This window comes from Mus musculus, chromosome 11 (genome assembly GCF_000001635.26).
Source record: "Mus musculus strain C57BL/6J chromosome 11, GRCm38.p6 C57BL/6J".
NCBI lineage: Eukaryota > Metazoa > Chordata > Mammalia > Rodentia > Muridae > Mus > Mus musculus.
In genome coordinates this window covers 116,644,288-116,712,879 of record NC_000077.6, presented here as the reverse complement: position 1 = coordinate 116,712,879, position 68,592 = coordinate 116,644,288, and the positions used below count along the sequence as shown (strand labels likewise).

General features: G+C 50.8%; 3 protein-coding genes, 1 long non-coding RNA gene and 3 other non-coding genes across 17 annotated transcripts; 2 read left to right on the top strand and 5 right to left on the bottom strand.

Moving 5' to 3' along the window:
* The first annotated feature begins 17,097 nt into the window (after positions 1-17,097).
* Positions 17,098-36,177, top strand: St6galnac2 (ST6 (alpha-N-acetyl-neuraminyl-2,3-beta-galactosyl-1,3)-N-acetylgalactosaminide alpha-2,6-sialyltransferase 2). 2 transcript variants are annotated; one of them, XR_388384.4, is made up of 9 exons: positions 17,098-18,443; positions 22,508-22,568; positions 26,870-27,044; positions 27,615-27,783; positions 28,396-28,534; positions 30,918-31,021; positions 32,791-32,973; positions 34,315-34,414; positions 35,199-36,177. XR_388384.4 is itself a non-coding variant. In NM_009180.3 (9 exons), exons 1-9 carry the CDS (start codon positions 18,322-18,324, stop codon positions 35,364-35,366), a joined length of 1,122 nt encoding a protein of 373 aa, NP_033206.2. In that variant the 5' UTR covers positions 18,220-18,321; the 3' UTR covers positions 35,367-36,175. The 2 variants fall into 2 exon arrangements, 1 of the variants encoding a protein (NP_033206.2); NM_009180.3 differs by having other exon boundaries at positions 18,220-18,443; positions 32,890-32,973; positions 35,199-36,175.
* Positions 36,178-37,081: 904 nt separating this feature from the next.
* Positions 37,082-41,220, bottom strand: Snhg16 (small nucleolar RNA host gene 16). Of its 3 annotated transcripts, NR_027819.1 has the most exons (6): positions 41,124-41,220; positions 40,525-40,716; positions 40,142-40,216; positions 38,809-38,942; positions 38,505-38,580; positions 37,082-37,372 (listed from the first exon to the last, which is right to left on the bottom strand). It is a non-coding gene; the product is annotated as a small nucleolar RNA host gene 16 (long non-coding RNA). The 3 variants fall into 3 exon arrangements; NR_027821.1 differs by having other exon boundaries at positions 37,082-38,580; NR_027820.1 differs by lacking the exon at positions 40,525-40,716.
* On the bottom strand, positions 38,208-38,283 carry Snord1a (small nucleolar RNA, C/D box 1A). Its single transcript, NR_028570.1, has one exon. It is a non-coding gene; the product is annotated as a small nucleolar RNA, C/D box 1A (small nucleolar RNA).
* Positions 38,657-38,733, bottom strand: Snord1b (small nucleolar RNA, C/D box 1B). The gene has a single exon (NR_028567.1). It is a non-coding gene; the product is annotated as a small nucleolar RNA, C/D box 1B (small nucleolar RNA).
* Positions 40,298-40,375, bottom strand: Snord1c (small nucleolar RNA, C/D box 1C). Its single transcript, NR_028569.1, has one exon. It is a non-coding gene; the product is annotated as a small nucleolar RNA, C/D box 1C (small nucleolar RNA).
* A 3,270-nt stretch (positions 41,221-44,490) lies between the features above and the next one.
* On the bottom strand, positions 44,491-58,991 carry Prcd (photoreceptor disc component). 7 transcript variants are annotated; one of them, XR_001779849.1, is made up of 6 exons: positions 58,903-58,991; positions 55,573-55,758; positions 55,274-55,342; positions 53,504-53,582; positions 53,053-53,147; positions 44,491-44,848 (listed from the first exon to the last, which is right to left on the bottom strand). XR_001779849.1 is itself a non-coding variant. In XM_017314196.2 (6 exons), exons 1-6 carry the CDS (start codon positions 56,042-56,044, stop codon positions 44,816-44,818), a joined length of 339 nt encoding a protein of 112 aa, XP_017169685.1. In that variant the 5' UTR covers positions 56,045-57,504; the 3' UTR covers positions 44,491-44,815. The 7 variants fall into 7 exon arrangements, 6 of the variants coding, with proteins under 6 accessions (XP_017169685.1, NP_001156790.1, XP_017169681.1 ...); XM_017314196.2 differs by lacking the exon at positions 58,903-58,991 and adding an exon at positions 56,016-57,504 and having other exon boundaries at positions 55,725-55,758; NM_001163318.1 differs by lacking the exon at positions 58,903-58,991 and having other exon boundaries at positions 55,573-55,772.
* On the top strand, positions 58,376-67,285 carry Cygb (cytoglobin). 2 transcript variants are annotated; one of them, XM_011248674.3, is made up of 4 exons: positions 58,376-59,103; positions 62,865-63,096; positions 63,434-63,608; positions 65,888-67,285. In XM_011248674.3, the coding sequence occupies exons 1-3, from the start codon at positions 58,961-58,963 to the stop codon at positions 63,599-63,601; spliced, it is 543 nt and encodes a 180-aa protein (XP_011246976.1). In that variant the 5' UTR covers positions 58,376-58,960; the 3' UTR covers positions 63,602-63,608; positions 65,888-67,285. The 2 variants fall into 2 exon arrangements, with proteins under 2 accessions (XP_011246976.1, NP_084482.1); NM_030206.4 differs by having other exon boundaries at positions 58,567-59,103; positions 63,434-63,597.
* The last annotated feature ends 1,307 nt before the right edge of the window (positions 67,286-68,592 follow it).

Here is a 68,592-nt window from a genome sequence, read left to right as displayed (position 1 = left end):
CCCGAAGGCTTCAGTATTTGAATTACCCACTGTGATGGTTTGTATATTCTTGGGGCCAGGGAGTGGCACCATTTGGAGGTGTGGCCTTGTTGGAATAGGTGTGACCTGCATGGAGTAGGTGTGTCACTGTGGGTGTGGGCTTAAGATCCTCACCCTAGTTGCCTGGAATTCAGTTTTCCACTAGCAGCCTTTGGATGAAGATGTAGAACTCTCAGCTCTGCCTGTGCCATGCCTGCACCATGCTTGCCTGGATGCTGCCATGCTCCCACCTTGATGATAATAGACTGAACCTCTGAACCTGTAAGCCAGCCCCAATTAAATGTTGGTTTTTATAAGACTTGCCTTGGTCATGGTGTCCATTCATAGTAGTAAAACCCTAACTGAGACACCCTCCACCTCCACCTCCACCTCAGTTGCCAGAACTTTTTGGGGAGGTTTAGAAGGTGTCACCTTGCTCAAGGAAGTTTGCCACTATATTGTGGGTGAGCGCTGAGCAACTTTTACTTTTAAATTTTTATTTATTTATTTATTTATTTATTTTATTACACATAGGTACACTGTAGCTGTCTTCAGACATTCCAGAAAAGGGAGTCGGATCTCATTACAGATGATTGTGAGCCACCGTGTGTTTGCGGGGACTTGAACTCAGGACCTTTGGAAGAACAGTCAGTGCTCCTAACCGCTGAGCCATCTCGCCAGCCCAGCCTTGAGTGTTTTAAGGTTTCTTTTATTTCCTTTTCATTCTCTCTTCTTCATGCTTGTGGTCGAGGATGGGAGCTCTCAGCTTCCTGTTCTGATTGGCACGCCTGCCTGCTGCCATGCCTCCCCATCCTGATAGGGATCGTCAGGGCTCTAGAACGTGTGCTAGCTATCCTCCAGAGCATGCCCCTGCAGGCCAAAGGAGGAAACCAGCCCATTCAGTCACTAGGTGTTATGGTTTCCCCAAAGCTTATGTTCTAGAAACTTCATCCCTGGCATAACATTAGGAAAAGCAGAGATTCTGGAGGGGTGGAGCCAAGATGGAGATGGGCAGAGAGCAGGGGAGCCTCCTCCTCAGGGGCTAATTCAGGCCTTGCAGGGCAGACTAGTACACTGGGCAGCGAGTTGCTGTGAAGCAAGGTGCTATCCTCACTTCCGGTTCACCGTGTGATCTCTCCCCTACATCTCACCTCCACTGTGATGTCATCTGCCAGGAGGCCATTACCAGAGCTGAACATGTCATCACCTGCTTCTTAAATCTCCACAGCTGTGAGTTAAACAAGCTATGTGACAAAAGTCAGTGAACCCCGGGAGTGTGTTCGTTGATAGTCTCGTGTAGTTCAAACTGGCCTGCATGTCCCCAACACAACACATGGACTTAACTTGGATCCCAAACTTAACACATGTGCGAGTGCACACACACACAGACAGAGAGGGGGCAACTATAGTTTGAGTCTAGTTTGAGTCTCGAGGCAGGAGGATCAAAAGCTGAAAATCATTCTCAGCTACACAAGAGTTCAAGACCAGCCAGGGAAGCTCAAGACATTGTCTCAAAAAAAAAAAAAAAAAAGAAAGAAAGAAAAGAAAAGAAGCAAAAGAAAGAGAAAAAGGAAATAAAATCGCTGTGAATAATCTATGGATAATTTTCATAGACCTGTGATAATTCATCTCCATTATCAACTTGGTAGAATTTATAATCATCATGAACAAAACTCTGGGTGTGTCTGTGAGGGATCATGTAAGTTAAATTAACTGCATCCCCAAACTGGGCAGCCCCATCCCATGGGCTGGGGCCTCAGACTACACAAGGAGAGAGCGAGCTGATCTGAGAGAGAGCTGAGCTGAGCTGAGAGAGCGAGCTGAGCACCAGCGTTCGTCTCTCTCAGCTTCCTGACTGTGGAGGCCACGTGACCAGCTAGCATGGCTTGCCTGCCATGACGGGCCACACCCTCAATCTGTAGCAAGACAGGCACGGCGGTCTTCATGACCTTATGTGCACATCTCATCCCAGCAAGAAGACTACGCCTGTAAGACTAAGAAACACTCTGCTCTACTCTCCAAACAGTCGAGCTACAACACAAGCAATATTATAGAATTGAGATCAGTGTCGGGAGAGTTTTAAGTCCCAGATTTTTGTTTTCTACTGACCCCAGGCCTGTAGAAACTGCAAAATGTTGTCGATTGCTCTGTGGTACAAGTGGGCCAATTACCGATTGTCAAAATTAGTTTCTCATTTTTTTGACAAAATAGTGTATTTTCAAGAAGTTGAAAGGAAGTCTTCCCATCAATACTTCTATAGAATAAGGACAGAGAAGAGACTTTTCCTGTTCTGAAAGGCATTAGGCTCCAATTGTGTGGGTCACAAGCACTGATCCATTTCTGGGCGGATCAGAACGTCCCGGTTCACATTCAAGGCTCAGCCATCAGCTGTGTTTCTCTTCTGCAAATTCAGTTTCCACTCGGCAGAAATTCCGGGTGTGAATGTACCTTTCGAGACGTTGCTGGCACGCCGCCAGCACCATTATCCTCTTTCATTCTTTCCCATAAAATCATTAATCATCTGAAAGGGACTTTGATGGAAATGACAAAATAAGGCTCTGGTGTGCAGCTAGAAAGTCTAATGCGTTTTGATTGGGAACTTGATTGAGATTCAGCCCCCATTAGACACTGAGAAGAAAAAAATAGACTTTTTTGAAAATGTGGTTCTGGGAGCTGCTTATACAAAGTTGTTCGAGTGAGCGTTTTGAACTCTCTCTCTCTCTCTCTCTCTCTCTCTCCTCTTCTCTTGTTCCTCTCTCCATTTTTATTCATTTATTTTTTTTTAATTTTTACAAACTTTAGTTTTGAAAGATTTGCACATAAAAACATCACACACCAAAATTCAACCAGACCTAAAGTCTTATACCCCTTAATGAACTTATATGCAGTTAGAATTGACAAAATAAAATAAATATTTTATTGAGACAGGGTCTCACTATGCAGCTCTGGCTGTAGACCAGGATGGCTTTGAACTCACAGTAGGTCTTCTGCCCCTGCCTCCCAAATACAGGGGATCTCATGGTTTATAAGAAGTCATGAATCCATAACCCATCTCACCTGAGATATGTGTTTACAAACTCTATTTATTTAACTTTCAATATTCCTGTAAACTTGCCTCAAACTCACTCTGTAGCCAAAGATGATGACAGGGTCAGAACTTTCTATATAGAGCAGCTGGTCTCGAACTCGAGACCTACCTGCCTCTGCCTCCAGAATGCTGGGATTAAAGGCATGCACCACCATGGTCCAGCCATTTTTAAATATTTTATCTCAAGTTAACTATTATATTTTATTGCTAGAATGAGGTTACTTCTTTTCAGTTTGTTTATTAAAAACTTCAAACATAAAAAAAAAAGTAGAGAGAACTTCACAAAGGGTCCTATCAGCCATTGCACAGGTCCAACAATGATCTGATAGTCCATTGTTTCATCTTTATCTACCACTTAGCCATCACTAATACACAAACTCACTCATCAATATTCTATCGGCTATCATACCGTTCCGTCTGCAAACGCTTCAGTGTGTTTTAGTAACACATCTTCTTTAAAATATCCACAGTGCAGCTGGGCATGGCGGCTCACTTCTGTAATCACGGCGTTTGGGAGGCTGAGGCGAGAGGACTGCTAAGAATTGAAGGCTAGCTTGGACTACCCAGTAAGTTCCAGGCTATCCAAGGCTAGACAGTGAAGCTCTTAGTCATAAATGAAAAGATAAAAAGGCTGGGAACATCGCTCAGCACGCAGAGCAGATGTGCTTTCACCAAGCCCGATCAGTCAGTGACCAGGTTCTCCAGCGAAGGAGTGAGGGTTAAAAAGAAAAAAGACAATTAGGCAACATTGTAGCATGACCCCAGCCAGTTCTGAGGCTGAGGCCGGTCTATTTTCTCCCAATCTGCTTTTATACCATTTTAATTACATTGCAAGCAATAAGGGCAAGCAGTACAATAAGGAACAAGCAAGGCAGTAAGCAGAGTCCCATGATCATGCTGTTCCTTTCTTTCTTTCTTTCTTTCTTTCTTTCTTTCTTTCTTTCTTTCTTTCTTTCTTTCTTTCTTTCTTTCTTTCTTTCTTTCTTTCCTTTCTTCCTTCCTTCCTCTCTCTCTCTCTCTCTCTCTCTCTCTCTCTCTCTCTCTTTCTTTCTTTCTTTCTTCTTTTTTCGAGACAGGGTTTCTCTGTATAGCCTTGGCTGTCCTGGAACTCACTTTGTAGACCAGGCTGGCCTCAAACTCAGAGATCTGCCTGCCTCTGCCTCCCGAGTGCTGGGATTAAAGGTGTGCACCACCACGCCCGGCTTGTAATCGCTGTTTCTAAGGGCTTGTCAGAATGACCAAAATATCTGAGCCTACTTCCCTGTCCTAGCCCAAAATCAGTCTCTTGCCTGAAGCCTACTTCTTCATTCTACCCTAAAATTAGATTCTTTCCTATTCAGGCCTAAAATCAGATTCCTGCCTGAAGTCCATTTCCTTGTTCTTGGCCAGTGTCAGATTCCTGCCAAACGGCACCCAAGGCTCTCCACAGTGCTCTTCGGGAACATTGCTCAGCGGGTAGAGCAGAAGTGCTTTGCTAGCGTGTCTGAAGCCTTGGGTTCCATCCACTGTGCCACATCTCCTAGCACTTGAGAAGGCAGGAATATCCACGGTCTGAGAACAGCTTGAACACATGAAATCCCCTCTCGAAACCAACCAACCAAAACAGCCAAAAACAAAAACGGGAGCATGAAGAATCGTATTAAAGGCCCAAAACATGAAGGTGGAGAACTGCTGCCTTAAGAGGTAGAGTCTAGGGGCTGGTGAGATGGCTCAGTGGGTAAGAGCACCCGACTGCTCTTCCGAAGGTCCAGAGTTCAAATCCCAGCAACCACATGGTGGCTCACAACCATCTGTAACAAGATCTGACTCCCTCTTCTGGAGTGTCTGAAGACAGCTACAGTGTACTTACATATAATAAGTAAATAAATCTTTAAAAAAAAAAAAAGAGGTAGAGTCTAATGGAGGTCTTCCAGTCATGGGGGTGCTGGGAGTGCATTTGGTGGGAAGACTGGGACCTCAGGCCTTTAATTTATGTGTATGGATGTTTTGCCTGCACATACATATGTGCCCCACATGTCTGCCTAGAGCCCAGGAAGGCCAGAAGAGGTATCCAACAGAGGACACAGGGTCTCTTGCAACTGGAGTTACAGATGGTTGTGAGCCACCATGTGGATGCTAGGAATCGAACCAGGATCTTCTACAAGAGTAGCCAGTGCTCTTAACCTCTGAGCTATTGCTCCAGCCCCTTATAAATGAGATTTTTTTTTTTAAGAACCACTAGGTGAGTGTTGGTAATCCCAGTAGTCAGGGAGGCTAAGGCAAGCACGTCTCAGAGTTCGAGGCTAGCCTGGTCTACACCCAGAACAGCCAGAGCTACACAGAGAAACCCTCTTTCGAAAACAGAGTCAAGAGTTCAAGTCCAGCCTGTGCTACACAGTGAGTCCAAGGCCAATCTGGGCTACAAGAGACCCTGAAAAACAAAAACAAAAGCATGGAAAGAACTCCACAAACCCAGTCATTAGAGAAACTTACAAAAGAAATCCCTCTGAGGGGAGGGGAGCCAGCAAAGCAACGAGCTCGCTGAGGCCTGCTAACATGTGCTGAGTCTTGTCTTTGAGGCCAGCATCAGGCCTGAACTGCTGCATTCTGCTCCCCACTTCAGTGAGGCAAAAGCCTGCTGCTGAGATTGAGCTAAAGACAAGAGTAACCAACAGCAATGGAGTCCCTTCCACCCTTCCTGGGGTATACGGAGACCTGGAGTTTGTAAGAGGTCTAGCTCAGCAGTGGTGGTGCTCACCTTTAATCCCAGCACTCTGAAGACAGGTGACTTTCTGTTGAGTTTGAGGCCAGCCTGATCTACAGAGCAAGTTCCAGGCCAATGAGAGCCTCAAAAACTGAAAAGAAAGGAAAAGAAAAGAAAAACAAAAGAAACCTGTATTAAGGGTGGGGCTGAGATGATAAACCCCCCTCATTGGCTTGCAGGATAAGTTGTCCACTCCCCCCACCAAAAAAGGCTTTAGAGGGGGATCTTTGTGGTTGTCACACAAAGATGTCCGGGCCCTCTCCTGTGTCCAGCCCCACCTAAGTGCCTCATGCCAGCCCTGTGTTTACCTAAATCTTTCCCTCCTGCTGCTACCGGATAGAGGAGGGGCTCCATGACATTATGGGAACCGGCTCATAAACTCTGGGTGGGCATAAGGCCACTTGTCTGTCACCTCCGCAGCCTTACTAGGTCCTGTGTCAGCCATGACGCTTTGCTTTGCAAACCTGTCAGCCCTACTATTGTTTGGGGTTTAACCCTTCCCACCTACAAGAGCAACACACTTACCAGTAGGAAAAAAAAAAAAAAACGTAAACAAGAGAGAGCTACCCGTGACACCAGACAACCTGTTCATTGCTCTAGTGGAGCAACTGGATGGTAACAGCAAGACGACAGAGCAAAATGGGGCACACATTTAAACCTGAAATACAATCTTGTACCTTCCCACAAAGGGCTGGCAATTTGCCTCAGCAAGTAAAGCCACCAATTCTAGTAGCCTGAGTTCATTGTGGGGGACCCCTGCACGTTGTTCTCTGACACAATGTGGCATGTCCATGCACCTGCATTCACACACAGTAAAATGCAACTAAAAACAAACAAAAATAAACGTTAAGGGGAAAAAATAGAAAATATTTGAGATCCAAAACTAAGCAAAGAGCTTTAGATTTGACACCCCTAAAACAATCTATAACAGAAAGAATTGGCAACTTGGATTTTATTTTATTCTGGAAAGAGTTTACTAGAACAAACAAACAAACAAAAAAGTCAGAATAAAATGGCAATCTCCGTATTTGACAACAGAAGAATGGTATTTATACAAAATACGTAACACAATACAAGCAAACAACTTCAGAACCTTCAAAACTTAAGAAATATGGTTGGAGCCGGGTGTGGTGGCACACGCCTTTAATCCCAGCAGTTGGGAGGCAGAGGCAGGCAGATTTCTGAGTTCGAGGCCAGCCTGGTCTACAAAGTGAGTTCCAGGACAGACAGGGCTATACAGAGAAACCCTGTCTCGAAAAAACAGAGAAACCCTGTCTCGAAAAAAACAATATGTGTGTGTGTGTGTAAATATGGTTAGAAAATGGACAAAATGTCATGAACCAACTGTTCCCCGATCAGGATAAAGAAATAGGAAATAAACACGGGAAAAGGTGTTCGATGTCACTGGCCATTCACAGAGTATCACAGGGATTCAAAAAGCCGCAGCAGGGCTGAGGGCCCGGATGTTGGATATTTGTGCCACTCAAGGCTTTCCCGGCCCTGACTCCCTTCCTGAACTTTGTATTCTTTGTAAACTTCCGAAAGCTTCAGGCAGGAAAGTGGCCGCCCTGGCCTGGGCGCTCCAGCAGCCAAACCCCTCGCCCCAGCCTTTGTAACTGTCACAAAGGTCATCTCCAGCCCCTCAACAGGAACCCCCCCATTATGCTAATTTCAGGTGAAAAGTCTGACTAAAAGTCACCAATCCCTGAGCACAAAACCTCACCAATCACTGAACAAGAAAACTCGCCAATCCCCAAGCTCCTCCAAGCTCAGGACTTGAAATCGCACCAATGGAAATCTCCCTTAGAAAGCTCCGCCTCCCCAAACTTCTATAGAAATGCTGTGCTTAGTCCCGTTCCCTGCTGCTGTCTGTTCCCCACCAGCCACTCCCGGGTTCATTCCTCTACACCCTGAGCCCACTGATAAACCTCTTTTTATGAGATTTGCTTCCTGATGTGATTTTCATCAGAAGAAAAGAGAAGAGGAAAAAAAGGAAGAGAAGGAGCCCAGCTCAGGTTCCTGAGCAGCTCGGCAGGGGGTACCCTTTCCTGGGAGCTGTACCACCTCTGTCAACGATCTCAGCGTTCTGGGGTTCCTGAGCTCCTGTGTCTCAGGATGGCCGCCCCTTGGGACACTGCCCCACCTCAGAGCTGGGTGGCTCCTGGATCCCGAGACACCTTCCAATCCAAGCAGGAAGGGCAGCACAGGAAGTACTTGGCTCAGTCCCCAGCACCACAGAAACCAGGAAGCCAGGTGTGGTAGCTCACACTTGGGAGGAGGAAGCAGGAAGATCAGAAGTTTAAGGTCATCCTTGAATACAAAGCCATGCTGTCCCTTGACCCTACAGCAACAACACTAAAGCCCTCAAATAAAAGTAACAAAGAAAAACAACACTCCCCAATAGTAAATGTAACTTTTAATTGCCTGAGGCAATTGTCATCTCAGAGGCTTACTGCTATTGGGGTCTGGGGATCCGTTGTACAAACCACTCAGCCATCTCTCTCAGCCAGACAGGGGTGGTTCATTGAAAACCACACCCCAAGACTGATCATTCAGGGCCACACACTAGACTTGGGAGTTGGTTAAGGCATTGAATTAAGCTCCTATAGGGTGGGTTGGGGATTTAGCTCAGTGGTAGAGCGCTTGCCTAGCAAGCACAAGGCCCTGGGTTTGGTCCTCAGCTCCGGAAAAAGAAAAAAAAAATCCTATAGGGCTTTTAAACATAATCTATTATTATTATTATTATATGTAAGTACACTGTAGCTGACTTCAAATGCACCAGAAGAGGGTTTCAGATCTTATTATGGGTGGTTGTGAGCCACCATGTGGTTGCTGGGATTTGAACTCAGGACCTTCAGAAGAGCTGTCAGTGCTCTTACCTGCTGAGCCATCTCACCAGCCCCTACCCACCCACACACCCAATAGGGTTTTTAAACCTAAGATCCATAAACATCTGTGCCAAGTTATTCCATCAATCAGGATTTAAGGATAGGGGATTTCCTTAGAAATGTCTTTGCTAACCAGACACTATTTCATATGCCAGAAAGATTTTGCTGAAGGGACCCTGTTATAGCTGTCTCGTATGAGGCTATGCCAGTGCCTGGTAAATACAGAAGTGGATGCTCACAGTCATCTATAAGATGGAACACAGGGCCCCCAATGGAGAAGCTAGAGAAAGCACCCAAGGAGCTGAAGGGGTCTGCAACCCTATAAGTGAAACAACAATATGAACCAACTAGTACCCCAGAGCTCGTATCTCTAGCTGCATATGTAGCAGAAGATGGTCTGGTCGGCCATCACTGGGAAGAGAGGCCCCTTGGTATTGCAAACTCTGTATGCCCCAGTATAGGGGAATGCCAGGGCCAAGAAGCGGGAGTGGGTGGGTAGGGGAGCAGGGCGGAAGGAGGGTATAGGGAACTTTGGGGATAGCATTTGAAATGTATATAAAGAAAATATCTAATAAAAAATAAATTAATTTTTAAAAAATGTCTTTGCAGTGCACTTATCTTGTTCCCATTATCTGGGGTATTCAACTGTAGTGGGGGAATTGCCTTGCCTAACATTCATGTCTTAACTTGCCAACCAGGATGTTAATTACCAGTGCCCACTTCTCTTTCTGCCAAGCAGGACATCAGATCCCAGGGAGGTCTTGGGAACTTAAACTTTACTCAACCCCTAATCAAAATGGAAGTCTTATTTCAAACAACTTCTCATACTGGTACAGATGTCTCTCTTATGTTGGAGTTCATCCCAGGGGCAGCTTATAAAAAGCAGAAGACCATAAAAGCTCATACCCAGGTGCAGGAATTGCTGCCCGGTGGTTGGTTCATGTCCAAGCTTACTGTGGCTCACTATACAATGCAGTTCTAAGTGACTTCTGTTGTGATTGGTTTCCAAGAACACCAAAGCCCAGAACATCCTAGTACAGAGAGTTCAGCAGAAGCAACATGCGAGAAAGTTTCCTTATGACATTAATGACAGTACAAAATGGCAGGCCAGACAGGCAACAACTGCCTCAACAACTGCCTTAACAACTGCCTCTGCCTGCTAACCTAGCCCTAGTCCTGGAAGCATCTACCCTCCAGACAATCTAATCTAGGCCTAGAATATTTTCAGCCTCTAAGATTTATTGCTGAATAAACTCACCCTTTCTAGTTCGTTCTGAGATCTCTGGCTCCCTGGTTTAATTCAGCTCTCCTGGCTCAAACTCCTCTCCAAGCTGACTGATTCAATCTGGTTTCTCTGAGCTTCTCCTGAATTGTTTTGCTTGGCCTAAAATTCTGGCAATCTGTTCTAATCTTCGGGCTCCTTCTCTGGCTCATTCTGTCTTCACCTGTGTCTAACTTCTTTTCTCTCTGCAGCAACAGCCCCAGGAAAACTGCCACTTTTCTCTTCCCCTCAAGTAGCTTCCCTTTCCACTCTCTTCTCCTGAGAGCTGGGCACATCCTAGTCTGTTAAATCTTTCTGTGATTTGCCTTAGTTCTCAGGGTTCACAGTGTGATCAAATATCCCGCAACACCCAATAAAAATGAATGTGCAGTTGATACAGATAACTTAGACGGTCTCCATAGAAGTATACTGAGGGAGCCAGGCAGTGGTGGTGCATGACTTTAGTCCCAGCACTTAGGAGGCAGAGGCAGGAGGATCTCTGTGAGTTCCAGGACAGCCTGCCCTACAGAGAACGTTCCAGGACAGCTAGGGCTAAAGGAAGAAACCCTGTCTTAGAAAAAAAAGAAAAAAACAAAACAAAAAACAATAACAACAACAAAGTAGAATTATACCAGGGGAGGGGTGGTCATAAACATTGAAGGAGAAGAGACAGTGAATGGCATGGCTCGGCCGGGAAAAGCCACCAGGTAGCAAGCCTGACAACATGAGTTCCATCCTTGAGGTTCACATGGTGGAACAAGAGAATGGACTCCTGCAAGTTGTCCTCTGACTACCACAGGCACGCAAGCAAACAAATAAAATAAGTAAATAAATAAACAAATAATGTGATTTTTAAAAGGTTTATTAAAAGCTGGAGAATGGATGCTTTCTTGAAGTGACAGAATTATAGAAGTAAAGACTAGTCAGGGGTGATGGGTGGAGGTAGATGAGGAAAAGGGGAAAGAGGGCCTGGTTGTAAAAGGGCAACCTGAGGGATTCTGGTAGCCATGGAAACTGACTTTATAAATCCTTCATCCTGCTCAGTATCCTGCTTTCGAGTATACTGTGTGGTTTGTGGTTTCTCAAGATGGCATGCAGGGAGGAGGGAGAAACCTGGGTAAAGGCTAGCCACACCTACTCTAGAAAGAACCACTACAGTAAGGGGTGCCACGCTGCACATGACCCTGCAGCCCTCTCAAAGAGGATAAGAGAGTTGATTTTGAAGTCAAGTGTGAGTGGTACTGGCTCAGGAACACAGGCTCATTGCTCTCAACAGTCTGTGTTTCATCATGGAAGCAATCTCATGAAGTTTTTAATAGTAATGGAACAAAGCAAGTTGGTCACAAATGAAGGTGCTTTCAAATGCCTGGGGCAAACAGCAGGAGAGCTGCAGCGGGGAAACGGGCACCTCCTGCTGTGGCATTCCTAGCTGAGTGGGAAGCACACACTTGGTACATTCCAGAAGACTTACTTAATGGTCACTAAGACCTTAGGTCCGGCCTCCAGCAGTTCAAAACCAGTTCCAGGAAGTGGGGGGTGAGGGAGGGGATGGGGGGGGGACTGAAATTAGTCAAAGATAATTTGGCTCTGGACTTGCAAAACTCCAACTATCTGTGATCACAGTGTTCTAGTCAGTCAACTAGACTTGCAGAAGGTTCATTCAAAGCTACAGCTTCCTAAGAACTTTTGTGGACAGAAGTTTCATTTAAATGCTTTAATAGGCCAGGAGATGGCTGAATTAAGAGCATGCGTGGCTCCTGCAGGGGACTGAGTTCAATTCCCAGGACCCACATGGTGGCTCACAACCATCTGTGACTCCAGGCTCATAAGTCTGACCCCTTCTTCAGACCCCAACCAGTACATACATGGTACACAGATGTACATGCAGGCCAATTCTCTTTCTCTCTTTCACACATTGTATTTATTTTTATATTTTGAGGCTTTATTTTTGCTTTATATGTATCAGTGTTTTGTTTGCATATATCTGTGTACCAAATGCATGGAGTGCCCAGGGGGGGCCACAAGAGGGCATTGGATCCCCTGGAACTGGAGTTATAAACAGTTGTTAGCTGCCATGTGGGTGCTGGGAATCGAACTCAGGTCCTCTGCAAGAGCAACAAGTACTCTTGACCCTACACCATCTCTCTAGCTCCATTCGTGCACATTTTAACAAATACACAGAACATAAATCTCAGCCATTTTTAGGGAGCAAGTCAATAATGTTAATATTTTTATTGTAGGGGCTGGAGAGATGGCTCAGCAGGTAAGAGTACTGCCTGTTCTTCCAGAGGTCATGAGTTCAATTTCCAGCACACATGGTGGCTCACAACCATCTGTAATGGAATCCAATGTCCTCTTCTGGTGTGTCTGAAGACAGTAACAGTGTACTCACATACATAAAATAAGTATTTTTAAGAAATATATTAATATTATAGCCTAATACTTGAAATACTTTATTTTGTGAAAATTGAGACTCGGAACCCATTAAACAACTCTACATTTCTCATTCTCCACACCTAGTAACACTAATTCCACACTCTGACTCTCATATAAGTGTATCTTACACATGGTGTTGAGCTCTTTGTGGCTTATTTCATTTAACATAATGTCATTCATATTGGACCCAGTGTCAGGCTTTCCTTTGTGTGTGTGTGTGTGTGTGTGTGTGTGTGTGTGTGTGTTTTATTTATGTGTACGTTGCATGTGTCCATTTGGTTGTGTGGACATTGCTTGCATACAGTGAGTGCCCTCTGTGGCTAAAAGAGGGTGTCTGATCTTTTGGAACTGGAGCTAGGTAGACTATAAGCTTCCTGATACAGGTTCTAGAAACAGAACCCCTATCTTCTGCAAGAGCAGCAAGGGTTGAGCCATTTCTCCAGCACCCATTTTTCTTCTTCTTCTTCTTCTTCTTCTTCTTCTTCTTCTTCTTCTTCTTCTTCTTCCTTCTTCAAGATTTATTTTTAAGCTGGCACACACCTTTAATTCCAGCACTGGGGAGACAGAGGCAGGCAGAGCTGTATTCAAAGCCATCCTGGTCTACAGAGTCAGTTCTAGGACAGCCAGGGATACACAGAGAAACCCTGTCTTGAAAAAAAAAGAAGGGGATGGGGTGGTATTTTTAAGTATGTGCATCTGTGTGTGGGTATGTGCATGCGAGTGTGTCAGATCCAGAGCTGGAGTAACAGGCCCTTTGGAGCCACCCAACATGAGTGCTGGGACTGGGACACGCTCCTAGTCTCGGAGCTGTCTCTCTGGCCCCAGACTTTGCCTTTAAGGCTGGATAATATTCCATTCTATGGTTATGGCACCGTTGGGTTCTCCATTTCTTTTTAACTTTGTAATTAAAATACCTTTAAAAATTAAAAATTATAAACAGGCCAAAGTTTAAAAACAAAAACAAAAACAAAAAAAAACCAAAACAATACTCAGCCAGGCCTAGAGAGACCCTGTGTTGTGAGAAAAAGAAAGACAAAAAGACACACACGGACAGAAAGAGGGGGGTGGGTGGGGGCTGGAGAGATGGCTTAGTAATTAAGAGCACTGACTGTTCTTCCGAAGGTCCTGAGTTCAAATCCCAGCAACCACATGGTGGCTCACAACTACCTGTAATGAGATCTGATGCCCTCTTCTGGTGTGTCTGAAGACAGCTACACTTAATAATAATAATAATAATAATAATAATAATAATAAATCTTTGGGCTGGAGCAAGTGGGGCTGACCGGAGAGAGCAGAAGTCCTGAATTCAATTCCCATCAATCACATGATGGCTCACAACCATCTTCACAGCTACAGTGTACTCCTATACAGAAAATAAATAAAAATCTAAAAAAAAAAAAAAAAAAAGAAAGAGAGAGACAGACAGACAGACAAAGAGAAACACGGAAAACCTAAACCGTAACACCTGCCTGCCTATCATTTCTTTGCTTACAGGGAGATAAATCAGCCTCAACTCTCCACTCCAATGCTTCAACTTTGTTGTGAAGGAAAGAGAAGCTTGCATTATGCCTCGAGGCTAGTGACTGGGGACAGAGTGCCAGCCATTGAGATAAAAGGCAGGCAGAAGGGCTTGTGGGAAAGCCGGGTCAGTCCTAAAGCAGCTCAGGTGGGGCCGGAGAGATGGCTCAGTGGCTAAAAGCACTGGCTGCCTTCCCAGAGGACCAGAGTTTGACTTTCTGAAAGCACACTGCAGCCCACACCAGTCGTAACTCCAGTCTCAGGGGATCCGACACTCTTTTCTGACCTCTGCAGGCTCCAGGCATGCATTTGGTCCACAGATAACATAGAGGCAAGGAAATATCCATACACATAAAATAAAAAGATAATTAAGAGGTGCAGTGGGGCGCACACCTTTAATCCCAGTACCAGGAGGCAAAGGCTGGTAGATCTCTTGAGTTTGAAGCCAGCATGGTCCACAGAGTGAGTTCCAGGACAGCCAGGGCCACACAGAGAGACCTTGTCTCAGAAACCATTGCAGCAGCAGCAGCAGGTCTTCAGAGCGCCCCTTTGAAGCTAAGCAGATGTGCAGCTGATGGGACATAGATAGAGACAGGCAGACTCCATGGCCAACAAAGCGCTGTCTGGCAACATCAAAAGAGGAGAGCATTCCAGGCAGAGATTGTGAGGATCTCAGAGTTGAATTCACGGGCAGGTGTGTCTGGATGACACCCAGAGAACACCGGATCCACTGGTAACAGAGGCTCAGCCACGGTGACACTGCGGCCACGGAAGACAGCTTCAGAGACAAGAGGACAGGGAACAGACTGGGAAGAAACAGGGTCGCTAAGCTAAGAAGAGCCAGCCGAACAGTGTGCTGTCTGCCTTTTAGCTTCTGAGGACGAGACATCGCTTGAGGATGTTGTCGTTATCATCACATTTCGTGTATGTGGACATGTGTGTACATCTATACAATGCCATGACGTAGACTGTGGGGTGGCTGGGAGTTGGTTCTCTCCTTCCACTCTGTGCGTCACAGGATTTGAACTAGGGTCGTGAGACTCGACACCTTTACCCACTGAGCCGGCTCAGTGGCCCTGCACTTTATGAACTGGGGTCAGGACTCCACCGGGGTTGTGTGGAGGGAGTGGCTGCTAAAGCAAAACCTGAGTCTCTGGAGGACACACAGCAGGGGCGGGGTGGGGTTAGGAGGCTGGATTTCAGAGCCTGGAGGATTTCAGAGCTGGATTTCAGGCCACAGGTGTGAGCAGGAACCAGTGGGAAGACAGTTCTTAACCATTAGTCACACCTCTGAGGACAGACACATCCGCCCTTTTGTTCCAAAGTTGCCTAGTCAGTAAACAACCTAGGAGGATGAAGATGGCGCCTTCCTCTGGAGCAGGGGCACATTTTGGCCCGTTGAGGGGAGGGTAATAAGGCTCTCTCTGTCCAGCAAATGCACGTGTGCTCACAGCTGGCAGGTCATTCAGTATCACGCGTCCCTCTGTGCAGAGTTCTTGGTCTGTGCTGCAGGCTCCTTCACCTCTCTGCCTTATCCCGTTGGGCTTGCAGGCTCCTTCGCCTCTCTGCCTTATCCCGTTGGGCTTGCAGGCTCAGAGACCCAGCATGAGGAGGCCAATGCTGCCTATTTTGTAAATGACACTCTCATCCAGGAGTCTTGTCTTCTTGACCTGAGTCTTGAACCTGTGCCTGGCTAACCTGTCACCTGACCAGAGGGAAACATCTCAGTAGTGAGGGGCATGCAAGTTAAAACAGGTTTGCGCTTTCGTTTCTGAGACAGGGTCTCACTATGTAGCCCTGGCTGTCTTGGAACTCACTATGTAGACCAGACTGGCCTCTAGCTCTCAGAGATCTGCAGGTCTCTGCCTTCCAGCACTGAGATTAAAGGTGTGTGCCACTGTACCCGGGCTTTGTGGTCTTTATTTGATTGCTGTTTGACACAGGGTGTCTTAGTGTCATGTCTTTGCTAGGATAAAGTACCCTGAATAAGACCAAGGAAAAAACCTGGCTTCCAATCCAGGTTGCAGTACAGGACTGAAGGGAGCCAAGGAACCCGAAGCAGCTAATCTGAGACATTAACTCATGTGGACCAAGTCAAGGTCAGGCCGGGCTACAGAGCAAGTACCAGGCAAGCCAGGGCTACCTGTGTAGCCCTTGCCTCAAAAAAAGAAAGAAAAGAAAAAGGAAAAAAAAGCCAACCTGGATCTAGGCAAGCTCTGCTCCAGACTGATCCCATTAACAGTTAACAGTAACCACTGGGTGGAGTCTCACGTATCCCAGGCTGGCCTTGAATACTCTTAAGTAGGCAAGGATGTCCTTGAACTTCTAATCCTCTTGCCTTTCCCTGTACAGATGTATGCTACCATAACTGTGGTACTGGGGGTTGACATAGAGCTTTATGAGTTCGAGGGATGCATGCTACCAACTGAGCTAAATCCCCAGCCCGATGCTCACTCCTGTTGAAAGAATGGCAGAGACAAGAGAGAACTTGGCAGGATGTTCCAGAGTCACTAGGAAGCAGAACCGGAGCGGAAGCCAACCAAGACTTGGGCAATGGCTGGCGAGAAGTGAGCGGAGCTGGGTTTCTGGTGGTTCGGTTCTGTTTTGAAATGAGTGGGCACGTGGGGGCAGGGAGTGCTGCAGCGCAGATCCAAGCATGAATCTGTGTAGAACTTTGGTTGGGTGGAAAGCCAAGCCCGCAAGTGGATTTGTGCTGCTGCTGAGACAGCAGCACAAATTATGACCTGGAGAGCATAAGCTCCTGAGAAACCTGAGGTGTCAGGACAGACTGGATGGGAGGAGTGAGGATGCTTTGGTCCAGGAAGTGTTGCTATGGGACACTGTAAAAAAAAAAAAAACATAGACCTACATCATTAACATGGATGGGGGGCAACTCCCACGGAGGAGGAGAGAGCGAGCATCCCCAGGAAGGGAAGAAACTGTACAGGGTTAAGTAACAGCAATTTTGACAAAGGAAGAGCGCAAAGATTGAAAGGAAAAACTGGAAATCAGGGGCCATCAAAATGGCTCAGCAGATAAAGCCCAAGGTCCCGAGTTCAATTCCTGGGACAAACTTGGTAGAAGGAGAGAACGAGATCTTCTACAAATTACGTGTGCCTGCACATCAACAAGTGTATGGACATGGAGAATAAAACAAAACGTGAAAGCACAAATTCTTAGCTGTGGCCATTAGCACCACGACACTTTCAGCTCGGGAACAAAGGGCAGGATTGATTTGATTGGCTACACTCCAGGGACTCCGTCCTGGCCCACACAAGACTGGGTCGCAGACTGAAGAAGCTGCTCTTATCCACAGACCCAGGGTCTGACACTGGGCAGATACCAATTCGTGAACCCCAATTTTCTCAGCTATCAGACCAGATTAAAGCTTGGGGAGCCGAGGTCCACTCTCCCAGACTATACTGAAGAACACACCACCGATGGCTCACAGACAGAAAGGGCTCTGCTTCCAAAGAGCAGGCCAGTTTCCCCAGCCCCGGGCGATGTTGATGCTCCACCTCTCCCAGTCTCTCCGCCTCTCAGGCCAAGTCTGAGCAGCGCATGGAGAGGCCTGGCTTTTCTGCGTGTTGCCAAACAGAGAGGTAACAACCATCACCGCGGGCTCCCTGCGTGACGTCCTCCATCTCAATGGGTAGTCACCAAATAAACAGATGACAACCTAAGCCCCTTAGTGCACCCCACGGCCGGCGGCTCCCTACCTGAACCCTCCACCTTTAACCCCAAATCCAAGCTAAGGGGTTTCCTTCCATTATTTGAATATACTCTTCTGCAAGTACATAAGGTACAAGAGCCTTAACCCATCAAGTCCTCGGTCCTTGTGAGGGAGCCGGCCAGATTGTTTCACAGCTGCCAGCCACCGGCTTCTGGTCCAGAAACCTGGGGTGGACATCCCTAAGCGCACAGTGCTCAATCAGGGCAGCAGACAGCCTTGTCTCCTCGTGCCCTTCCCACCCTTCACTGCACATGCTTGCCCTGGACGGTGAGAACCGTACATCCCTGCCCGACTCTGGAATAGGTACATCCGGGGTGTGGCTCTCGTTGGAGAGCAGCCTCAGGGGTAGCCGCCATCGAAGTCCCCCGGGGACAGCCCTGGAACAGCGCTCGCGGCTCCAGCCATCCGCAGCTGCACGACGGCCTTAGAGACGCTCAGTCTCTGGAGTTGCTGCGACCTAAGGCCTGGCGAGGACACAGGGGGGAGCTGCAGGACCCGGAGGCGCGCGGCAGCCCGCCCTGGGCAGGGCGGGGCAGAGCAGGGCCGCCGCCTCCGCGGGTCCCACTGGGACGGTCCTCTCCGGCCGGGGGCTCGGTGAGCAGGGCGGCAGACGGGGCGCACCCCGGCCAGGCTCACATGGACCTCCCGCGCCGCTGGCTCTTTCGGATGTTGTTGCTCGTTGCCACCAGCTCTGGGATCCTCCTCATGCTGTACTCCTCGGCGGGGCAGCAGTCCCCTGAGACCCAGGTTCCCGCCAGGTAAGCGCTGCGGGGCGCTGCGCCCAGGGCGCGGGGAGGGCGTGCGCTCCCAGCTCTCCGGACGCCCGCGGACACCCTGGAGCGACTCGAAGCGGCGACGCGCCTTTTGCCGCCTTAATCTCAGGCTGCCTCCCGGACCCTGGGGCCTTTGCTCGGTCCGGAGCACGCTGGCGACCCTGGCGTTTTTGGTGAATTCCGTCCAGGCCTAATTGGGAAGCTCCCTGTTGCCACTTTCTTCCTGGATCCACTTTTAGGGTGGGGACTCAAGTCCCCTGTTTTTCAACTTTGTCCTTCTCTTCAGGTGGCCAGTCTCCTACTGCTTGGCTCACTCCTCACTCTGGACTCTGAGCTCAGGCCTACCTGCACCTGGCTCCCTTTTACCTGGATCTATTATTTGTTTGAGTAGTTAGCTTGATAAGCTCCATCTGGGCATGGCCCTGGGGAAATGCAAACTCCGTCTGGAAACACACAGAACTTGTTTTGAGCCTCCACCTGGCTCACTGAAGGAGCCTCGAGAGGGTTTAGCTTTATTTCGGGGAGGTGACCTAAGCCATACCTAGAATCTGGGCTTGGGCGAGGGGGTCCGGAAAAACGCACAGCGCAGCACGCAGCTTCTGCACACTCCTGAGCAAGCCTTGATGGGATGAGAACAAGTGGGTATCTAGTGTCTGGCTGAAGGACACACATCAGTCGCAAAATAACAAACCACTGAGTCTGGTCCCCTTAGCTGGCAGCGCTGAGGCTGGCAACATCCTAGAAAGGGCCTAACATGACTTCACACGGGAGGTCGGTTACAGTTGGATCACACCTCATCAGAGCTTTTCCTTTTTAAACAATATCGCTATTATTTCTTTTATTTTTGAGGTCATAAGTACTTGGTAGCCCCTTTTCTTTTCCTCCCTCTGAAGTCTCCTATATACTCCTCCTTGATGTTTCAAATTGCTGGCCCCCTTTTAAATTTTTAATTGTTGTTACATGCATATGTATATATGTACATATATGTATATACACACATATATAATGCATATATGTATATGTGAATACATAATATATACACATATACATACACACACATATATGTATGTATGTGTGTATATATATGTGTGTGTATATATATATATATATATATATACATATATATTCCTAAATATAGCCTGCTCAGTCTGTATAATGTAGTTTGTACATATGCTTTCAGGGCTGACCACTTGGTATTGGATAGCCAGCTGGCGTGCCCTCTCCTGTGGAAGACTGCCTCTGCCGCTCTCAGTGTTCTGAAGTTGACTGTAGTTCTTTGTGAAAGGGGTAAAAGCCCCAAGGTGTCTCCCTAGTGCATCTGGCAAAACCTTTTTCCTTCTCAGGAGAACTTTCTTCCTTTCAAAATCTGATTTGAGGGCTGGGGATATAGTTCAGTTGGTAGAGTGTTTGCCTTCCATGGATGAAGTCTTGGGGTTTGGTACCCAGTACTAAAACTAAGACAACAACCCCTGACAACATCTGCTAGGAACTGAAAGCCTGTCCTTTTCCTTGTTTTTGCTGGGGTTTGCTACAGTACAGTAAAACCTGGGTGTGAGGGAGGAAGGGGCAGGTTAGGGTTCAACCTGGCTGTAGGAGGAGGGTAGGTAGTCCAGCAAGGTAAGTGGCTTTCTGAGTATGGCCAGAAGATGAGCATCCTTGTGATCAGGGCCAAGTGACAGTCAGGTAGGAGAGAGGCTGGGCCTGCAGTGTCCAAGGGGGCTCTCACTGCATCTTAGGGGGGATCTAGCCATCTATTCACAGAGAATTCTCCGATCTGGGAACTTTTTAAAATTTTTGTAGCCAATGTTTTAAAATTAAATTTGTTCTTTGAAGTTTTCATATGTCACCAGGGCAGTGGTGGCGCACGCCTTTAATCACAGCACCCAGAAGGCAGAGGCAGGTGGATCTCTGAGTTCCAGGCCAATCTGGTGTACAGAGTGAGTTCCAGGACAGCCACCGCTACACAGAGAAACCTAGTCTTGAAAAACCAGGAAATAAAAAAAAAGAAAGACAATTCTATCCTTGAATATAACGTAATCTAATCACTCTTTCCCCTCCTCCTCCCGCTCTTAGGTCCCACTCATCCCCACCACTGTCACGCAGACGAATGAACACATTCACACACAGCGCACATAGACACACACACTCTATGCTTATTTTAAAAATTAAGTTAAATATATGTGGGTTTACTTTGTTTCTTCATTGTGAGACAGTACGTAGCTCATAAAACTCAAACTGGCCTCAGACCTGCTATGTAGCAGAGGGTGGCCTTGAACTCGTGATCCTCCAGCTTCTGCCTCTAGAGTGCTAGAATTACAGCGTGCTGCCATACCTAATGAGCACCCTTAGCTTTATGAAAACATGCGTTTTTTTTTTTTTAACTTTTTTTTTAGAGATGTTCTTTTTTTTTTTTTAAACTCTTTTTTATTTATTTATTTATTATATGTAAGTACACTGTAGCTGTCTTCAGACACTCCAGAAGAGGGCGCCAGATCTCATTATAGATGGTTGTGAGCCACCATGTGGTTGCTGGGATTTGAACTCTGGACCTTCGGAAGAGCAGTCGGGTGCTCTTACCCACTGAGCCATCTCACCAGCCCGAAAACATGAATTTTTGTGCTTATTTCTAAGGCTGCAAAGTCTTCATAGAGGCGTATGGGTGCCGACCTCCCTTTAAGGAGCCCTAGGTAGCAGGAAGAATTTGGATTCCTGAGAGAGGGCCATGAAACCACCAAAGCCAGGGAAGTTGGAAAGTACCGTTAGGCCTTGGGTGAGGGACATCAGGGTTCAGGAGAGTCCCCACTATCAATAGCCCATGGCAGTCACTCTTGTCCTAAGTCTGGCAGTTTCTCTTTGGGGGTCACAGGCCTGTTGCCTGACAGTTACTACAGAGTAGGGATAGGGCAGAGAGGCGAGCTGGGAATCTATCAGACCAGTGTGGATGTTTGTCATGCTCCTTCCAAGTAGCACAGGCTGAACAGGGTCTCAGCTCCTTAGAGGAGGGCGGAGCTATAGGATTATAGGGGTGGACATCTGGCTAGTCGAGGGGGCAGGGAGGAGCAGGGCAGGATCATCCCGTGTCCCTTCAAGATCTTACTAGAGACCTGGGAAACAACGGAAGGGAAGCGCAGGTCACAAGCGCCACACTGGCTCAGCCAGCTCAAGACGCACAGGAGACCTTTGTTTCCCAGGCAAACCTGCAGGTCCAAAGTCCTCCCGTGACCCCTGCCTCCCAGATGCCGCTGGGGTAATAAAGGAGAGGCGCATCTGGCCACCGTCCTCTGAACAGGCTTCCTCCGCTCCCTCCCTCTGCCCTGTGGCATCACAGTGCCTAGGAATTGTGTGATTGTCCCTCTCACATCCCTTTAGAAGAGACTGGTAGAGATAGAAGATCCCTGCCTTTCTCCCTTACTGACAATAGCTGGCATTTAGAAGGCCTTTCCACGTTGGGTAATTTAGCTGTTCTCTTGGGCCCCTCCCCAAAAACCAGGTGATCCAAGTACAGTTGTACAGATGCCAAAACCGAGAGTCACATGCACCAACGGCTGAGCTCTGGACACACGCCACTTGAGGAGCAAGGCACCCCATGACCTCAGTCCTCAGAACTGCCCCCCATTGCTTCAGTGCCACCTGCTCAGCCACAATGCAAACCTAAGTAGCAGAGGGTGGCTTTGAACCCTTAATCCTTTTGCCTCGATTTAAATACTGGGTGTAAGGGCATGTACTCACCCCTTGGGGCTTTCGAAGGAGACCTCTCAGATACAATTTCCTGTTTTACATTTTCATATTTAACCACCCCTATTCCTATAAACCCCACATTTCTGCCCTTGCTGAGAGACTTGTTTCTTGGTTTCTGTAGCTGGCCAGAATATACTTAAGGGATGGTACTTTGTACATCTAAAGAGGAAGTCATGGTCCAGAGAAAAGATCAAAGAAATAAACATCGTGGGGACATTAGCATTATGTCAGCCTCAGAGTTGAAGAAATCAGCCTAGAAGCGTCTAAGCTGCCAGTCGGACCCCCACTTTACCTCTGTCTTTCCCCACCAGGAACATGGCGTACCCACGAGCATTCTTTGACCCCAAACCACCGAATTCGGAAAACAGAAAGGTACAGTGATCTACTCTGGGACGGTCTGAGCATGGTCCCCCACTCTGGGGCGGCTTAAGCATGTTCTAGCTGGGAGGGGAAGAGAAGAGAAGAAACAAGACATTCTTGAGGCTTCTGGGTATAGTCTGTTTGTGTTTCCACCCACTTAGAGGTAAACATTCATCTTCTCGAAGCATCTGTGGGTCCGGCCACTAGTGTTTCCTGTAACTCAGCAGAAAACAGCAGAGAGATTAGTACCCCTGGGCTGTAGCCGACTGGAAAGTTCTTGGGAGTCTTAATTGTGTCCTTATTTTAACTCTGTGTGTGTGTGTGTGTGTGTGCGCGCACATTCACGCACGTGCGAGCACACGTGTGAGTACAGGAGTCACAGGGGATCCAGGCAGCAGAACCCCCCAGAGTTACAGACAGTTATGGGTGGGTGCTGGGAATTGAACTCAGGTCTTCTGCAAGAGCCGTGAGCGCTCTTCATTGCTGAGTCAGCACTCAACTATCTCCCCTTTTAAAAATTAATTTTGTTTCTTGTTAATATTTATCATTAGTAGTATGAATGTGTTTGCTTATGTGTATGTACTGATACCCAAGAAGCACAGGATGCCCTAGAACTGGGATTTCAGGTCCTTGAGTGTCATCCAGAGCCTACGCAGGGAACCGAACCCTGGCCTTCTGCAAAAGCAATTCACTCTCTTAACCACCCAGCCATCATTCCAGCCCCTTAAAATTGTATCTATGTGTTGAATGGATTCTTTACTATTTTTTTAAACTATTTATGATAAGTCAGAGTTATGTTACTCTCTCACTGAAGAGTAGATACCAGTATCTGGGAAATGCCCTGGGTTTGCTTCGAAGGTCTCAGGGACTCCGATCCATAACCCTAAGTAATAGCCAGATACCTGGTGCGCCGCAGACCACTTCTTTCTCAAGGTTCGGGAAAACGGTAAACAGTACTGAGCTGTTCTAGAGGGGCAAACTCAGGCACAGAGCAGTCAGGCGCTTTACCAGGTCCACTCAGCAGCAATCAGTGCCACCCGGATGGGGGTCTGATCTGACCCCAGGCCTGGCCACATACTGGGTGATATCCAGCCTTCCCTGCCACCCACCCAGCTCCTCACACTGGGTAAACTGGGGGATGCTAATGTCTTTTATGGATTCAGGCTTAAGGACTGTTTTCGGTGCCTGAAATTGGATATGTTAACTGAGGTCTGGAGGGGCTCAGGGAGAAAAGATGCCCCTGCGTTCAGGAGGTTAGTGACAGACTAGTCACTCACTGATGGGGGAGAGCAGCATTCAGAACAGGTTGTGGGCATGTGGTTAGCAGCTGAAGAGGCTATAGTCAGTCATCTTGAGAGCTTGGGTCAGGTCATTTTAAGTTTCTAACAGGTTTTCTGCTCCATGCTAATTGATGTATAGTCCTAGCTAGTTTAAAACAGACATGGCTGTGACCTTTGAACACATGTAGCAAGGTGCTCTAAAATGGGGACAATCCCATCTTAATGCATGAGGCATTAGAGACCAAAAAAGCCAGCTAGACAGACCTCGGGTTGCATAGAGGGCCTTTACTGGGGGAGTTATTGATGTAAGTGTAGTCCTGAGAAGCCACAAACTCAATTGTATTCCCACAGTGTGGACCAGAAAGAGGGATTAACCTATGGTTTAGAACAAGTGACTTCATCAGAGCCGGAATGTGCCTGGTTTATCTAATGTAGAGTCAGATGTGTCCAGCCATTGGCGAGGACAATGCAGGTTGTCTAGATAAACTTAGGAGACACACGGAACTGAACTGCACCACGCAGGACTGTACAAAAGCATCCATCTACCTTACTCCCCCTGTCAGGGGCTCGCCCACTCGCACCTGCTATTACAGCTTCCCTTCTGATGCCAGACAACCCCTTTCTGCCATTCTATGGGCCTTACTCCCCAGACATCAGGGTCCACAAGCAAACCACCAGTCTTTCCAAAGAAAGATGTCATGGCTTAGGCCAAAGTCATGTATCCCTTGGCTGCGGCTCACAAGTCTGACTTTCTAACATCCGTGTCTGTCTCTGGCTTAATGCACCACTGACAACATTCTCAGTATTACACCCCTCATCCCTTCTCCCCACACGCCCCGTGGGTTGGTTTGCATCCTCTTTGCATCGTGTGGGATGCTCATAGGTTGCATGATAGCAGAAACCACTGTTGAACCATTTCCTGCCCTGTCCTTTGATCAAGGGCTTAACAAAGAAGCTTATTCAGAAATCGCAGGGCCCAACTCCACACCCACACCCAGGCTGAGACTCGATACCCTGGAGCCAACTAAAAGCCTTGCTTTCCTGGAGGGCCCTGAGTGCAGAGGTGAGATCCTGTTTCCTGCGGCTGCCACAACTCAAGGCACAGGCTAGGTGGCTTAGAGTTTGGGGCTGTGAGCGCATTTGCTTTGTCTGAAGTTTGGTCTCCTGTACCTATATCAGCCAGCTCACTCCTAACCTCCTAGAAACTCCAACTCTAGGGGGATCTGAGGCCTGTGGCTGTCTGTGGGGCAGCTGTTCTCCCATGTGTAAACACATGTGTATACATCATTAACAAAAACAAAACAACAACAGCAAACCCACCAGAAATCAACTCTCCATTGGTTCTGAAAGCCAGAGAACCAGTATCAGACCAGGTGTACTTCCCCTGAGGCTCTAAAAAAACACCTGGCCTACTTCTGTCTTTGGCTCGGCTTGGTATCACTCCATCTCTGCATACATCCACTGCATGGCTTCCGTTTTTCATACAGCCTTGCGTTCAGGAGGCTGGCTGGTAGACTTAAGGCTAGCCTAAGCTCATAAGGCTTCATTCTCATGACACTCACAAATACCTCATTCCTAAACAAGGTGGGTAGATGCCCTAGCTTTTCTGTTGTTATGACAAACTCGAGCAAACAACCTTAAAGGAAGAAAAGTTAAGTTGGCTCGTGGTTTCATGGTCATTTGGATCCGTTGTTTCTAAAGGCAGAACATCATGGGAGACAGCAGATAACAGAATCATTTCCATCACAGCAGCCAGTAAACATGGACACAGGGGACCCTGGGACAAGATAGAACCCCCAAAACATGTTGTAGTGACCAACTTCCTCCAGCAGGACCTCACTGCAGGAGTTTCTGCCATCCCCAATGATGTCATAAAATCAATTTTTTAAAAAAGATTTTCTTTATTTATTTTATAAATGGCGAGTACACTGTAGCTGTCTTCAGACACACCAGAAGAGGGCGTCAGATCTCGTTACAGATGGTTGTGAGCCACCATGTGGTTGCTGGGAATTGAACGCAGGACCTTTGGAAGAGCAGTCAGTGCTCTTAACTACTGAGCCATTCCCTCCAGCCCATCATCAAATTATTATTATTAGTAGTAGTAGTAATAGTAGGAGTAGGAGTAAGTATTGGTGTCTTAAGACATGGTCTCTCTATGTAGCCCTAACTGACCTGGAACTCCATATTTAGACCATGCTGGCCTTGAACTCACAGAGATCCATCTGCCTTTGCTTTGGGAATGTTGGGATTAAAGATTTACATCACCATGCTGGGCTGCCATCAAACTTCTTTTTTTTTTTTTTTTTTTGGTTTTTTTGAGACAGGGTTTCTCTGTGTAGCCCTGGCTGTCCTGGAACTCACTCTGTAGACCAGGCTGGCCTCAAACTCAGAAATCCGCCTGCCTCTGCCTCTGCCTCCCAAGTGCTAGGATTAAAGGCGTGCGCCACCACGCCCAGCTGCCATCAAACTATTAACGCATCCACAGGTTAACTGATAAAGGGCAGAGCGCTTATGGTCCAAGTACTCCTCAATGATTGGCTCCACCAGCTGGGGACAAAGCTACCTGAATGACACATTAGGTCCAAACATGACAGTGTCATTTTAAGGTTCTCAGTGGACACGAAGGCTGGGGGATTGACTATGAGCAGCCAAGGAAAGGAGGGTGGCTGTAATTCTTCCCAGCAGGAGGTAGGATTCGGATCAGGATGATAGATTCTGATGCCAGGCTTGAAGCAACCGACTCACTGGTTGCAGAGAACCCGGTGTTTGCCCATTTGGGATGTGACGTATATAAAGCCAGATCCGATTATGCAAGGAAGGCCTGGGTGGCCAGACTAAACCCAGAATGTTCCGTGGTCCTATGAGGTTGCTGGACCACAGGCAATCTCAGCGAAAAGATTCAGGGATGGCCCCTTCTGGAGGGATAAGGGAAACTAGCACTCCCCGATTCTCCTGTGAGGTCTGTGGGCTCCAGGGAGGCACACCCCTGGCCTCTACCTAATGGGCTCAGCCCTCTCCTCTCCTCATTCCCAGAGCCGACTTTGCCAACACTCGCTGTCCCTGGCCATTCAGAAGGACCGTCGCTTCCGCAGCCTGTTTGACCTCTCCACCCCGGTGCTGCTGTGGGAGGGCCTCTTCACTCAGGAACTCTGGAATAATCTGAGCCAGCACAAAGTCCCCTACGGATGGCAGGGGCTCTCCCACGAAGGTAACCTGTCACCTGTTGCCTCTCTCCTACCTTCAGGCTCAGTCAGCCCCTTCTTCCCACTGTTGGTCCCACTGTATACATACCTGGCTGCCTTCACAGTATCACTGGAAAGCCTTGTGGGCTCTTCTCTGCATGACTCCTGCCTTTCCCTCTCCTCCTCCATCCAAGCAGCCAGGACTAAGCTGAGAAGGTTCCCCTGCTCAGTGACTCTCACTCCCTAGCGTGGAGTATGACCAGTGTTTAACGGTAGTCTGACACCAGAGGTTTGAGGGCCTTCATGTCACCACTGTGGCCATTGAGATCAACCACCATGGTCAGGCCCACCTTATGCCTTGGATTCTTTTCTTTTGGAGTGAACCCTGTCTTAGAGAACCAGTAATTCTAGATATGCAGGCTACCTAAGCTCCCCGAGTCCTTTTCTCCATCCCTGATACACACATTGTCCCCACTGTCCCCCACCCTCTCTGCTTCCTAGGATGGTCTCCATAACGTAGGTCCCAGGCCAGGCTGTCCAGGGGTAAGCCTGGCAACAGCCTGCTCCTCACGGCTCCCCCTCATCCTCACCCACAGTCATTGCCTCTACCCTGAGACTTCTGAAAAGCCCGGAGAGCGGGGAGCTGTTTGGTGCCCCCAGGAAACTACCTCTAAGCTGTATTCGCTGTGCCGTGGTGGGTAACGGAGGTATTCTGAATGGGTCCCGGCAGGGCCAGAAAATCGATGCTCATGACTATGTCTTCAGGTAATAAGGACAGGGGCAGGGAAATGGGTGGACAGCCTTTATTCTGCTAGTCCAGAGGGAATATCTGCCCCAAGGCAAGGGCCACGGCAGCTGCTAGCCTAAGACAGGTCAGCAGTCCTGAACCTATGGGTTGTGACCCCTTTGCGGGGGGTCAAACAAAGGACCTTGTCACAGGGGTCACCTGAAAGACTATCGGAAAACAGATATTAATAATACGATTCATAACAGCAACAAAATTACAGTCAGGAAGTAGCAATGGAAATATTATGGTTGGGGCTCACCTTTATGTATTATAGCAGTACCACATTGGGAAGATAGAGGACCACCGGTCTAAACCAAGGATCAGCCAACCCTGAAGACAGAACATAGGTTGCCAGTGCAAAGGAAGCTAGGAGGAAGGGTCCCAAGGGCTAGACTTACCCATTCAGAGAGCATCCCTTAAGGACCCAAGTAGTGAGGATCAGGCTAGACGCCCAAACAGATATTCTCATGGGCAGGGGAGTGGCACAAACTGAAGAGATGGGGACTAGTGGGGTGGAGCCATGGAGATGGAAGTAAGCCAGACAGCATGGCGTTGCCACAAAGATACTGATAGGCTTCTGCTGGGGCCAGACTCAATGGCGCCATAACCGAAGGCTTTGAGCGCGACGTGGGCACTAAGACCTCCTTCTACGGTTTCACCGTGAACACCATGAAGAACTCGCTCATCTCCTACGCCAAACTGGGCTTCACCTCTGTGCCACAAGGGCAGGTGAGGCCAGCAGTGGGTGAACCGTGGTGGACGACGGTGGTGGGCACTGTCTTCTTAGGAACCTTTGTGTGGGGAGGGCTTTGGGGTTCACAGACTCTGTCCAGTGGAAGCATAGGTAGTGTTAAGATCTTGGCCACCATCTGGGTGGCCTAAGGCACACGCCTTTAATCCCAGTACTCCCTAGGCAGAGGCAGGCAGATATCTTAGTCTGAGGCCATCCTGATTTACAATAGTGAGTTCTGGAATAGCCAAAGGCAGATCTGCTGGACACTTCCCTGTTCTTTCTGCTGGCTCAGGGCTGCTTCTCAGGCATGGAAGTCCCAGGAAGGGTTAATATTTACTGACTCTAGCCCCACTTCACTGGGGAGGAGACGAGGTGAGTCAGCAGATGGCCCAAGGTTCAAACCTAGAGTGCCCAACCTCAGAGTACCTCATCTATGCACAGTGTGAGGGCATTTACTGGGTACCTCCTCGGTTCCAGGGTGTTATAGGGCAGGGAGCTAAGTATCACGGTTGCTCTTTGTGAAATCGTCATCTCTGTTTTCTGGTGGCAGAGTTAAGGGCCACTGAGAGGTTGCCAAGTGTGATGGTGTGCACCTTTAGTCACAGCACTGGCAGGCAGGGGCAGGCAAATCGGTGTGAGTTTTTTTTTTTTTTAAAGATTTATTTATTTATTATATGTAAGTACACTGTAGCTGTCTTCAGACACACCAGAAGAGGGCATCAGATCTCTGTTACAGGTGGTTGTGAGCCACCATGTGATTGCTGGGATTTGAACTTTGGACCTTTGGAAGAGCAGTCGGGTGCTCTTACCCCGAGCCATCTCACCAGCCCCGGTGTGAGTTTTGAGGCCACCTTTATCTACATGGCAAGATCCAGGTCAGCCAGGTCTATACAATGAGACTGTCTTGGGGGGCAGGGAGAGGGAGTGCTGAGATATTTGAGAACACGCCCAAAACATTCTATTAGAATTACTCCAATCTAGGCCCTCTGGAGATGTTTGCATGTCCCCAGACTACCCACTCAGAGAGTGACATGGGTCCTCTTGAACCCTCACCAGAACTCTGTGTAGAAAACTCAGGTACAGAAACGGAGTCTCGTGCCTGGGTCACAGCTCCAGGTCAAGTACCAGAGCCGGCCTTGGAGCTCTCTGCCCTGCATCTTCCCTCCACACTCACTGGCCATAACGCCACGCTTTCTGCCTTGATCTCTCTGGGCGCCACATTCCGAGGGAGACAGATCTCGGGTAACGGATTCTACAGGCCTGGAGAGGAATGGGCCCTGTTTCTATTAGCTTCTAGCTCTGATCAGGACATTTAGAACTGTCCTCGGCATAGTGTCTACACACTGAGTCTCTACTGTGGGAGTCTGTCGCTCCGCTTCATCACCTCAGATCAGTGCCAGGAATTTGGGAGTGGCTCAGGGAGGGGTCCTCACGCAGATGTTCTCCAGCAGTGGGCTGCTTTCCTCTGAAAGCAGGAGTTGGGCTGGCACAGGATAACCTGGCCTTTCTCACCCAGCTCTTCTGGAAATCCCTCAGCCGTCCTCACGACAGAACCATGACCCTTCACCAGATTGAGCAATCAATCCAGAGGGCGGAAGGAAGCCATGAACTTCTTCTAACCCAGGCGTCAAGACCGTGTGTGTTTTGCCTAAAGGTCCAAAGAACTGGGGTCATATGACATCCAGGAAGTGGGGAAGAGGACATGGCACCCTCTGTTCTCAGCTCTCTGGACCGAGCCTGGGGAGGCAGTGTTTTTGGCTCCTGGGCAGAATGCCTACCTACCAGGATCAGTGGCATGGACACTAGGCCCAGCTTAGTTCCCAGAGCCATGTGTTCAGTGTCTTGTGCCTTAGGAACTTTGTGTGTCTGTGTACCACATGCATACGTGATGCACACAGAGGCCAGAAGAGGGCTTTGGACCCCCTGGCACTGGAGTTATGGATTGCTATGAACCACCGTATGGGTGCTGGGAGCCAAACCCAGGTTTCTGGAAGAAGAGCAGGTGCTCATAACCACTGAGCCGGCCCTCCAGCCTGTCTAGAGTCTAGAGTCTGTCAGGAGGATCAGGAGGCAGAAGGACCACAGTTCCTTGGCTGTGTTGGGAGTTTTGAGACTAGCCTGAACTACATATAAGCCCCTGTCTTAAAACAAACAAAAAACACACAAAAAAAGCTTTTACGCATTAGTCACACGTCTTGCCAGTCCTTAAGGGAATGGGGATCATGTGTCACCTCTTACAGGGAGGGACATTAAAGTTCTGTGAGCCTACAGTGGGAATGCAGCCTAGTAAGGAAACCTTCTCAAGCCTCAGTGGGGGAGATGAGGTGGAGGACTCTTTTTCCCTGGAGTTAAATGTGGCCTTTTCCAATGCCCCTACAGAACCTGCGCTACATCTTCATCCCCTCCAGCATCCGTGACTACCTGATGCTGAGATCCGCCATCCTGGGTGTGCCTGTTCCAGAAGGTCCTGATAAAGGGGACAGGTGAGCTGCTGACAAGGGAGTGGGGGTGGGGGCACATGAGCTGCTTCCCCTCTTGTTCTGAGGACCCATGGCTAGGTGGAGCAGCTGGCTGATGGCTCTCTAGCCCTGGCTACGGCACGAGAAGTTATGTGAAGGGAAGAGAAAACTCTCTTCAGAATTTAATAATCCCTAGATATTCAGCATAATTTAGCAGTGGGGACTGTAACCTGGCTGACAGTGGGCGTGTCTTCTGGGAACTCCTGGGTGAACTGTGGGGGGCTCATGGGACTCTGTCCCGCGAATGAAGAGGTAATGCTTGGCCACCTCAAGTGTCACCGTTAAAGCTAAAGGCAGATTTGTCAGGGTTCCCTAGTCTTTGAGGTGGCTCGGGGCCCATGCAGCCCTACTGGATGAGAGGTAGTCTTTCCTTGAAGGGTGAACAGACCTCAGCTGTAGGCCACTGTCCCAGCTGTCCTGCTGGTGGACAGACAAGCAACAGGGCAGCTGGCCCACTGAACACACGGCTCTGTAAACTAAGAGCTGGATCCAGTATTCATGCCACTGACCCTGGTAGATAGGCACTCTGCCCAGGAGCCAGGAATATTGCCTCCCCAGGCTCGGTCCAGAGAGTTGAAAACAGAGGGTGCCATGTCCTCTTCCTCACTTCCTGGATGTCAGATGACAACTGAGACCTGGCCTGAGTTCCTCTTAGTGTCTTGTGCTTAGAAACTTAGGTGACTGCTGTGGCCAGAAGACCAAACCCCCTCTCATGGTTCTTAGGACATAATGATCCATTCTCCCAAAGAACAGCTTTGGACGTGTCCTTAATGGGTGCTGTGACAGAGCCCAGGCTAGCCCCTGCGGGGTGCCCCACCCCCACCCTGTGATTACCTAACAATTGTTTCCTGGCGCTGCTATAGGTCATAAGGACTGAGAATGGGTTCTGTGATGTACTGGGAATACGCTCTTGGGGAGCTGCTTCAGAGTCCCCGGGTGGACATTCGCCTTCCCTAACACCAATGAGCTCCCCCTCCCACACCCCTAATCCATCCCCAACCCAGTCCCCATCCCAGTCTCGATCTAACCACGCTGATAATCCAACCAACCAGCAACTCCCCCCTAGCTCTGGAGGCTCAGCCCCTTCCCCTTCCCCTTCCCCCACCCGGGGGGCCTCCTCCCGCCCAACCTCTCACAACCCTACCCCGGCTGCCTCTCAGCCTTCCTCCCGAGCTTCCTCCCAGTCTCCCAGTCCCCACGTCCAGCATGTGCCCCGAGGGTCTACTCAGGTCCCCACCCCCCCAGCCTCCAAATCTCCCTCCCAGACTGGACTAAAAGCTCTCTCTCGAAACCCTTCCCTGACACCCCCGGTGAACATTACCAGGTCCCCTTCCCATAGCCCTGCCACCTCGGCCTCTTACATCGGGCCCATCCGTAACATCCCTTCCTACATCGCCCCCTATGTGCCGCGCTTCATGAAAGAGCCCCCCTATTTCCAGCCCCCTACAGCACCTCTTCCACAAAACGGGTGTTTCCCCTGCCCTTTCCCGTGCCAGGCCCAGCAATCCAGGCAGCCGCCACCTACTGACTCAACCTACTTCCCCCTCCTGCCACCCCCTCCACACATCCCCCAGTTCCAGTGCTCCTTCCCCACACCCCCAGCCCTGTTCACACCCCCATCCTCCCTCTCCTACACTCCACCGACGGAGGTCCTGCTGAAGGGAAAGCCGCACGTGGTTCCATCTGTGCTACCAGCCACCTTCTATACCCCATTCTCCCGCTTCTACTCCCAGCCCCGGCCCTACCGCTACCACAGGCGCTTAACACTACCCTCGCTCTCCCTTCAATACGATGGTGCTGGACGCTCTGTCCACTTCTATCGTGGGACCTAGGCCTCACACCTATTTTGGACCGGAAACCTCTGCCAGTAAATTCAAGCTCCTGCACCCAGACTTCATCAGCTACCTGACAGAGAGGTATGGTGGATGGAGAAGGGGTGGGAGATGGGGAACCAACATCCACTTCCCCCTTTTCACTCGGACCCCACACATCCAGAGTGCTTTCAGCTGAACCTGTTTCACTACACACTGGGACAAGGCCCTTACTGAGCACCGAGTGCCCAATGGCACACTAAATGCTTGTGGTCTCACTATCTCATTTGCTACCTTGATGGAGGTGGTAATAGGGGAAGACGGGGTCAACACAAAATAAACTAAACATGGAGACTTCACAGAGCCAGAAGGGCACAGCGGTGCTGGGTGTTCCAGTCTCCTGCCATCACTTCTGGCTTCAAACCCTGCCTCACCAAAAGCCTTGGCAGCACCAAGGGGAAGAGACAGCCTGCCCTGGCTTCTCCCCCTCCCTCGGCTTCCATGCCGCTCCTATTAGTGGTTCCCAGCACTGAGGGGGGTACGCGGTGGGTGGGTGATTTGGTTCTGTTAGGACATATTTTGGTTGTCATGCACAGCATGACATTAGTAGGTAGAGGCCAAGGATCTGCCAAATGTCCTTCAGTGCACAGGTCCAGCAGTGATGGCCGATGGATGCTAGCCAGACCACTGTAGAGAAACCCGCCCTACATCACAAAGGCCAACATCTCAAAACAAAGTGGTTCAGGCAGTAGGTGGAGGCCAGCAGAAGCCTGTGAGCTTGAGTGTCAAATCCAGGTTGAGGTCAGGACTTGTAGACACCATCACACTGGTGAGCCCAGAGCTAGGATCTGGGTGAGCTTCCTGCTCATCCATGACTACGACAGGCCATGGGGGGAGAGAAGCTTTGGTCTCAGGTTAGAGGCAATCCTTGTGTGTCCAAGCATTGAGGAAACTACAGTAAAGACAGTAGTTGTGGATTGGGAGACAGGGCAGTAGCTCACCCCCAACGCTCACACTTATAGTCAGTCCCCTTGAGTTTTCCCGAAAGAGAATTGGTTGGAGTAGAAAGGCCACTTCCTAAACTGTTCCTGTTTGGGTAGCATAGTCTAAAGTCACAACCATCAACCTGGCATTCAACACTTGAATGTCTTTCTTGGGTCTTTAAATCTCTGTGGGGAGGTCTGGGTGTTGTAGAGCACACCTTTAATCCCGGCAGAGGAAAGGCAGGTGGATCTCTGAGTTCAAGGCCAGTCTACAAAGTGAGTTCCAGAACAGCCAATAAAGAAACCCTATCTTGGAGGGAAAAAAAACCCACAAAACAAATAACACCCCTCCCACACACAAGAAATTATCTGGAGGGCTCAGAGAGTACCAGGGCTGTACTTAACTGAACTCTGTCTGCTTGCTAGCCCCTTCTTGGTTTTAACGTTTCTGATGCCCTTCCAGGTTTCTGAAATCCAAGCTGATTAACACACGATTTGGAGACATGTATATGCCTAGCACGGGAGCGCTCATGCTGCTGACAGCCTTGCACACCTGTGACCAGGTGGGTGGCCCAGAAGTGGGACGAGCCCGTTAGCCAGGAGGGTGGGTTCTGGGTCAGCCTAGCCTCAGCTTCCCCTGCCCTCCTGTCCTGCTTCCCTCCTTTGTGGTATTTAAGGGGCAAGTGGCCAAACTACTCTTATGAAAGCAAACTCTCAAAACTGACTGGGGATATCCTAGAGCTGGCACGGGACAGCAGGTTCTGCCTTCCACATCAAAAAAAAAAAAAAAAAAAAAAAAAAAAAATGAAACTGGTAAAAGGTTCCTGGTAGGCTCTGCCTAGTGACATGCAAGGGGTTAGAGGGAGGCTGAGTGCGTTTTCAAAAGCACGCCTAGGGTCAGAACGCAGGTGAGGCAAGCAGAAGGAATTCAATCTTCAGGACTTTAAGAAAAAAAAAAATGGCTGTGGCCCCTGTAAAAGCATGAGGGATGGAGGTTAGACACCATCCAGGACATTTCATCTAGTCTAATGCGGATGTTTCTTGACTGATGTCACTGTAGTCCTGGGTGATAACCTCCATCCTTGAACTTCCAGATCATGATGGCTGAGTCACACTTAAGTTCCAAACCAGGCTCTGCCTCTTACTGTCTGAGGACAGGCAGGTGTAATTACTAATTACACCTTTTGTTGGACGGGGTTAAGACTCATCTTTGAGAATGTGTACAAAGGACACGGTACACATGTGGTACTTCATGTACATACTTCATCTTTACAAGGGAAACCTGCTTGGAGATAGGCACACACTTATTTCAAGTCAGTAAACACTAACCGTGACTTTCCTCGCCAGGTCAGTGCCTACGGATTCATCACAAACAACTACCAGAAATACTCAGACCACTATTTCGAACGAGAAAAGAAACCACTGATATTCTACGCAAACCACGACCTGTCCCTGGAAGCTTCGCTATGGCGAGACCTGCACAACGCCGGCATCCTTTGGCTGTACCAACGCTGACCCCAAAGTACCGGATTTCTGTGCCTCAAAAGCACTTTTTTTGACCTTTCAACTTCTGGAAGAGGCAACACTCCCCTTGGCCCTCTACTTCCCAACAGAGGGTATTGAGACAAGACCCGTCACATAATACCAGAGCCTGTTCAATGCACGACACTGTCACAGGTCAAGACAACTCTTCTGAGGCTTAGCCGAGGGAGGGAAGACTGCTTTGTAGGATTCGTTTTAAAACTGAACATTAAATGAGACAATGATGCTCACCAGCAAACAGGCGGGCAGGCACATCTCAGAGCTAAGTAGTCCAAAGCCAGCACCTGGCCCTGGGCAACTAGAAACATTGATGGAACCACTCAGGGCTATCCAGGAACCTCGATCGAGCAGAGCTGAAACCAATGGCATGTTGAGTCCCAAATGCCAAAGCCATTCAACCTAGAACACCTTAGGCATTATAGGAACAGGACACTTCTGCCTCCTGATAGAGGATGAGAAACAGAGGCAGAATGTAGTTTGAAGCTAGATAATAGGGTGTGATGGATGACCATTTTGTCTTTTTTGTGTTGGTAGAGTAGAAGACACAAACTCCAAGGTGGTGTGTCTGGAGGGAAGGGGTGTGGCGGCACTCAGGACAGAGTTTGGTGGCACCTGCACCGAGGTTCAGGCTAGGAGTACCTAGCACCAAAGAGACAAACTTTGTGTAAGTCGCCACCACTGACGAGTCTCACTGGAGAGGCACATCAGTCCTTGTCACCAACAGGAAACTGAGTGATGGACCCTCACTTCACAGCTTCAATAAACAGCACCTGATGCAGTCCAATGAGCTTTTCCACATTTCCAGTCTCATCCAACCAAATTATCATGCAGCCCCTAAGCTGAAGGGCTGGGACGGGGACTGGGTATCTCTAGGGACTAAGGACCAGATAACCTCAAAACAGCCCACCCACACTGGCCAACTCACCAAAGCTGAGGACCGGCCGACCATTGGTTCTGTGGCTTGGGAAAACTGCTGGTGACAGCTGGGAGTGGTGGTCAGCGCACTTATTCCCAGTACTCAGGAAGGGCGAACAGACCAGCCTAGGGCATCTAACAGACTAAAACCAAGCCCAAGTGGCAATGGTGGCTTCCATCTTGACCACAACAGAAGGGGCTAAGTCGGATAATGGCTTGAGACCCAGTCTGGGGTACAGAGCAAGTCAGCCTGGGAGTTGGTTAGCCGTAAAAACCACAGCCTCTTGCAGCAGGAGTCGAATGGCTGTCCTACCTTTTGACGGACTCCATCAGATAGCCCTGTCAGTTCTGCAGACTACCCGTAGACCCTCAGTACACTCCCCATCAAATGTGCAGACACATGAGTGTCCTTTACCAATGCTCCATTTAAGAGCTATTGTTTATACATGAGGTTTTGCCTGTTGTGTTGGCCTGTGCATTACATGCCTGGTACCCAGGATGTGTCCACCAAAGGATCCCTTAAGGCTAGGGTTACCGATGGCTCTGAGCACCATGTAGGTGCTGGCAATTGAACCCAGGTGTTCTGCAAGAGTAGCCTGTGCCCTCCAGCACATTACCACCGGATGGTTGAGGTGTTATGCAATGTTAACCTATGCTTTAAGTGACAAGTAAATTTTAGCAAGTCAATAGAAAAGGTCTGATTCTCTACAGTTCAGTGCAAGTGGTCCTTAAGTATTTCTAAGGCTCACTCATATACCCACAATGCTACCAAGTTAAATTTTATAAAGTTTATTTGTGCTTCAAAATACAAAGGCCAACCCTGACTTCCAGGAAATCCACTGTGAGAAATGCTTTTCTCGGCTTAGCAGGGGCCTCCCCAGGGCCTCCGACTGAGCGCCCTCACCAGCTAGCTGTCAAAGGCTTCCGAGGGTGACCACAGTCACGAGGCCTTACTGGCTCCTCTTGCAGAACAAACTCCAAGGTCGTCTGATGACTCTTTGGGAAATTAAAGGCAGGAGCAGCAGCAGGCTATGTGGTTCTCTCTGGCACTACAGGGCAATAACCTAGAAACAAGGAAAGAACCTGAAGGAGACAGGCAGCTAAGTGATCAAAACTACAAACTTTAGGAACAAGCATTATCAGATAGTCCTGGGATTCCAGCCGCCATCACAAGGCACTGTGTGCGCTACACACAGGCAGGCACCAGCCAAGTTCAGAAGCAGGCTGCTAACTTTTTTTTTAAAAGAAAGTTTTAAGAAGTTCCTGGTAAGTGGCCAAAAAAAGGTTTCTCATGAAACATCAGAGTATTTATATTCAACCAAATCCCTGAGGACCTGAACCTGAGTCCACTCAGAAGTGAAGGCAAGCAGAGCCACCCTGCAGAGAATTCCACAAGTACAGCTACTTTAGTGTAAGCCCATATCCACCCCCCAGATTCCATAGAGAAAAAGGACACAGTGTACACTGCATTACTAAGGCTGGGCTGAGCAAAGCCCCCCCCCCCCCAAGCCCGCCACTTGTTTCTGTGCCATCAAGGAGACGATACTTAGGAGGCTGCCAGGGCCACAACTTCTTTTCTAAATGTCAGCACCGCTAGAGGCAACGACAGAGTCGTCAAGCATTCTCATGGCACGCCTTACATCCCTGCCTCCTCTAAAGGAAGACATTCATTTTCTAGAACTATGTGACCAGCATGTCTCACTCCAGTGAGCACAGGACAGGTGCTGGCAGCCCGCCCATTTCTGCTAACTCAGGGACTTTGCCCTCAGAGCACCCAAGGAGGAGGATTAACAGGCAACTAGACCTTAGGTTTTGGGAGGTTGGCACACAGCTCTCTATGGAGTCTATTTAACTTGATCCCTTATAAAGCTCAAATTTCTTCAAGCATGGAGCCACACCCCTAAGCCTCAGAATAGAGTATTTTCCCTCAGCTGAAATCTTCAGACAGGGATAACCAATCCATCATAGGCTTATGGGCTTTTCGGGAACACAAAATGAGAACATGAAAATCCCAGCACCTGAAAGGCCACAAACTGAGTTTGAGGTCAACCAGGTCTACATAGCAAGTTGCAGGCCAGCACGGGCTACACAGTAAGACTAAAGGGAGGAAGGGTTACACTCGATTCTGCAGCACCTGATCTAACAGACTAACCCTTCCCAGCAACCACAACCCCTGCAATTCTGTGAAGCTCTTACCAGATAGAGGCATCCCGAAGGCCCTTTCTTTCGATGGTGATTTTGTGCCACGCCTTACGATGAGCCAACCGGGAATCTGAGTAACGAAGACAACACACCTCACTCTAACAGAAGCAATCTTACTGTGGACATTCTCAAAATAGGTCTTAAAAGTCGAGCCTCAGTAAACCATGACTCTTCAGAAAGTGTCATTTCAGACAGGGATAACTTAAATCATCCTCAGCTCAACCAGTGACAATCGCTTGTCTGTCACAAGAGAGCTACAAACCTAGCGAAGAAACGAAAAAATCCTGCTGAAACTTGCCTGCCACTTAGCACACCCCTCAGCCAGGGTACAGGACGGGTTGGCACTGATGGTCCACTGAGCTGCGCGTGCCAGCTCTTCTGCTCACAGGCACCCTTCCGAGTCAGGCCCAGAACCTGAGGCGCAGCCGTCACCTATCAGTAAGGAAACACACACAAGGTTAACTCTAAAAAACTCACATGGAGTCTTCCAGGCAAGCCCGGAAGGCTGAGTTTCAGGCATCCACACTCCACACAGAAAGGCCTCCAGACAGATAGCTTTATATCATCATGGACTCAGCTCCCACAGCAGGTCAGCCTTTGTGCACGAGAACTTTTTACAAGTTTTTAAAAAAGATTCAGCAAATGTTCTTAACCACTAAGCCATTTCTCTAATCACTCCTGTCCTCTTAAAGACAAGGTGACTCACAGGAAGGAAGCCAAGACAGAATTATGAGTTTGAACCCAACCCCTGTTCCACAACAAATGCAAGGCCAATCCAGGTTACAAGGGAAGACTCTGGAAAAAGGTCACTTCCAGCAGCATCTGCCTTACAGCTGAGCCAGAGTCTTTGGCAAGTCTTTGTAGACTATCAGTGAAATCCCTAAAATGGTACAGGTCACCCACTACAGCGACCCTACTGAAGGGCAGCCATTACCACACCTGCCACTAAGAGGTGACACTATACAAAGGAGTGTCTCCTTTCCCCACCCACATGTACAAAAGCATATGGCTGTCTGTTAAGACTGAGGATTAAAAAAACCTATCTCAGGAGGTGCTTAAACATAGCCAGTGCTCTGGTCTTGCTGTGAGAATGGTCATCAAACCGTTTCTCCATGCCTGCTCAAACCTCGAGGACTCTTAATTCCACTCCATACCCGTCTCATCCACTGACCTGGGTGGAAATGTGTGTATTTTAACACTTTTTACGTGTTCTGAGAGATATCCAGGTTTGGAAGCCAGTGATTCTGTGTTACAGAAGACAAGGCTCTGTGCTACTCCCAGGTAGCAGGCCCAAATCTTTACTTAACCCAATTTCTAGGCCAAAAAACAGCTTGGTGGCTAAAGGGGAAACCAAACTCACTCAAGTCAACCAGACACATAGATGCAGTGGCACACGCATATACAAAAGAAACAGAACCCACTCACTGAACGTCAGTTTACTTAGCAGTTGAGTGAGGAACAATTTTGTATTCACCAATGTTAAATGCAGCTTGTGAGAGTGCTGAGTAAGGAGGACCACGCCCTCCTCTGGACAATCAATCCCCAACAACCTCTAACCCCACCCCCACCCCAAACCTAACAACCAACCCTTCCCAGCTACCACAACCCCTGCGACTCTATGAAGCTCTTACCAGGCGCAGGCATCCTGAAGGCCCTTGTGCACCACCACGCCTTTCCATGATGCTTCCTGGAGACAACACCTCCGTCTGAAGGAGTAATAAAGAGATCCCACTTCATTCTAACAGAAGCAACCTTACTGTGGTCATTCTCAAAACAGACCTCAAAACGTCGAGCCTCAGTAAACCATGACTCTTCACAAAAGTGTCATTTCAGACAGGGATAACTTAAATCATCCTCAGCTCAACCAGCAAGAGGCCCCCCAAACCCCCCAGTGCCAACCCAACTCATTTTTGGAAATCCGGTTCTGGCAACCACGTTGAGTTGCAGAACGACACTCTATAGCCCCAAATTACACCGGCACAGACCCTCTTCTGGACTTGTTTGGAACCCTTACCGACACGGGCTGCAGAGGGCTCAACGCGCATTCTTCTGGCTGAACTTGAGAACTATGTCTGAGGCAGATGCCCACCATCTACCTATGCCTTCTGACGGGTGGACCACACCGAGCCCGTTGGCTTTCAGGGATCCAGCCATTACTTCTGAGACGGAACCTGCATCTTGTCTCCCGAGTGCCAAAAGGCAATGCCTTCGGGGAAGGAGAAGTTATGCCGCGTTAGAGCTAACGGCTTTCAGTTTTCAATCCCGTTCATGACAATCTGTAGTTAGCAGGAGTCACTCGTGTTCACTTAAGGCCACCACCCTCAATGGAGACCCCAGGGAAGACAGAGCTGAGCACATGGCTGGCTTTGGGTCACAGAGAGAAGACCGCTCCCCGCCCCAAGAGAAGGGAGATCGAAGACCAAAAAGGGCTTCATCCCGTCCGCATCAAACGTCTCGCAGTCTGGGGAGCATTTCCTTAGACAGCATCTCAGACCTCCTAAGGCCCACAATAGCAAAGGAAAGGGCTGATCGTCGACACGTCACCTCCGGAGAGAGCAAGCGTGTCGACGGTATGTGTAGGAAAAACCTCATCTTCCCTTTTCCACAACTTACCATCACCCAAAGCTTAGGCCTTTCAGGGAGAACACCACAGACCCGCGCGGCCATAACTTCCAAACACGCGGCAGAGGACCTCGGAAAGGACGAGATCGCGCTTGCGCGCAGTCTTCCCGTTTTCCCTCCCCTCCGCAAGTCTCGCCGGAACTCTCGCGATGTCGAGAATGGTTTGATGGGAAATGTAGTTCTAAATCTACCGTTGCCAAGAATGGGTCGTCTCACCTCACATTGAGTGAAGAGAAAGGGGTAAGATGGTGGCAGCCACCAGGGGCAGCAGAGGGTTCGGGGTAAGGAGCTTGGACTGTGAACTTCGGCGGTCCCCCGCTAAGTCTGGGGAGGTGGAGAATGTTCGAGGGTTCAGGGACCGTTGAGGAAACTGAGGCTCGTTAATTGTGCTGCAGATTTTTATCTGGGGTGGAGAAATGTCACTTGGCTTAGTTCCTTAGTGAAGTCCAGGGAGAGTCCCAGGGAATGGGCAGAAGCTTTTAAGATGGGGGCGAGAGCGGGTTCCGGCGGCAGGGGGCACTCGAGAGCTGCAGGGGCGACCGTCAGTAGCAGCAGCAGCAGCCCCAGGTATTCGCCTGCCTGTGGCACTGTTCTCACAGGGAAGATACAATGAAATCGGCGCTGAGGACTAGCCGGTATAAGTTGGAGATAAAAACCATTTTAATAGAGGGGTTTAGTGTGAGGATTAGGAGAAAGAGAAGCGCTCAAGAAGAATGCATACCCAGGGTGGGAACTGGCTCAAGGAGAGTTGCAATTGATTGTGTTAGCCATGTATAATTCTAGTAGCTCGTGAGTTACATCTTAAAAGGTTGCTAGGAGACACCCCCTCCCCACTTTCTTGCTATCTTGGTAAGTGAAATAAGTGTGCTGGCCCCAGAGAAGCGTTGGATGGAACTGTAGGCACAAGTCGCTAGGGGTTGCATGGGGGTGGGGGTGGTGTAATTGGTGAGGGTCGCTGAAAAATTGTAGTTTAATATCTGGGAAGGGCAAAAGGGCCTTCAGCAGTTGGTAATTATGCCAGAATTCTTGTTTCTCTGTTGGCAAGAGACTTGACAGGATTCCTGAATGAGGGACCCTCTTCCTCTATCGTGGGCGTGTTTTCCATGTCTTTCGATCCTGCCTCGTTCGTTTAGAGTATCATTTTGCATGGGGCATCTTGACTTCATTTTTAAATAGGACAAAATGGCAAGGCAGGGCCAGAACTTATACCTATTTACAAGCTAGTTTAAATTTACAAGATCTAGAGCCTTTTATTCACAACCCTCGCCCGGTCCTCCAGTCCTCCTCAAATGGAACTCTGTAGCATTTAGCCTGTATCATCTTTTTAATGTGGAAATCTGTTACTCACTCTTAATGACCATATCCGTGTATATTTCTCTCCTTTAATTTAATTGTGAGTCCTTTTGGGGGGAGGGAACTCTCTTAATATTTTTTTTATTCCCTCATAGTGCTGGGCTTAGTGTTGGGCTGTGTCTTTCTCACAGAATGTCCCAAGGAGATAATCAATAATGTATTCAGCAAGAACACAGGCCCTTGAATTTTCTATCTTACCCTTGAAGACAGACTATTTTGTTGAGTTCTGACAGGAAGGATGCATTTTCTCTCGGCACATTAAGTTCTTTCATGTGAGACTTGCAGGGGGAATTCTCAAGAATTTGCCCAAAGCCGCTTGTGAAACTCGTGGGCACGTGACCTTCGGCAGACAAGATAATAATGGTAGTTAGCACATGACGAATTGGATTCGCTAGGTGGCTGCTCACTGTCTCAGGTTCTTTAACCCTCGCTATCTATGAAGCCCTGGGACTATCCCATCTGGCAGATGAGAAGACACGTGTCAAGAGGGGAGGGGAGGGGCTGGTTAAAGCCTCAGTGGTGCCTGACTTGGTTTGATCTCAGCCCGCAGAGTTTATGCTTTTATCATTCGGTTGCTAATGCGCTGAGCGAGTTGACCTACTACATAAGAGCTTTTCTTCCAGGGGGACAAGTAGGGCGGAGGAGGATTTGTGTCTTTAAAAATTGACGTGTGGGTATGAACATGTATGCAGGTGCACATGTATGAGAGTAGGTGGGTGCATGTAGAGGTCAGACATCAACTTTGGGTGCCTTTCTCAGTCACTCTCCACTTTAGGTGTGAAGTCCAAGTCTCTCACTAACCCTAGAGCTTGTGGATTGGCCAGACAGACTGACCAGTGAGCTCCAGGGATCCCCTGTGTCTCCACTTTCCCAGAGCTCAGACAACAGACACTGTTCCCACCTTCTGCTGCTGCTCTGTTTACTTATGCAGTGTGTTGGCGTGGGGGTCGCCTGCGTGTACAGTCTGTGCACCACGTGTGTGCCTGGTGCCCACGGGGGCCAGAAGAGGGTGTCAGATTACCCCTGGGACTAGAGTCACAGTTGTAAGGTGCCATTTGGTTTCTGTGACTAGGACCTGAGCCCCGTAGAAGAGCAAACGCTCTCAGCCACTGAGCTATCTCTCTAGCCCCTCACCTGGCTTCTTAGTGAGCACCAGGGATCTGGCCTCGTGTCCCCTTCTTGGGCAGCAGGTGCTTTACCAATTGAGCGATGTCCCCAGCTGCATTTTTCTGTCTTTCCAGAGGTGGTTGGAGGCTAATAAAGTAACATTGACACAAGGATGCTGGCCACCTGCTTTGTTGGTTTGAGCCACGCGGTGGCAGAGTGGAGGAGGAGACTCTGTAGGAGCCTTTTGGTGTCTGGCTTTGGGATCTCCTGCTGTCTCAGGGCTCCAGGCTAATTGCCACTCAGTGTGCAGAGAGGCCACTATTCTGCCTGTAGGTCTCTGTGTGGGTTTCACACCTGGAAGGGCACACTTTCCCCTGCACAACTCAGTTATACGTCGTGGAACAGCCACAGACACACGGCCAGTAAGAGTACCACCAGCAGCTGGGCAGTGGCCGCCCAAGAGGCTGGAGCAAACTCCAAAGGCCTTGTGCCTGAGCAGGCCCGAGGTACGACTGTGTGTGTGGGCAGTCCAGAAATAACTGGAAAAGCCTCAAAGGCCGCATCAGAATCCCTGAATGAGCAGCCAAGGTCAGAGCTGCTCAGAATGAAGTGCTAATGCTACTGTGATCTCACTTGTGCCCCGTGCGGCTGAGATCCGGTGCAGCTGAGCCGTGTGTACAGTGGAATCCCATAACCATTCTACGAGATCTACAAGTGCAGACTACAGCTATCAGGTGAAGCACCACAGTCCAGCGCTAAGTGTGGGAAACAGGCAAGCTGGCTATCAACCCAAGGCTCAGAGTTAGTCAGCTGGCCTTGTGGGCAGGGGAAGTCACTGACAGGATTTGAGAAAGATGTGGTTTCTGAAACCCGTAGCAAGAAAGCAGTCTTTACAGTATTGATGCTCCCTTCTTAATTGCGAAGGGAATCTTGGACTTTATTAATAAGGTCATGAAGGAGGGTTGCTGATGCCTCCAAGACACTGGCTGCTTACACTCAGAGCATCTGCACCAGTGCTTTCACAGGAAGTGCATCTGTGTGCAGGCGCGTTGGAGGCCTTCCTGTAAACTGTTCCTCCTCCATCTTGTCTACAATACAATTCTGGCCAAGTTTGGGGAATTCTTCTTGCCTTTCCAAACAACAGCCTCTCTTCTGGCTCTGGGACATGGTAGAGACGCGATGCTTGGACTTGCCACGGCCGTCTGGAATCTGTGAGGCTCCCCTCAGAGCAAGAGCCAAATCCCTCTGAGGATGGGCTGGAAAGAAAAAAGGAGTCCTTGAGACTGCTGGTCAACTTCTGGAGAGAGTCAGCCCTGAGACCCTCGGCTTTCATCTCTCGTTGGTTTAAAGATACCCTTTCATGTGTACTATTTCGGTATGTGGGATACGCCTTAAACGTTTCAGTGAAATACCGAATGTGAGATGTAAGGAAGAAGTCTTATTGTTTAAGTTTCAAGCTGCGGGTTCTGTTGAGAGTTCTAGTTCTAGTTAGCCTAAATGATACCCACACTCCCCATTTCCTCACGAAGAATTCCCTGGAATCCAGGTGTGGTGGCGCTACCTTTAATTCCAGCACTATGAGGCCAGCCTGGTCTGGTCTACAGAGTGACCAGGACAGCCAGGGCTACACAAAGAAAGAAACCCTGTCTCGCCGGGCGGTGGTGGCGCATGCCTTTAATCCCAGCACTCGGGAGGCAGAGGCAGGCGGATTTCTGAGTTCGAGGCCAGCCTGGTCTCCAAAGTGAGTTCCAGGACAGCTAGGGCTATACAGAGAAACCCTGTCTCAAAAAACCAAAAAAAAAGAAAAAAGAAACCCTGTCTGGGGGGGGGGGGGAGGGAAGGGAGGGAGGGAGGGAGGGAGGGAGGGAGGGAGGGAGGGAGGGAGGATTCCCTGGAAGAAGCCAGGCATGGTAGCATAAACCTTTAATCTCAGCACTCACAAGGCAGAGGCAGGTGGATCTCTGTGAGTTTAAGGTCAGCCTGGAGTGAGTTCTAGGCTAGCCAGAACTTCACAATAAGTTTCTGTCTCCAACACACACTCACTCACACACACACACACACACACACAGGAAGAAAAGCTATGCCTTCAGCCACCTTATCTGCAAATCCATTTCCTCTAATAAAATTGCCACTTAAAACGGAGTTTTAGGGCTGGTGAGATGGCTCAGTGGGTAAGAGCACCCGACTGCTCTTCCGAAGGTCAGGAGTTCAAATCCCAGCAACCACATGGTGGCTCACAACCATCCGTAACGAGATCTGACTCCCTCTTCTGGAGTGTCTGAGGACAGCTACAGTGTACTTACATATAATAAATAAATAAATAAATAAATAAATCTTTAAAAAAAAAAAAAAAAAACGGAGTTTTAAAAATAAACAAGTTTGAAGACTATGCAGTATTGTCTGGACCTCATCTGTTGTTTCCTGGACTTGTCCCCCCCATTCCGGGAAATCCCTGCCTGCCTTCTTGATGTTGCGTAAACTTTGCTTGTTCCCTTTGCTTTGGCTTCCTTCCCCTCATCCTTGCCTCTGCTTGGCACATTCCAGCTCATCTTAAAACACCTCTCTGTGTGCTCTCGGCTGGGCTGCCACGCTGCGGCACCCCGGGTTTCCCTTGTGACACCTTTACTGTGGCGGGTGTTTTAGCACATGCTCTGTGACGGGAGCAGGCTGGAAGAAAATCCCAGCTCAACTGAACCCAGACTGCACAACTTTGAACAGACTGCTTTACTTGTCTAGCCTCGCCTCTGTTTTTTGTTTTGGTTTTCTTTTCAAGACAGGCTCTCACTGTGCAGCTCTGCTTGTCCCAGAACTCACTGTGTAGACCAGGCTGGCCTAGAACTCACAGAGCTCTGCCTGCCTCTGCCTCCCAAGTGCTGGGATCAAAGATAAGCAGTACTATACCCAACTTCAAGCCCTCAATTTGACCATAAGGGAGAAATGAGGCATGATAATTGGAACCTCCCAGGTTGTTTTAAGACTGTATATCCAAAGCACTTACACAGTGCCTGGCTCGGAGTTAAGGGCACACAAACAGGAACTCTGGATACGTCTATTTCTTCTAATACTCATTATCCCACTGCTTTTTTATTTATGTGCGTGTTTGTGGGCTTGTTTGAGCTTATGTGCACCGGGTGGGTGTATGCAGATGCCTATGGAGGCTATAGAATGTCAGATCGAGAACTGGAGTTACAGATGGTTGTGAGCCACCTGATGTGAGTGCTGGAAACGAAACCCGGGTCTTCAGCAAGAGCAGCAAGTCCTTTTAACTGTTGATCCATCTCCCCAGCTCCATTCCACGTTTTACCATCATTTCTTTCCTTCCCCCACTCCCTTCCAATATTGAGCCACGAACCCAAGGCTCAGGCCTGTGAGGCAAATGTCCTCCTCTCCCCCCCCCCCATTTTTATCTTTTTGGGGGTGGGGGAGGGGGATCCTGCTGAAGTTGCATGGCCTGGCTTTGACCTCATCGTCAGCTCCTCTGCTGTCCAGGATTAGAGATTGGTACCACATTTGCTTATTTATATTTTGCCTCTTTGGCTGGACCGTGAACAAATAGTGATCATGTCTTCATCCTTGTTTTTGCTTTTTAACTATGGAAGCCATTTTTATTGAGGTATGAGATACACAGAATAAAATACGTTCGAAATGTACTGTCAGAGTCCGGTAAGCAGACACATGCCTGTAAGCAAAATCCCACCAAGATTTAGAGCACTTTTGCTCCCCTGAGCACCCACACGGCTCTTCCTTAGTTTGTGCAGTCGGTTCGCATGTCCAGCTGTGGTCTGGGCCAGCACTGCTCTGCTTCCTGTCCCTGTCAATGGCTCTTGCCTGGTCCTAGATTCCACACATGTGACCACAAATGAGCCCCTCCTCTGTGTCTGCTTTCCTGACCCCCCCCCCCCCCGCCCCGCGAGGTCCCTCAGGTGCATACCTCATGTCGGTGTTGTGTTTGGGTGTTACCCCACTGAGCACACACACCTCCATTTACCCACTGATGCCTGTTGATAGATCTGTGAGCTATTTTCAGTGTGGCGCCACTATTAGCAAAAGTCAACGGAAGCCAATGCTTTTGTAAAATCAGTTTTCATCGTTCTCGGGTTACATTATAAGTCACCACACACTAAGTTCCCAAGAGATGGCAGGGAAGGGTTTTAGCTGCGCTGCGTTCTCCTTATGATAAGAGAATGGTGCATCTCAGCTGCTGATTTTGAGCTTATTGGCTATAATTACATAGTTTTTGGTAGAGTAGTTATTAAAACCTTTCTCTCCCCCTTTTAGAAAGTGTACTAATTGTTGACTTGTAAAAGTTTTTTGTTTGTTTGTTTGTTTGTTTCTTTGGTTGGTTGGTTTTGGTTTTCAGAAACAGGGTTTCTCTGTGCAGCCCTAGCTGTCCTGGCCTTGAACTCAGAGATGTCCCTGCCTCTGCCGTACTGAGATCAAATGGAGGTGTGCGCATCAGCTCAGCTCGGTGTCCAGAGGTCGTCAGACTCCCTGAGGCTGCTGCTTACAGGTGGTTGTGAGCTGCCTGGGGGTGCTGGGAACAGAATTCCAGTCTCCTGGAAGAGCAGATCGTAATTGCTGAGCCTGCTCTCCAGTCCCTGAGTTGTAAAAATTCTGCATTCTGTTTTTTAAATTGATGTGTGTGTGTGTGTGTGTGTGTGTCTGCTCCATATGCTCAGAGTCTGTCATAAAGTCCTTTCTGCTTGTTTTAATTTCCATAGCCACACCTGGGTCCTAACCCCCCACCAGGGGACACAGGTACCCCACGGAGAGGGTCTGCACTCCCAGTGCTGATCATGGATCCTTGAAGCCACCCTCTTGCACTCCATGCCTCCCCTCCCCTTGGCAAACAAACCAACCAAAGCTGTCACCCTCCTCAGCCCTCCCCCTCTGCAACTGGGCTGCTGGCTGTCACTCTCTCCCCAGAGTCCTGACCCTAGTTGGAGGAGGCAACAGAGTGACAGAGACAGTGACAGGGAGTGATGGCCTTGCTGTCTGTCATCCCTGCCAGGCGCCATCACTTCCTGTTTCAGGGGCACTGATGGATCCTACAGAGGCAGACTCTCTTTTGCTCTCCTCAGCTGGCAAAGCCTTTCAGATCCTTTCAGGTCTGGCCTGCTGTTGATTGACACGTGACTGAAGAGAAAACAGCAGGATTCTCTGTGGCCCCCTGGCCCGCTGCACAGACAGCCGTGGCAGGCAGGTCTGCAGCTCCAGGCCTTGTGTCCTTGTAGGTAAAGCTGCACCTGGGATTTCTCTGTAGCCCCCATCTGCAAATTCGAGACCTCTCTACCGGAAGCTTTGCCATCGGACTCCCAGACACAGGTTCTGGCTTCACTGGCAGCTGTGACCTTGACCAAATCCTGTGAAGCCCTCTTTCCTTATTGGGTACATGAGGACAGCAACAGTTCCTGCTGCATCAAAGAGACTGTACTTGTAAATATGGCCCTGGACGCAGTGCCTGGCATGTAATAAGCGTGGTCCGTGTTAGCCATCATTAATAGTATTCTTAGTGTCATTAGCATTCTCTTAATGTAAGCCTCAGCATACCCACTCTGATGGCCTCCTTATTTTCAGGCTCACAAAGAAACAGCACGTTCCTTCAATGTAAGGACTCAGCCTCTCCCTAACAGCAAAGCCCTGCAGAGGGCATAAAAAGAGGGGTAGGAGAGTAAAGTGCTCCTTCTGCCCTTGCCTGCTTCAAATGGTCCCAGGTTTCACTTAGTCTAGTACTGGCCAGCACCTCTGCCGTATCCCCATCACAGGACAGTTCTGCGCTACACATTTGGGATGGGATGGGTGGGTGCCCCCCAGGGCCATATCTGCACTTTAAGGTGGCACAGGGCAGTACTGCACAGCAGCGGCTGCAGAAGCCGCTCAAACCACTCACTACCTTGTTCCCCCCACAGCATCTCATCCGTTCTCTGGTTGTGTTGCTGTCTCCAGGAGAGACTGGCAGCTGTCCTGAGTGTCAGCCGCCAGGAAGCAGCAGACAGTGGCACTCCCTGTCAGGCCTCTGCCGCTGGCCACCCTGCAGCTCAGAGCAGCCCTCTCCTGTCACCTAGGCTCTCACCAGCAGAGAGATTGACATGCAGACAAGCGGGGAAGGCACCAGGGCAGCTAGCTCCAGACAAGGGAGGGGAGGCACCAGGGCAGCCGACTCCTGTCGCCCCCCCCCCCACAGCTGAGATTGCTCTGTCATGGGAAGGTGTCCGGGCTGAGACAACCTTCCGCACACAGAGAGGCCCTGGGTGCTGTCACCCGGCCCTCCCTGTATCACCTCTTCTCATTTGCCCATCTCCCAGCTGTGGGGTATGTGGGGGAGGAATGGAAGAAGTATCGTGGGGTAAGGGGGAGGGAAGAGCTGTAACAGCTGTACAGTAGCTTACATGCAAAGACTGGCACGCCCGCAGCACTCTCTAGTGTGTGTTGTGTAGTGTAGCTGTGTACTGAGCACTACACAATCATCTGACCCTCACAGAACGAACTCTGTCTCAGAGACTAGGAAGCAAGCACAGAGCCGTGCTATCCCTACCCGAGGTCACAGAGGAAGGAGGTGGCAGCCCTGGCTCCAGACCCTTTGTTCTTAGGTCCCTGATTATTCAGAGCCAGTCCCCTGCATCAGCCACTGCCCATCCTATCATCTCACCTCTGTCTCTCCCATTGTCCTTGGCTCTCTGTCTAGCAAGCACCCAAAAACTCCTGCTCCTGTTTCCAGTCAGCAGCTATTTCTACGGAAACGGGAAAGGAAGGGCTTAGCCTCTGTGAGGATAGCATCATGGCCAGGAATTAACTGACAGCCTCCATATCTGAAAGATCATCCCTTGACCTATGTGATGGGGGTTAGTGGGCTGAGGGAAGGGTACCTGGGCGGTAGGAGCCTCCCCTATGAGGGAGGGGACTTTCTGAGAGAAGCTGCAACTGTGCAGACTGCACAGAGAGCCTGGGATGGGAGAGGCCCTGGGAGTAAGCCGAGCGTGGGCTGGGTGTGCGGGGAAGGTGTAAACACAGTCTGCTCCCACCAAAGCCAGCCTGCTCCCTGGGGAGGGGGGGGGAGGACCCCTCCCTCTCAGCCCACATGGCACCCCAGCTGCCAGGTCCCGGGGAGTCTCATCCCCCCACTGCCAGCGAGCCCCTTTCCATCCCGACCCTGCCCTTCACCCGGAGTGGATCCTTGGAGGAGATTCACAGAACAGTGCTACAAGAAAGTGCTGCCCTGTCAGAAGCTGGGCTGGGCTGGGAGCCAGCCCTGGCACCGCTCTGTGACCTTGGCCTGACAATTTCTTGGATCATTGGAAGGAGGCAGGCAACTTGGAAATGGCAGAGAGGAGAGACAAGGATGAAGCGACAGGAACACGGTGACTAGATTAGAGAGTGAAGGCAAAGCTGGGATCAGAGAAGACAGAGTCCCTAGGACAGTGCCCTCTGGCATCAGCCTCATAAGCCTGTCACTGGCTCATGCCTCCCAGGAGAAAACAGGCTGATAGGAGCTGAGGCGTGTGGCCACGGGCTCATGACCTGAGTCAGGGGCACTCTGGCAGGGTCGTTCCCCTAGTGTGACTCTCCCCCCCCACACACACATACACATACACCTCCTGCCCTACTTGAGCAGTTTCCACAGAACTGCCTGTGCACATCCCTGAGCCAGGCTCCTGGCAGTACCAGCCACTCCTCCCAGTGGGTACCCCCTCCCCCCAACAGTGGGTCCCTTGGCTGCCTCTCTCATCCTTTCTCTCTCTCCACTGAAGTGGAACAGCGCTGGGATCCTGCTGTCTAGGGAACTGTCTTCTGCCGCCCGAAAGTCAAGGGCAGAGGCTGGCTAGACAGAGGCATCTCTGCTGGGCTGGCAGTGGGGAGCTGGGTGGGGAAGAGAGATGCACGGGTGGGGGCGCTTTTGAAGATGAATGGCTCCCAGACAGTGGGGAGCAGCTGCCCGCAGGGTAAGCCTGCATCTGGGAGCAGGAGCGGAAATGCGCTTTTATCTCTGCTCTGGATCAGGCAGGACAGTAAAGACAGAAATGGCAGAGCAGCTGGGGGCAAGGGAGGCTGCCACCGAGTTACTGAGCAGTCAGCACAGTGACAAGGCGACATGCTTTCTCCTTCCCACTCGCCGCTGCCCACTTAGAGTGCGCATGCACACACACACACACACACACACACACAGATAGACACACACATACATATACACACATACACACACGCAGATACACAGCTACACACACATATACACACATGTTCCCGTTCACTGCTGCCCACTTAGAGAGCACACACACAGAGATACAGACATGCATTCATACACATACATACACACACACATACACACATACACACACACACAAACATATACACACATATTCCTGTTCACTGCTGCCCACTTAGAAAGCACACACACACATACACACAGATACACACATGCACACACTCACACATACACACACACATGCTCCCACTCGTTGCTGCCCACTTAGAGAACACACACACACTTACAGATACACACATATATACACACATACTCCCAATCACTGCTGCCCAGTTAGAGAGCATACACACAGATACACACATGCACACACTCACACATACACACATACATACACAGACACATACGTACACACACACATGCTCCCATTTGTCACTGCCCACTTAGAGAGCACACACACACACACACACACACACACACGCACACACACACACACGCACACGCTTCCGGTACCCGATGCCCACTTAGAGAACACACTAGCATGCATGCATACACACAGACACAAAGCACATTTGGAGCACAAGCTGGCGTTTGCTCCCATCCAGCTTCAGGCAGACATGCCACAGATTCAGCTGGCCTTTCTTACTGATAATTTCAGGAGCGCAGCCAATGACAGGGTGAGTTCTCGGGACTGAAAAGAGGCAGATGCCACAGGAAGCGGAGCGACACAACCCAGCCCTAGACCATAGGGGTTTAGCGGAATAGCTCCTGAGCTGGCAGGTGGCCAGGCCAACAGAAACCCCTTTTTGCCAATCAGCAGCAAAGTTGAGTAGGGGGGTTAAGCTTGGATCCCCCACCTAGTAGCGTGGTAATGGGCTGTGTCTTCTCATGTGGGTGCCACGGAAGGAGTATGTATAGTCTGTGGGTTGTGCTCAGGATTGGACTGGAGAATGAATGGAGGAACCCTTCATGACTAAGCCCAAGCTAGCATTTATTCTTCCCTTGGTTCTGGAGTCTTCTCGCTCTCTGCTTGCACCTGGCCCTTGCCTGAGATGCTGGGATTCTCTTCAGAGAACCTGAAGAACCCCGAGAAGCCCCTCTCTGTGCCTCCTCCAGCTTGGCAGTCCCTTAGAGCAGGAACTCGGAAATGAGAACCCAGGAGGCCTAAGCATCCCATGTTCTTTCTGCCAGTCCAGCTTTGCTCAGGAGCCCGAGTCACAGCCTGCCTAGCAGCAACCCTGGGGGCCGTGGAGGAAAGCCTACCTTCTCCATGACCGTTTCTCCCGTTTTCTTTCCTCCCTGCCTCCGCTTCCAGCCCCACACCATCTTCCTAGATGGGAGGTGAACCAGGACTCCAGCTAGAACGCAAAGTCAGACAGTTCAGCGCACTCCCCTGTGCCCAGAGGTGAGATGTGTATTTCAGGATGGCCCATTCCACTGCCTCTCCCTTAGAAGTCTGCAACTCTGCCCTCAGAACTTAAGCTCAGCTACCGCCTCACCCCCAAGCCTCAAAAACATGTCAGGATCACACTCAATTCTCTTCAAACCAGCTCCAGCTCCATGGCCTGAAACATAAGTAGCAAGCTCAAAGATAAACCCAGCCTCACCCAACCTCCACCAGCGATCGAGAGAGCTGAAGACTTCCTCCCTCTCCCCACATGGCTGGACCAACGCCCTGCCTTCTAAACTCCATAGCGCCTGGTCCTGACTTTACCTGTCAGGGCCGACGGGCCGCAGTCCGCAGAGCCGGGCTGCCTGAAGGAGTGACGGTCTACTTCACAGGTCCTTTCTCCCTGAACAGAGGGAAGCACCGGCGTCAGGGAGATGGAAGAGTTAAACTTGTCGTGTTTGGGGACTCTTCCTCCTACTTCCACCTCTGCCACCCCCAGCCATCCCTGTGGCAGTTCCCCTCAGCAATCTGTTCTTGTTGTCTGACTAACTCTTCCAGTTAACTGGGTGCCGAGGAGTTAAAAGGCAGCAGATGTGGCCTGCCCAAATGGTCCCCAGGTGTGGCCTTTTCTCTTTTGTCAGGAGATCTAGGACCCCCACCTTTTCTTTGTGGGCAAGACAGATATTTGGAAGTCAGATGCTCCCCCTCCTGCTGCTCAGTCACTACCAAGCAGTTATAAGCATGCATGTCCTGATAAGCCTATGGTTTTTGAGAATTACTGTATAAGAAAAGTTTGGGAGCTGGCACTAGTACAGCACCCCTTTAATTCCAGTGCACATGAGGCAGAGGTAGGCAGATCTTTGAGAGTTTGGAGCCAGCCTGGTCTGCATAGCAAGTTCCAGGCCAACCAGGGCAACATAGTGAGATCCTGTCTCAAAATAAATAAATAAATAAATAAATAAAAGAAAAAAGAGTAAATAAATAAATAAATAAACCGAAAAAAGAGTAAATAAATAAATAAATAAATAGAGAGAATGAAAAAGAGAAAGGTCTAGGGAAACATAAAGCACCCATCAAGTACTCAGCCGGGAGGACGGCTATGCAGCCAGGACCAGGACAGCTATGTAGCCAGGAGGACAGCTATGCAGCCGGGAGGACGGCCATGCAGACGGGAGTACCACTATGCAGCCCAGAGTACAGCTAGCACGAGTTCCCAGTTCCACTGTGCTTCCGCAGCTGTGCAGCTGTTGTCCACAACTCCAGCTTTAGGGGGCATGGTATGTGTTTACCCGCCCACACTGACTTGAGCCAAGTTAGTAAGGACACCCTCCTCCTGTGGGCCCCAAATCCTGAAGGCCCGGGAGATCTTTTTTGCCCTTTGTTTTCACTAAAAGTGAGAGTTGATCTTGGGATCCTGCCCATGCTAGGGAGTCCACGGGACATAACCTTACACATAGGTACTAAATTGACACTTTTGTAGTGTCTTGACGGGCGTGGAGACTCTGGAAAACCAGGGAAGGAAAAGTCAGGAAGAATGCACAACTTTGCCTCCCCAAAGGCCACATGGCTGCAACCTAAGGAAGAGTTAACTTTCAGGCCATTGGAGACAGCGTCCTGCCCGCAGGGGCAGCCCAGCCAATGACACTTAGTGTCGATGACGTCATGCACCTCCTGCGCCTTCTATTGGGGACTGGACAGCGAATCCTGCTGGAGGTTCAGGCAACGGAGCTGCAGAGCCCGTCCGTGGCAGAGGAAGGAGGAGGAGGAGGGCCAAGGACAAGAGAGCAGCAAATCGACCCAGAGTGGCTCCTGCCTCCTCCCTCTGCTCCCTGCTCCTCCAACAGAAGGTCCTCCTGGGGACTGCCCCACACTCACATCACAGAAGCAAAGCCACACAGCATTGGTTCAGAAAAGAGGAGCAAGGACTCCCTCTGCCACCTAACCTGCCCACTACACAAGGAGTGACTGGTGAGGGCTAGGGCTAGGGCTAGAACTCGGTATTTGAGTGCCTGTGCGCGCATGCGCACACAAACACAGGCGCACACACCAATAGTTTCCTTAGCACTACTTTCCCCACTCCTGACTCTCTTTCACCTGCCGGTAGATTGAAGGTCTGTGTCTGAGCCGCTGCCCACGACTGTCCCGTCCACTCTGCTGGGCTCTCTGGAAGGGAAGAGCAGGCAAGAGAACCTGTAGGCAGTGCTCAGCCCCTGCCCCACCCCTTTACCACAGTCCAGCAGCACAGCACTGGCTGCTCCAACCCACACCACTAGCTCCAAGAGGGACCCCTCCAGGGTGTCCTTTGAATTCCTTTCCAGACCAGCTTGTCTGTAACTCTCCCTGGTGGTCCCTCCCACCCACGACCCCAATCCACAGCCCCATCAGTTTCTCACGGTTCCACTCGGTTGGTAAATCTACGGCGCCACAGCATGGCCAAGCTGAACAGGAAGAGGGTGGTGCACATGGCTCAGCTGCCCCATCCCCACCGACGACCAACTCCGCTGAAGAAGGCCACAGGGCCGGGGAGCCACAATGGCCAGCCTACCTCTCCCAAGCCACCGCTGTGTTTCCTGAAGTTCCTGGGAAGGGATTAGGACGTTCAAGCTGATTAGTGGAGTGGGCAGACCTGACCTTGTGAAGAGAGATTAAACTCACCAGGCCCAAGATCTCCCCTCTAGTGGCAGAGTAAGTCAGCCTCCTTCAAGGCATGCCAGGTAACCCTGAGTGCCCCTCCAGAATGTTCTACCCAGAACATTCACTACTATCCGGGCTTTGGCATCAAGGCACGTAGTGCAATCGAGCTAAGTGAGCTACTTCCATACACTGTTAAATGTACCTGCAGAGCACTTGAGGACTTAGAAGCATCAAGGATAGCTTCAAAGAGGATCTGGGGCCTTGGCCCGGTGACAAAGACCTGTAAGCCACTGGGGAGGGGAGGAGCACCTCAAGTTCAAAGCCTGGCTGAGCTCCAGAGAGCTCTGAGGCCAGCCTGGGAAACCTAATGAGAGTGTCTCAAAGAGCTCTGAGGCGATAACTCTGTAGCAGAGTACTTGCCTGGGGTTCCAAGGCCCTAAGTTCAGTCTCCCATACGGGAGAGAAAGAGTGAGCTATCACAGGAGGTGTCTGAACGTGCAGGTGCCAGAGAAGGACGGGCCCTCAGCCAACTCTGCCGGGCTGCTGACATGAAAGCTTGCCAGTCTTCAGGGACCGAGGCTGCGAGGCAGGGGAGTTGCACTGTCGCAGCCAAGGCAGGAGAGAATGGCAGAGAGGAGAAGAGATGGATGATGGGACCAGGAGGACCAGAGAGTAGAGCGTGTGTGTGTGTGTGTGTGTGTGTGTGTGTGTGTGTGTGTGAGTGTGTGTGTGTGTGTGCTCGAGCACGTGTGTGCGTGTGTGTGAGAGTATGTGCATGTGTGTGAGAGTGTGTGCGTGCACATGTGTGTGTGCGTGTGTGTGTGCGTGTGTGTGTGTGTGTGTGTGTGTGTGTGTGTGCATGCGTGCGCGTGCACCAGGCCTCCCCTGCACCTTCTGAGCTTTCCTAATTACACTCCCTTTGCAGTAAAAGGCAGAGTCGAGGTGTGCACACAGACAGAACTATAAATTCTATCTTATATAACAATCTTATGTAATTTAGATACAAATTATAAGCTTATCAATTATATACTAGACTACTGTACCAATATAATCCTATGTTATGGAGATACAACAGTCAGAGGAGAAGTTGAGAATCGATAGAAATACTCTTTGCACATCCCACCTGGACCTCCTGGGCAACTAGCTGCCTTGGGCAGTAGGGCTTGAGTCAGCAACACAGGGCTGAGACAAGGGCTGAGTGATGCTGGGACCTAAACCCACCTGGGCCATCACCTCTCCAGGACCTTCAGTTTTCCTTCCTAAACAAGGTGGGAGGTAATGTCTCCTGGCCAGGAGTAACATCAGACACCCCAACCCTGAGCTCCAGGGAGCAGCCTGCTGGGCCTATAAAGGTTCTTGTTAACCCTCTGTGACTGAACCTTCAAGTCTGTGTTTTTTAAATTTAAAATTTTTTTGTTATTAGTGTGTGTGTGTGTGTGTGTGTGTGTGTGTGTGTGTGTGTGTGTGTGTGTGTGAGAAAGGACAGCTTGTAAGAGTCAATCTCGGGCTGGTGAGATGGCACAGTGGGTAAGAGCACCCGACTGCTCTTCTGAAGGTCCGGAGTTCAAATCCCAGCAACCACATGGTGGCTCACAACCATCCGTAACAAGATCTGACGCCCTCTTCTGGAGTGTCTGAAGACAGCTACAGTGTACTTACATATAAATAAATAAATCTTTAAAAAAAAAAAAAAAAAAGAGTCAATCTCTTCCTTCCACCCCGTGGGTCCTAGGGCCGGAACTCTTCAGATCATCAAGTTTTGTGAGGCAAATACCTTTAAAGATTTTAAATCAACAGGGACCCAAGCTGAAGAGGAGAGCCACTCACTTCCTGGGCAGCAGGGCTCCTCCTCATCTTGAGCTGGGAGCCTTGAGGAGAACCAGAGACAGTGCACTTATCTGTGTCAGGACCAGGCAGGCCCTCTGTGGTCTCAGGGTCCCTGCTGTCTACAGCCAGGTCTGAGCAACTGCTGGCAGGGTGAGGGTTCTGGGTCTCTCAAGACTGCACTCCTCCCCTCTGTCCCAGTGTCACCTCTCCCTGAGCAGTCTAAGAAGGAGATGAAGGATCTGCCTTCTGGTTCTCAAACTGAACTCTCGATGGTGACAAATGTCTTCACTGTCCGGTGCCTTACTCAGGACTTCCGGCTCCCCAGAGCCTCTCCATCATACCTGACTGACTGCCTCTCTGTGGAACTTCACTCCACCACGGCTAGGGCTAGGACGGTAATTCAGGACAGTGTCTGGTCCTTATCTACCTATCATTAACTACCTTCTCAGGACTCCCTGCTCGCAGGCGTAGGGAGGGAAGTGGGGCACGGGTCTCTGGCTCCCCAGACTGGACATGTGCACAAGTTCACAAGAGCCAGCTGGACCAGCAGATGGGAAGAGAGACTGCCCATCGCTCTAAACCTGCCAGAACTCGAGGTCCCCACGTCTGACAACGGGTGCCTCGGCCCAGTCTCAGGCTCAGGAGTGGCGGGGCTACAGGGGAAGCCCGGATTTGTCTGCAAGTTCCTCCTCCCAAGCAGGCGATGCCTGGGTGTGTTTGACTTTGAGTCAGATCCCCACCTCGTGAAGGGTGTACACACACACACACACACACACACACACACACACACACGTCCAGACACCACACGTCGAGAGCTGAGACCCGCACCCTCAGCTCCGCACCAGCCCGGGGCGCACGCCAGTACACCCGGCGCTGTCCATCACCGCGTGACCCCCTGATCCTCCCAGCCCCTTCTGCACATTGGCCACACCTACCTCTCCCAGCCGGGACCGCGGTGGCCTTGCTAACGGGTGGGTGGTCAGGCGGGCAGACGCCAGCCGTGACACCCCCATCCCGCCTAACCTTCACCTTGCCAAAATTGACTCCCAGAAACAGGACTGGATTTTTTGGAGCGGATTTTTTTTAAAAAACATTTTTTCCCCAGCAGACCACATCTCCGCCCCCAGCTCGCAGTCCCCCGCCCCCCGCACATATACCCTGCACACCCGCGCGCACACACACCCGGCGCGCACAGACACACGCTCCCTCCCTCCGGCGCTCTACTCCTCGCCCGCCCGCCCTCCTGCCCGCCTCGCACGCACCGGCCTCGGCTCCCCGCGCCCGCCGCCGAGCGAAGCTGCGCTGGGCTCGGAGCTGCTCATGGAGAAAGTGCCGGGCGACATGGAGATAGAGCGTAGGGAGAGGAGCGAGGAGCTGTCCGAGGCGGAGAGGAAGGCGGTTCAGGCTACGTGGGCCCGGCTGTATGCCAACTGCGAGGACGTGGGGGTGGCCATCCTGGTGAGGTAGGTGTCGCTCCCTTCTTGGCGGGGCCCAGGACGGGAAGGGTGACAGCGGCTGCGGGCAGAGGCGGGCTCGGCCCGCTGCGAGCTCCGGCGCCACCTCCCCAGTGACTGGGGACGGGTCGCGGTGACAGGGGTGCTTTGGAGCGATGGAAACCTTAGCTGATGCCTTCTAGCTCGGAGAGTGGGGCTCACCATCAGAAACTAGATGCAGGAGAGCGCTTGGTCTCCCCGGCCTCAGAACTCACCCATCCCAGTCAGTCCTCCTCACGAGTGACCCTAGTGATCCCACTAAGATGTATGTCCAGCATCCGACCAGCCCTCAAAGGGAACGGTAGGAGCTCCCCCTCTTTAAGTAATGGGCAGAGAAACTGAGGCTCAGTCAGGAAGGGGGTTAAAGAGGAAACAGAACTCCCTGTCCAGTTGGGCCCTTCAGAAGAACACAGCAGAGAGCTGGGGGGCGGGGGGGGGGGGTAAAGGTCAAGAGGTCAAGCTTCCCGGCTGCCCCTCTTTGCCGAGCTGCAGGTGAGACAGGAGTGAAGCCAGCAGGTACCTGGGATGCAATCCTGGTTGAGTTTTTTTGGCTTGGGGGGGGGGCCAGCTTTCAAGAGACAGGGCCCCACTCTGGACCCCACTCAGGTAAGAAGTATAGCATCTGGCCCCAGAATCCCTGAGGGCGCCCCCCCCTGCCCCCAAGTGACGCCGTATTTATACACCGCACCCTGATAATGTCACCAAGCCCCACAAACTAGAGACTGACTGTAGTTACAAATCAAACCCGTACTCTTCCTCCACGCGCTGGGCCCAGGGGTTCAGGCTGAACCCCCACATACACCCTCAGCCCCCAGGCTTTCAATTCTAGGATAGCAGGGCAGCCTTGTGTGGGGATAGGGTGGAACCCGGGGGCGGAACAGCTGTGATGCAGCTGTTTTCAGTCCCCCGACCCCTTCCCTGGTTCCTCTTCTCCCTCTGCCTCTGCCTCCTGCAAGCCTGGGACCTCCCCTGCTCCCTACCGATATGCCTGGGTTCCAACTCAGAAATAGATCTTGGAGGAAGAGAGTCGAAGCACTTTGGCGGAGTTAGGGGAGGATTCCTGGGGAAGAGGAAGGGGCAGCTAGTTCAGAGTTCTCTGACCCAGCAACGCTGCCCCGGGGGACAGGAACCAAGGAGGGCCCGTGGGACCCTGAAGCTGCAGACACTCGGAGACCCAGATTGGCAGCGTGGGCACCCACACACAAGCACACAGTGGAGAATAGAGTCGCAGATACGCCAGTCCGCATCCCCAGCTGGCTGCTCTTGGTCTTTTGTCGTACCCCCTAGGCCCACAGGGCACACGTGGAAACAAGGCAAGGCTCGTAGGACCTGGAGATATTCTTGTGAATTGCTTCTCCAGGTACGGGGGGAGGGGGACAGAGGGGGGCAGAAGAAGGACAGGATCCGAGAGTAGGGTTCAGAGTAGGGTTCATTCTGTATCTTCCTCGGTTCACCCCCTGACACCCAAGGGACCAGGCCTGGCTGGGAGAGAGTTTTACTGATAGACATAGTACCCAAAGGCCCACAGTGAACCCGAGGAGACCTGATACAGCAATCAGATCTGGCTGGCCGAGCCAGTCACCTAACTCCACAGAGCCAACACTGAGAAACCTGGGCCACTGTATCAGCCACTCCCTGTGGCTCCAGATGCCACCGACTCCTCTGCTTCTGTCTGCCCCAGGCCTGACCAATGGAAAGGGGAAAGGCCAAGACCCCTTAGCTTCTCACTGCTTCACAGGGGAACCATCCAGAGATCCTGGTCACAGAGCCATGTTGACAAGACCAGCGTGCTCATCCGTAGGACCAGGCCCTCTGACCATTCTCCCTTTCTGTCCTCACCACCCACTCTGCCTGCAGGGTAGGGGCATGGAGGAAGCTGGTTACCAGCAGCAGTTCCTGGCAGATATGGTGCCGTGGAGGAAGAGCGAGCAGAGCCTTAGGGTCTGAGGCAGACCCCGCGTTTGCACTCATGTCAGAGAGAAGCCTGAGGAGGGAGCACCCCCCCCCCCACTCCCGCCTGGTTGTAATGCTGACACGTTCCCCCTCACACGCAGACGGGCCTATTTCGGGCTCTTGGAAACCCAGATGCCTCTGAGAACTGAGAAACTCCCCAAGACTGGCTGTTAAGGCTTCTCCCTAACAGCTCAAGCCAGCCAGGGATGGGTGGGAGGAAACACAGGTTCAGGAGAAGCCAGCATGCTAGGCAGAGCTCCTGGGGAAGTTCCTCTCTCGCGGCCACATATGGTGCTGCTGTGTTGAGACAAGACACTCACCTGTGCTCAGGACTGGTTCCTGCCTGTTAGGCAACCTTGGAGACCAGCCAGTTCCTGAGCCACAAGATAGGATGGGGAGCAAAGCAATGCTCAGATAGTAAATGCTCAAGGATTGTTCCTGGGGTGCCCTCACCGGAAAGGACGCCATAGCTTCTACGCTGTGGCACCTGAGCACTGTAAGAGATGCCTTGCAAATGGCAGCATACCAAGCCAAAATAAAATTTATTTTTTTGTATTGCAATTGGGAAAGCCCCATAGCCTGAGGTGCTGATTATCTCGTGTAGGGGTGGGGGCATGTTTCTCCCATCACAGCATTAGCGTGGAGCTCAGAGGCCAACGGCCCGGAGCCAGTTCTCTCTTCTTCCACCTTGTTGAGGAAAGAGTCTCTCTTGTTCCTGTCACTGTTCTGTTCCCTGGGGATTCTGTCTCACTGCCAAAGAGTGCTAGGGTTACCCATGTGCCATAGCGTCCTGCCTTTTGGGTTTTATACATTCCAGGGATCAAACTTAGTTGCCAGGTCTGAGCTCTGAGTGACTTTACGCCTTGGCTTGTCTCCCTGGTCCCTGGGCCATCTTTCTTCATTTGTCCCTCATTACAAAGCTTCTGAAAAAGTCCTCTGTGTTTTCGGGCCCACTGCCACCTTGGTCCACACCCGCTTCTTCATCTGAAGAAGCCAGCAGCAAAACTTCTCTCAAACTTTCACAGGCGGGGGGGGGGGGGGGTCATAAAGTGTCCAAGGTCACACTCAGCATCCAAATGGGTCCCTGTCCCTCTCCACGTGGATAATGCTCTTGGTCATTGTCAGACTCTTCCTGCCAAAACCAGCTGTGGCCACAGACGGGTTGGCCAGCCGGGTGTTCTACGTCCCCCCCACATCAGACTCTCTGGCCTGAGCCACAAGCTGTGAGCTCCTCTAATGTCTCAGCGACACAGGTCAGGACACTTTATATACTCTTTCTGAAGAACTCTCACTGAGTCCCAGCAAGGAGGGCCCGACGCCGGGGTGATGGGTCAGAGCGTTTGTGAGACCCTCCCTCTGCTTATGGTTCAGGGTCTGGTCTGACAGACTAAGAGGGTAGCAGAGAAAACCACCCAGTGGCACTAATGGCCATGGAGAAACAGCCACCCTAGGTGACCAGAAAGGAGCAGGTCTGACATGGGGCATGTGTCAGGCATCCCACTGCATCATGGGAAGGAAGGCTGGCAGATGCTAAGTGCATCTGTCTGGCTGGGACAGAGGGGACTCTGGGCAAAGGCAGTGTAGGCACAGCTCAGTCAGTGGTCCCAGAGGGACCTGGCCAGAGGGAGAGCCTGTGATGGATGGACATCTCTGTATGAGAGTAAGAACCATTACCAGGGTGGGGACATAACTACTTCTCCCCCGCCTCCATCTTGGCCATTCCGGAGGGACTCAGAGGGAGCCCCCTGCTTCAGCACCCACCCCCTTCCTCCTACCAGGTTCTTTGTGAACTTCCCTTCGGCCAAGCAGTACTTCAGCCAGTTTAGACACATGGAGGATCCCTTGGAGATGGAGAGGAGTCCCCAGCTGCGGAAGCACGCCTGCCGGGTCATGGGGGCCCTCAACACTGTCGTGGAGAACCTGCATGACCCAGACAAGGTATCCTCTGTGCTCGCCCTGGTCGGCAAGGCCCACGCCCTCAAGCACAAGGTGGAACCTATGTACTTTAAGGTACGTCCGTCCTTTTCTTTGCTCTTGTCCAGAGCCCGCAGGCCACTGGGCCATAGCTCCCTACAACCTATAGCTCTGGGAGGGCTCCTGAATAGCAGAGATGGCTACCGTGCTGCTAGCCTGTTCCCCTGGAGAGGCTGTGGCCAGAAGGGGACACAGCAGGAGAGAGAGGTAGGACCAGCCCAGTGCAGTCCTTGTCCTGAGAGCATGGTCTCCAGTAACCACCAGGCTGTTAGTTTGTGTCACACAAGCCAGTGTGACCCTAGCAGGGATCCTGGGGACGGTGGGAGGCAGGGTGCTCAGGCGCTTACCCCCACCTTCCCTCCTTTGCCCCCAGATTCTCTCTGGGGTCATTCTGGAGGTGATCGCCGAGGAATTTGCCAATGACTTCCCTGTGGAGACGCAGAAAGCCTGGGCCAAGCTGCGGGGTCTCATCTACAGCCACGTGACCGCAGCCTACAAGGAAGTGGGCTGGGTACAGCAGGTCCCCAACACCACCACGTGAGGAGCGGGTGAGGGTGGGCTGGGCAGCCTCCCTGCGGTGTCCTCTCTTGTCCCCCCGGGCTTCCCATCTCTCCTGGGACCAGGAACCCTTCAGGCTTGCAGACACATTGAAAAGCAGACACAAGGCAGAGGGCCTGTGAGACAGCGCCCTTCTCACTGCAGGCCAGCTCCTGTCCAGCCCTGACTCTTGGCTACACAGAGCTGTGAACTCCAAGTAGATTTATCTGGGCAGTGCTTCTCCTTGTCTGGAGCAGGGAGAGTTCAGATCAGCCAAGGTTATGATGATTTCCCGGCAGGGCGATGGCTCCTCAGGCTCAGAGCAGAGTGGGCCAACTACACCCTTCCTCCCTGATACCAATCCTATAGGCCTGTTTCCCATTCACAGTGACCAGTCTGTACTTCCATCCACCGTCTGCCTTAACAGAGCTGGAGCCAGGAAGGTCACGAGGACACATACACATGCCCAGCCCACAAGGGACCTACACGGGTGTCACGCCCATGGACAAAACTAGGGGGATATTTACTTCCAGTCTGACCAGTGGAAGGCTTCCACTTCTAGGCTCCGACAGGGTGGCCGGACTCAGTGACTCCTTGCTGGCTGGAAGCGCCAGCGAGGGCTGGGCTGGCCTTCGAATGTGGCCGGCGGCTGGGAACACTCAGACCCCCCTAGACCTCCAAGAGGGAGCTGAATGGAAGGGCAGAGGCAGAACTGAAGGAGGAAGGAGGAGAGCGGAGGCGGGAACAGGAACCAGGGGTCAGCCAGCGGCTTGAGACACGTGTTGTAGAGAAATATTCCCAGCAGTTTCCCATGGAAAAGGCTCTTCTAAGGCCCCCGTGCCACCTCCTGTTTACGGGCCTCCCTGCCCAGCTCTGCAGAGGTCACCAGGGGCAGGGAGAGGCTGGGTCTGCTGCCCTTCCTGCCACTGACCAACCAGTCCACTCGTGCCTCTTCCCAATATCAGCAGCTCCCCAGGAGAGCAGACAGAGTTCTCAGGAATTGTTCCTTGCCTCCAGGTCAATTCCAGATGTGTACAGCTGGACCTAGCCTGCCCCCCAGACCCTGGAGTTTTACCTGCCAGAGAAGGGCATTGGCCAGGCTGGAAAACTGAGGTTACCTCCGGTTGCCACTGAAAGAGACCAGGGAGGAGACTGGAAGGGGAGATGTCAGAGGGGCTCACCCCCCACCCCCACCCCCACCTCTCCCCCCACCTCTCCCCCCACCTCTCCCCCCCCCCCAGGCAGGCGCTGCAGCCTGAGATGAGTTTGTTTACAGCCACGGACACAAGACTTCCTGCTTTTGGAGAAAAGAGCTTTTTACAGGGCCTAGAGGGACTGCAGGGAAGAGCTGGCCAGCCAGCCCCAGTGAATCAGAAACACATGGCCAGAGAGCTCCCCCGCCCCTCCTGCCCCAGCTGGACCCCAGGGACTTAGTTCTAGCCAAACCTCAAGCGCCTGTCCCCCTTTGGTCCTAGTAAGCTGAATGAGGGTAGATGATGAGGCGCCAGACACCCCAGGGCTTAGCCACCTCTCCCCACCTCTCCCCGGGGCCTGAGCACCCACACGGGGTCTCCCTAGCTGTCCCATTGGGATCTTCTTCTCCTCCCTTAACAGCCATCATCCCCATCTCTGGTGTCCTGGGGGCCTAGGCATGGGCCACGGCCTGTGAGACCCCACCTACTGGCGGGATCTCCTTGCCTCACAGGGCAGGGTGGAGTCTCAGGGCCAACTTCTAGAAGGGCCCTGTCCAACTTCTCTTATCAGGGAAACAGAGTGAGCCAGACCACACTGTTTATTGAACTGTCTCTGCTCCGGGCTGTGTGACTCTGTGTGGGTGGAGGGGTTCTGGGACGGGGCTAAAAGGAGTTTCATGGATGAAGACATTACCACACAGAAGCCAGGGAGCACTCGCTCTGCTGCGCCAAGCAGCACAGCCTATTTCCAGATGAACGGAAAACAAGTTCAGGCTGGCTCTCCCTGTGACATCGTAGAGTGTGTGACATCGTAGAGTGTGTGAATCGCTTCTGTCCTCAGTGGGCAAGCATATACGACGCCGGTCGCATTTTAGAGGGACAGATCCAGGCCCCTTGTGGGCCACCCAACTGGCTTGAGGTAGCACAGTGAGGTTGGAGGTAATGGGGGGTTGTGCAGCGGTGTTGGGTCTCTCAGCAGAAAGGGTCCCATCCCAAGACCCCCAAGTCACCTCTCCCGGTACCTCAGGTGTCCCATCATCCACCTTTCCCCACTGACCCCTGTAACCTGTTACCTTCATCTCCTGTCTCATCCACAGCCCACCAGCCACTCTGCCCTCTTCAGGGCCGTAAGACCCCTCCCAGCTCCCCCCTCCCTGGCAGCACTTTGGGCAGAAGGCCGACTTCTGAAGACACGCATTGACCTTCCATTTCTGGGTGCCAAGGAAGCTGGAGGAACCCCTGACTCGACTTCCCGAAAGGAGGCCTTCATCATGGCTGTGGTCCCCCCAGGCTACTGGGAGGTGGGGCTGGATCCCTGGATGCTGAATCTAGCAGAGGGGAATCCCTCTGCCTCACAGCAGGGGCACACTCTTCTTAGCTTTTTCTACTGACTGTTAGAGAGGGACCTGGCAAAGTGGCCGGTGGGAAGCGAGGACAAGCCCGTGAGTCACTTCAGAAAGGAACTATCCCTGCTTCACTCTGCCCGCCAGCATGCAGGTTCTCCTCGCCATCTCTAGAGCATCACGCACACACATCTACCATATACACAGATATATTCTATATACTATCTATATATAAATATATATAACACACACGTACATATCTATCGAGTGCGCCTGCAGGCCCAGAAGCCTAGGTCTTGCCCAGCCGTGGGAGGCCAGAAGAGTCCTGGCCATCTTTCTGGGCAGCTCTACCGGGAGCAGGGTGAAAGCTGGCAACAGCACAAGAGGAGGGGCCAGGTGGGAGAGTTGGGGTGAGTCAGCTTGCTCCTACAGCTCAGTGCCCTGCATTCCTGCCCTACCCCCACAAAACAAGAGAATCCCAGAGCTTGGGAGGCGGAGGAAGGACAATCGTTGCGTCTGAGGTCAGGTGGTCATCTACCTGGTCTCCACGGTGGTGAGTTTCAGGCTAGCTGGGGCTACACAGGAAGACCTCGGGTCAAACGGAAGAAAAAAAAAAAACATAAAGATCTGGCTCCCCTCTCCTCTCCTCCCCTCCCCTCCCCTCCCCAAGGGTTTGCCTGACTGGCTTGTCCTGGAAAGGGCAAGGATCAGGGCACACACCAAGAGTTCAGGAGATCCCAATGGGATGTTGGCCAGTGTATGTGTCCGGTATATGGGGGTGGGGGTGAGGGGCAGCCTCAGTGTGGAGCCCTAGAATGTCAGCCTCACCTGCTCACTTCAGACAGCAGCCAGGCCACAGGACGGGGGCTGTCCTCACACCCCTCAGCAGACCAGGGCCTCTCTCTCCTGCCCTCCTCTGGGGCCACCTGCTCACCCTCTCCACATAGTCTCCTTAACATTGCTGGGAACCCCGTGTGTACCCCTTGGTCACGTGTACTGTCCTGGAAGATGTCTTACTGCTGTGGCTACCGTGCCTGCGTCCCCTCTGGTCCCACCCTCGCACAGCCTTCCTGTAACTGCCTGTCTTTTGTAGTTTCTGATGTTTGTAACCAGATCCAGCTGTGTCATTAAACCAGGTCTGTTCTTCCTGTCTCTGGCCTCTGCTTGATCTTTTCCTCCTGGACCTGCCGTCACCCCTCTCTCCCCTCAGCAGTTCTAGCTAAGGGTGGTTTCATTGAAAACAGTTCCATTGAGGGAACCCCTTCCCTTGTGCTGGCTCTAGCTGCTCCTGGGTGGGGCACTCTGAGTTGGACTGTCGATTGCTCAGAGGCTAAGAAAAAAAGGGCAGAAGTTGGATTTTATAGGAGCAAGGGATGGGTCTGTCTTACTAAAACTTCAGAGAAGCTAGGACTATCTGGTTTAGAGCTTTCTTGGGAGGTTGAGGCGGGGTGGGGGTGGGGGTGGGGGTAAGTCACAAGTTTAAAGCCAGCCTGAGCCACTTAGTAAGTCCTTATCTCAAAATAAAAAATAAAGAAAGCTGAGGGTCCAGCTCAGGGCAAGAACATTGGCCTGGCCATACCCAGGCCCTAGGTTTAATCTCCAGAAATAAATAAATAAATAAATAGATAAATAAATAAATCAGTGCCTTTTGGATTTTGTCCAGGAAATCTGGCAAGGACAGGGTCAGTGTGGGATAAAGGGAGTGTTGTCAGAGCTGGGCTTGGTAGCACACATGTGTCATCTGAGCACCCACCAGACGGGGAATGGAGGATTACAAGTCAGAGGACAGCCTGGGCTACATGATAAGCCCCTGCCTCAAAAAGGGGTGGGGTGGGAGTACTGTCCAGCTGTCCATGCAGACGGGCCCTGGTCGTGTACACTAGTGACATAGCCAAAAATTAAACCTCAACCTTCTAGGCCTGCGCACAGACATTTCACTCGAGATGCTGAATAGGCCCCGATGCTTCCGGGATCAGCCCTTGGGTACAGCAGAAAAGGAGCCCTGCTGGAATTAACCTTCAACCCTAAGCTCTCAGCCCAGAAACTCTTCCCAAGCCCCGCTGAGCAAGGCCTGTCCATCCCCCCATAGCAATGGTCACAACAGCAGCATCAAGTCTCTGAGGAGAAACCAAGGAGGTCACCATAGGGAGGGGTACAGGAGAACCGGAAACCGCTTCTGCCCCTTGGGAGGGCTTCAGGCTGTCTGAGAGGACTCAGCTAACAAGGGGAAAAGTCTTGTCTCCCAGTTCCTGCACTTGAATGTAGGCCGCTCCTCTCTTCATCTCCTGGGCGCCTGGCACAGCAGAGAACTCGCTGGAAATCCAAAGAATAAATAAATAGCAGTCTTAGAAAGCAACACAAACACACGGGCCAAGAGTGAGCCGGGAACCGGAGGAGGATGCAGGGTGCTGAGAGGGCAGCGCAGGCCAGGCCTTTCCAGAGAGAGAGCATGCCAGACT

Coding starts and splice junctions, on each gene's coding strand:
- Cygb (NM_030206.4), top strand. CDS start 58,961: ATGGAGAAAGTGCCGGGCGACATGGAGATAGAGCGTAGGGAGAGGAGC. Junction 63,097..63,433: donor TGGAACCTATGTACTTTAAG/GTACGTCCGTCC, acceptor CTTTGCCCCCAG/ATTCTCTCTGGGGTCATTCT. Junction 63,598..65,887: donor CAGGTCCCCAACACCACCAC/GTGAGGAGCGGG, acceptor TCTCATCCACAG/CCCACCAGCCACTCTGCCCT.
- Prcd (XM_017314192.1), bottom strand. CDS start 55,643: ATGTGCACCACCCTCTTCCTGTTCAGCTTGGCCATGCTGTGGCGCCGT. Junction 55,343..55,572: donor TTTACCAACCGAGTGGAACC/GTGAGAAACTGA, acceptor CTTCCCTTCCAG/AGAGCCCAGCAGAGTGGACG. Junction 44,849..55,273: donor GACCTTCAATCTACCGGCAG/GTGAAAGAGAGT, acceptor TTTTCTTTCCAG/CCCATCCTCAGAGGGATTTG.
- St6galnac2 (NM_009180.3), top strand. CDS start 18,322: ATGGACCTCCCGCGCCGCTGGCTCTTTCGGATGTTGTTGCTCGTTGCC. Junction 18,444..22,507: donor GAGACCCAGGTTCCCGCCAG/GTAAGCGCTGCG, acceptor TTTCCCCACCAG/GAACATGGCGTACCCACGAG. Junction 28,535..30,917: donor CCTCTGTGCCACAAGGGCAG/GTGAGGCCAGCA, acceptor ATGCCCCTACAG/AACCTGCGCTACATCTTCAT.